Source organism: Ursus americanus, chromosome 9, assembly GCF_024610735.1.
Source record: "Ursus americanus isolate L20-20 chromosome 9, mUrsAme1.1.p, whole genome shotgun sequence".
In the NCBI taxonomy this organism is placed as follows: Eukaryota; Metazoa; Chordata; class Mammalia; order Carnivora; family Ursidae; genus Ursus; species Ursus americanus.
Window position 1 is genome coordinate 47606268 of NC_142135.1, and position 72089 is coordinate 47678356.

Sequence of the window (72089 nt, forward strand, 5' to 3'; positions counted from 1 at the left end):
AGACAAGTAAAACATGTCAGTCTGAAACAGATTCATCATCTCCCTTTCAAAAAAATAAAAACAAAGGCAAAAATGAGAGCAAAGGAGAAGAAATCCTGAATGCTTGGAGCTTGTCTCTGACACCACCTTGCCTAGGATCCGTGGAATCATTCTGCTGGTTCCAATGGGAGAAAGTCAAACGTGACTTACTTGACCAATAACCGCTTTTAAAATATACCCTTCAACATATTTTGCAGAAGGCACTACAATAAGAAAACAATTGGATTTTATTTTCTGGTTACATAAGGGTTTTCTAGACTTTGAAGCAAATGGGGAAAATGCTTGTTCTTTATTCGTCTAGTCTTTATTGGTTTCTGCACTTCAAAAGACTTCACAGAAGGATCACAGCATAAATTCTTGGGGGGGTTTATCCAAGAATGCACTGTAGATGGTATTCTAGGCTCCAGGGATCGGAGAGGAGAAGTGGTAGGTGAAGTCCATCACAATTGTCTGAGGGCTGCTGCCTAATCTGAATTGGACTCATACAGAAGACTTTTCATTCTTAGTCTCTTTTGGGGTCTTCTTACCGTGGTAGCCGATATTTTGGGGGTGCTTTCTAAGCATGACAGTATTTGTTTGACATGGATTAGCTCGCAAGAATCTTCTGTGATGGCTGGCATTATTATCCTCATTTTACAGAGGAGGAAATGGAGATTTAAAGAGATTAAATAAAGAGATGAAATGCTCCAGTTCATGCGGCTAAGAGACAAGAAGCCCAGCATTGAATATAGATAGCCCAATTCCACACCCCGTTACAATCAACCACAGCGTTTGCTGCCCCGCTTCTTTCGGGCTCATGCTGGTGTCACAGGCTTGGGGAAGGCGCTATCCGACTTCTAAGTGGGATTTGTAAGTATCCATTTTGTGCAAACCGGGCCTCTATTCAACTGACGGAGGAAGTGAATAACAAAACAGTGGATAATACCTAAGTAATTTACATATGAGTTTTTTAAAAAGCTGTGATAAAATTTACCATTTTAATCATTTTTAAATTTGCCATTCAGTGGTATTAAGCACATTCGTATTGTTGTGTAACTGTCACCAGCATCCATCTCTAGAACTCTTCATTACATTGGACTTTAAACTACATTATTCATTCATTCGGTAGTATCTATTCGAAGTGTAGCTGAGCTTGTGCCCTGAACCAGGCGTTGTGCTGGACAAAGCCTGGCCCACTTTGCATTCTCAAATTCTCCCCCAGTTCTGACCAGTCCAGCTGGTGAGCCCTATTCCTCGTGGTCTGGCCCCCAAACCAGCAGTTTAGAGAAAGCGCAGGGCTGGGGCTGGGGAGTTGATAGGGTGAGAGAGCGGGCCATGCACCATCTAGGATCATCCTTCGCCTTGTGTAGGGAGAGCAGAAGCACAAAGCTTGTATTTGCATCCCCTTTTTGCCACATTTGCTGTGGGGACTTAGATGTTTCCTAGTCCCTCTGAGTCCCCAAGGCTTCATTTGTAAAATGGAAATACTTTTTACTTTATTCCGCTGAGAACATGAAAAGTAATACAGGTATGGTAGAAGAATTAAAAATACTAGTGACAAGAAAAATAAATATTTATAGGGGCACCTGGGTGGCTCAGTCAGTTGAGCATCCGACTTGGTTTCAGCTTAGGTCATGATCTCGGAGTTGTGACATCAAGCCCCAAGTCAGGCTCTACGTTCAATGGGGAATCTGCATGAGATTCTCTTTCCCTCTCCCTCTGCCCCTCCCCCTGCTTACACACACACACGCTCTCTCTCTCTCTCTTTCTCTTTCTAAAATAAATAAATCTTTAAAAGTAAATGAATAAATACATGAATACGTATTTATAATTCTCCTGCCACCTTCATGAAAAGGAGATCTTAACACTGGAGGCACTTGCCTTTGCCGGCCTTTAGTATCAAGGGATGGATGTGTGTGTGTGTGTGTGTGCGCATGTGTGCAAGTGTGTGTTCGTGTACATGCGTACATGTGTGTGCATACACATATGAGTGTGCACATGTGTGTATTAGGAAGGAGGAGGAGAGGAAGATGGAAACTAAATTACTCAGTTAGAAAGGGAGGAGAAAATGAGACCCCAGGGAGGCTCCAGGGACAGGGGACCACAGTCCAGGGAGATAGAGTCTTTGAGGGGAAAGAGGATAGAGTTGATGAGTCCCTTTTTTCTTGCTATGCACTATATGATAAAAAAAAACTTCACTTCTGTTCCATGATAACTTCAGTCCACATTGCTCAGCAATACTTGAATTTTCTCTTTACTTTTGAGGTTATAGGCCAGGGGAGTGAAATGGAAAAGATGTAGCATTAAATTCTACTGCATTATTGGCTCCTGAAAGAACCAGGTGACTCACTAAAAGAGCTCGAAATAAAGTATCGGATACATCGTGAACACACACATTGCCAGCCAGTGTGTGTGTGTGTACGTGTAACAGAAGACTGTTTTGGAGCTCTACATATATGTGTTGCACGTAGAGGTCTCAGGACTGAAAGGCATCATTCTTCTTGCCCGAACTCTCTGAGAATAGACTCCAGACAAAGCCTGCAAACTTAAAACCTTTTAGAAAATGGAAACCCAGGTGGAGTGAAGGGAGGGAGAGAAAGGACCGGTGACTGAGCACTGCGGAGACCTGCCCTGGGCGAGCATGTTGACCCCTGTCAGATAAGCCAGAAACATCCTTCGAAGAGGAGGACCAGGAACAATAACTTCTCTAAAAACATTAGGGATATTTCTCTTTCCAAAAACAAGCTGTGTGGAGAAAACCTTCAGATGCCTGGGAACACAGGTTTGGACGGCAGAGGCGGGCAGTTCCAGCCAATGGACCCACTCTCTCCAAAGGCAACTGCAGGCCCTTGTCAGCTGAGGGCTGAAAGTTTGTTCCTCAACCTTTCCCAAGCATCTCCACTTATAAACCAAGTCCTTGATGATGAGGCCATGATGCAGCTCTGCAGAACAGAATCCCATCAGAGGGGCTGGATGTCGTCTCAAGCCAGTGTGGTGTGGTTCTCCCCCCAAATCCCATAGAAGCATCATCCCGACCCTGGAGTTTCACACATACAAAGGAAATTGAGTAATTCTCTTTTTGTGCAACAGGAACTTTTCAGTATCAGAGCATTCAGGGTTCTCTTTGGTTCATTCCATCAAACTGTTACAAATACTAGATGAGAGGTAATGATACGACCTTCGTTAACATATTTAAGCACTATATTCCCTTGTAATGAAGGTAGGGATCAGGGGCAGAGAGAGGATGAGGAGAAAAGGGGAAGAAACACAAATTAAATTTCTTCCTTTCTACCAGATTTCACCAAACAGACTAAAGAAACCCTCTGGAGCCTTCATGGCAGCATATTGCTAGGTGTAATGTATATAGGAATTTTAAAATATTTTCCGATGGGTCTTCCCCTATCATGAAACTAATTTTCTTTCTGAGCAGTTCGTCTGCTGTTGTGACCCTAGAGCAGGGTCCAGATGCATGTGGCCTCCAGAAGGAAGCAGAGCGTAAGGGCAGCTCCTGTCACACAGGAAGAAGGGACAACTGCCTTTTCTGACCCAGCGTAAAGTGGCAAGGAGAGAGGAAGCAAAGACATCAGGTGCTGATGTTGTAATTCCCTGCCCCCTCCACACATACAGTCTTTCAGGGCCAAATCTGGGTGGTGATGTAAATCTAGAGCTCCAGGACCTAGGATCAGAAGAGAGAGAGGCTGTCCCTGTGTCCTCCTGTGTAATAGGGGAGTTCAGGACTGTGTAACCCAAGGCAATGATGGGGAGCAGCTCAGCTAGAGGCATCTCCAAAGACCCGATGAAACATGTCAGCAGACGCAGATTGGTACAGGGCCAACCTAGGCCAGCCACTCCCCAGCAGAGGCCAACAAGGATCTAGGGGACAACTCACCCATCCGGGCCTGGCCCCCTGTCACCTAGGCACCATCTGTGTGGGCTGTTGTGGGAGTAGAGATAAGAAATCTTAGGGGTGCCCGGGTGGCTTGGGCGGGCAGTCTGCTTCTCCCTCTCCCTCTGTCCCTCCCTTCCACCCCGCTCATGCTCTCTCTCTCTCACTCAAATAAATAAACAAAATGTTTTTTTTTTTTAATCTAAAAAACCTGCTTAAGCCAGAGTATATTGAGATGCCATTTAGTGACAGGTTTGAGTTTTCAACCCCCCTGTCCCACACTACATGTAGGATTGGAGATGAGAGCGAGCCTGGGGAAGATGAGATGAGCTGTAGTAAATAGAACTACATTGTCTTTGCCCACAAAGCATGGAGTGCGTGTATGAAACAAGGCTTCTCCCCCTTCATCCACTCCTCTTATTTCAGATCTAAGACAAAGTTTACTCTCCTCAGAAGGCTTTTCCTAATTCCACCCAATGCGCACGTACCAGGCACCAGCTACGGACACAGAGCCCTGTGGTGAAACACGAGCTGCCTTCCAGGAGCTGCAGGACCATTAGGAAAATAGCTGCCATCAGAGTTATAGCACCAAGTTGAGGAAGTCACTGGTGTCAGAAGCCACAAAAGCACAAACTCTCCTGAATGAATGATTGGGTCAGTGGTAAGAGCTGATATTCGAGCTCGGCATCCAGGAACGGTTAAGATTTCACAATTAGGGATGGAGAAAAATGACATTCTGGGCAAAGGGAATTATCACCACCAGGGCCCAGAGGCCGGTAAATTCTGGCTACCCACAGCTTATTCTCATAGGGATTTCTCTTGTTAACCCAGTGTCTGTACTATTGTCCCAATGCTGCCAAAACAAATTAACCACAAATTTAAGGGCTTAAAATATTACAGGTTCATTGTGTTACCTTTCTAGAGGTCAGAAGTCCAAAAGGAGTCTTCTGAGACTTAAATGAAGGTGTCCGTGGGGCTGGTTCTTTCTAGAAGCTCCAGAGGAGAATCTGGTTTTTGCCTCTTCCAGCTTCTAGAAGCTTCCAGCATTCCTTGCTTGTGGCCACATCAGTCCAGTCTCTGCTTCTGTCGTCCAATCTCCTTCTGCTTTTGACCTCCTTCTTCCCTCTTCTGAGAACCATTGTAATTACTTTGGACCCACAGGATAATCGCCTCATCTCAAGATCTTTAACTGAATCACATCTAGAAAGTCCCTTTTACCAGCCAAGTTAACGTAGTTCCAAGTTCTGGGGACAGGGATGTAGGCATCTCTGGAAGGCCGTCACTCTGCCCACCACAGCATTGTTTACGTCTCGTCCCTTCTAACAGAGTGTGAATAACTGACATGGGATCCTTTCAATGAAATGCAAAAGAGGAATTCAAATACATTTTTAAAAAGATTTTATTTATTTATTTGTCAGAGAGAGAGAGAGCACAAGCAGAGGGAGCAGCAGAGGGAGAAGGAGAAGCAAGCTCCCTGCTGAGCAGGGAGCTGGATGCGGAACTCGATCCCAGGACCCTAGGATCATGACCTGAGCTGAAGGCAGACACTTAACAGACTGAGCCACCCAGGCGTCCCTCAAACACATTTTTTAAACATGCTAATACCAGTTATGGTATCCATTAAGGTGGTACGCACTTTATTTAAAACGAACGATTGTCCTTGAAGAACAAATATAATGAAAATCCTCAATATTTAATATTAGGTTACACTTCTCAAACCGGGACTTCCAGGGTCTCGGCAGGTACACCTGATGACCAGAGGTAATAAGTTTCAGGATAAACATTGCCAGAGTGTCAATTTCAGTAATTATAATAAGCCAGTTGAAACATTTTATATTAAAGTTGAATGTGGCTATAATATAGAGTAGAATGTAAAATTTGAAAACATTTAGTAAAAAAACGAAACTTTAAAGAAGCAATGGCTTGTTTCAAAGACTATACTTCTCTGCTTTAAGGAATATTTTGATGGAACACTTGAAAAGCACTTACATAAATTAGAATAGTTTGTGGCAGATTACAAATATGACAAAAACTTTCTCAAAAAAAAAATCAAGAAAATAGTATCTCCTGGTTAAATTTAATTTTAGCCAAGAATGAAATAAATGTTTTCATTACAGTATTTGGAGATCATCCATTATGTGCCAGGCGTATAATAATTCATCTGTATATAGAACTCAGTTGTTGATAAATTTCTGGTTCAGTATAGAACTGAAAACCAATATGTAAAAATATGCACAAACTAAACTCTTCATTTTATGCTTAGAAGAGGTCCTCAGCAATCCACCTGAAGTAGGTTTACTTCTAGTTTACAAACAATTCTAGTTAAGCTTGGCTATTTGGTTTCCATACCCAAAGCAATAAACGGTCAATCAGAGGAGAAACCTCATTCTGGGAAACTAAGAAAAATTGATGGTACAGTTAACAGAATCACACACACACACACACACACACACACACACACACACACACACACACAAAGATTAAAAAGTATTTTCGACACCTCTTATACACCAGACCTTACCTCATATAATTGTCACAGTCTGGGTGTTATCCCTCTCTTTATAGCCAGGATCAGAGAGGTTGAGAAGAGCTGGGATTTGAAACAAATCAAATTCCAAAGCTTTTGATCTCTCTCTTACACAAAACTTAGCATATTTCTTTAGTAAAGCAAGTGAGGTGTATAAATGAGTTTGGAGATTTTTTTTTTTTTTTTTGAGAGAGAGAGAGAGAGAGAGAGAGAGATAAAGTGAGTAGGGCAGAGGGAGAGAGAGATCTTAAACAGACCCCACACTCATCTCAGAGCCTCATGCTATACTCAGTCTCATTACACTGAGATCATGACCTGAGCCAAAATCAAGAGTCAGACACTTAACCAACTGAGCCACCTAGGTGCCTTGAGTTTAGAGAATTTTTTTTTTTTTTAATCTCAGGAAACAAAGAGGTTTTATTCTATGAAGGGTAGAACTTGAGTTATGTGTTAAACTTGGCTTTCCAGAATAACTCATCAGCCAAAAATTCATTCCATGGTCCAGGCACACAGCTAAACCCAGAACAGCTATAATAGTGGGATATTTTGATTTCATGTATTCATTTCTCTTTCTATCTGTAAAAGGTATAATTCACCTTTCTAAGACTCAAATTACTCTTTTACTTGTGGGTACCACTTGAATTCCCTTCTTTAAATAAAATGGACTTTCATTGGTTTTATTTCCAAGGAGTATATATTGATCCTGCATGTACACCTTTCTCTACCTTGCTGCTTTTAGTCTAACCAGTTCCTCTCTGCCTTGCAGGATTCATTCTTGTTCGCTTCTCATGAAGGTTACGAGTGAGTGCTCAGAACGCACTTAAAACAGCTCTTGGCAAATAGTACATGGTTTTTCCTTTTACGGAAACTCCTACGGTTAGGAGTACCCAATTATGATGACTTATTATTAAAAATGAATTAATAGGAGTTACAAAAGTACACATTTTGCTCTTCCATTATTACCCAATGCTCAGCATAAAACAAAATAAGCCAAAATAGAAGTCCAAATTTTATTAGAGAATATATCTAAAATACAATATTTATTAAGTTATGATATATTATTTGAATGGAAATATACTCTGTATCACAACTATAATTATAACAATTTTTACAGATAATACTTCATTTACATCTCTGCAATTCAAAAGTCACTAAATTACAACATAATTCATTTTCAAGATAACATTGCTACAAATATATAAGAATTTAAAATGTTTTTCTTTAATATAACATCTCAGAATCATGAACATTTATTTAATCTGATTTATTACATAGAATCATGACTATTTCACCTGATTTACGTTGCACAGCTCAACTTATCTCATGGTATGGATTTGCACTCAATCATTCTACTTTCCTATGTTTTAAAATTAGCATTTTTGTGAACAATTGTCAGTGCTCATCTCCCCATGTGCTACGAACAAAGTCAAGATGCTTTTTTCTCCTATTCCTTATATTATATTCTCTAGTACAGAAAGGCTATTACCAGAAGCAAAGCACCAGTCACAGCAATTCGGTCAAGCATGACAACTGGTCAAGTTCTTCACGTTTTGCTAATAAGCACAACAGGTGAGAGATAAAGGATCTAGAAAACCAGATGCAAAGCAGCCAAGGTCCGATTCACCAAGGTAGATTTGTGCTTAGCTAAGGGAAGCCCAAAGATCCACTATTTGGACGTGGGCTCGGGGGCATCTTATTTGAAGGACGCGCTAATCTGTCTGTTGTGCAGCGGCTGAGCTGGGCGCCAATTGTCCACCATCAGTTCCTCAGGCTCACCCTCCTTATTGAAATGAAGCCTACGGAATTTCAGCATCTAAAAGACAAAAGATTAAGAAATTTAAAAATACAAGTTTCCCAATAGTATTCATTTATGTGCTTATTCTCCAATATTCACCAATATTCACCGTAGTATGTATGTATCAATGTTCAAAGTTCACTTTGGTTCCCAAGAAATATACAATCACATAAACATTATATATGTATGCCTTTAGATAACAAATCAATTTCTAGAAAATACACACAAGATTGTTAGTGTCATCTGGAAGGAAATTTGCACTGAGCTTGTTTTTTTCCCTCTTTTAATTTTAAAATCAAACATCAAAAGCCTATGAAACACTTCTGAGATGTAAAATAATAATAAAAATTCTAGATCCAAATTATAGAGTTTTGTTTTCTGCCCCAGGAAGATAAACTACTGGATAGATAAACTATTAGATAAAGTGGTCCAGGATCCGCAAGCCCCAGGAGATAAGTGATTGGCGGGCATCTCTGCTTAAATGTATAGAAACACATAAACGAATTTGCCCAAACTGGGATTTCGAATCCTTGGCATTGATTGATTTTTATTCCCTTTTAGCCTCCTTTTAGTTCCCTGGCCCAATGATGTGACACAGCCTCAACCAGTCTCCTACTTTGAGGTTGTTTTTGCAAAGTGGTACTTCCCTTTCCCTTCGCGAGTCTTGATCTAAATGAAGAAGGGTGTTTGGGGCAGTAATAAAGCAACCCACAAATCAATAGCCTTTAATGATCTCTTTGGTCCAGTAATATTCCCTCAGTCTCACCCCTCGAAGTCAACTTCAATGTCAGGCAGCTACTGTAACATTAGTTAAATTACCCAGGGTCCAAGTTCTTGTGGATCTTACTGAGGAATGTCCATTTCCTACATTTCAACTGTGGGGGGAGCAGAGACCATCTGTGGGGACTATCAGTGACTTGGAAGCTGCATTAGTAACTGAAACCTCATAAACTATATTGTATGAGAAAGGTAAAAGAGTCCGTGATCAGGGCTGTTAAAGCAACTTGGAGTGAGTTTTGATAGATATTTTTCTCCAGGGCATGGCTTTTACTTTAGTCAGAATTCCGAAATGTATTCTGATAGAAATAAAACTGCCGTAAGCTCCCCCGTGAGTGAGCGGTCAGTTGTGAGTTACCACGGATATCTATGGAACCCTGACTATGAAATCTCATTGTCCTGGGCCTCGGTTTCCTTGTAGCTGACATAAGAGCATTCATTAGGTGACAGACACCTTTCTCACTTAATCCTCATGATTATCCAATTTTACAGAGCAAACAAACTGCCTAAGTTATGGCTAATCAGCAAATATTTCTTGAATGCTGTTTATCTGCTAAGCACTGTTATAGACACTAGTTCCACAGGTAGAAGCAGCAGGAGGGAGGATTCAACCGGGGTCTGTCTGCATCCAAAAGCCAAGCTCCTCTGCCTGGACGAAACGCTCCACCTCACTTTAGAAAACCGACCTGCTCACTGCTAACGCTGATAGGCTCCTTGAGCACAATCCAGGTCACGCATTCCAGAAGAGGAGGAGTGGTCAGTGAGCCTGGGTAGGTCCAGTAGTCCAAACTTTCAGGAAGGAGGCCACGAGGATCAAAGTTAGTGAAGTCAGCACTCTTACCCTGGAACAAGGCAAACACACAGGTTCCAAATGCCACGTGGTCAGAGTGCGAGGAAGGCAGGAGAGTAGGAAACAATATTCCCCTCTGGTTGCCAGAACTTTTTTTTTTTTAAAGAGAGGTCCCATGTTTACCAGAAAGCAAAGTAAAAAAGAAATTAACAGAGACATTTGACTTGGAAATATAGATGAGCAGATATGGGCAAGAGAGCCCAACTATGTAATTTTCCCATGTCCAATTCTCATCTTGTCCTCCCAAATCATCCCCTATAATTTCCATTGTTATTAACTGATCACATCCAGTACTTAAAATGAAACTGCTGTCACTGAAATAATGCAGTTTTAGGCACAGTAACAAAACTACAGTATTTCTAATGAGGAGGTAATTGTCTTGCTATCTTATCTGATGGCGAAATCAGGACTAAAGAACCGCTTTCCTTTCTGGATGCTACACTTTTAAAGCCACAGATGCAAACAGCAAGAGTTACAGGTATAGAGACAAGGTTGTTACAAAGAGAGAAAATTATTGTATGGGAATAGTTAAAGGGCACTAAAGGTAACTAGCCTGAGGTCAGGTAAGATATTGTTAGAGAATGGGGTCAAAAGAAAGAGGGATCACATTTTTTACTTAATTTTGTTTTGTTTTACTGAGGTACAATTAACACATAATATATTACCTTCAGGCACCCAACATAAGGATTTGATATTTGCATATGTTGCAAAATGATCATCACAACAAGTTTACTTGTTAACATGTCACGGTCTGTTACCATGCTTAGTTACTAATATTTTTTCTCTTATGATGAAAACTTGGAAAACCTACTCTTAGCAACTTTCAAATATGCAATGCAGTATTATTAATAGTCACCATGCTGTACATTATATCCCCAATGACTTATTTATTTTTTAAAAAATATTTTATTTATTTACTTAAGAGAGAGTGAGAGAGAGAAAGCACGAGACAGGGTATAGTCAGGGGGAAGCAGACTCCCTGCAAAGCGGGGAACCTGATGTGAGACTCCGTCCCGGGACTCGAGGATCGTGACCTGAGCCAAAGGCAGAAGCTTACCCAACTGAGCCACACAGGCTCAGTCTCAGTTATTTTATTTATTTTTTTATAACTGGAAGTTTGTACCTTTTGACCCCCTTCACCCACCTCCCCCCACCTCTGATAACCACCGATCTGTTTTCTGTATCTATGAGCTCACTTTTTCGTGTTTTTGTTGTCTGTTGTTTAGATTCCACTGTAAGTGAGATCATATGCTATTTGTCTTTTTCTGTCTGACTTACATCTCTCAGCTTGATGCCCTCAAGGTCCATCCACATTGTCATCAATGCAAGATTTCCTTCTTTTTTATGACTGCACAATATTCCATTGTACATATATATATATATATAAATATATATATAGCACATTGCTTTATCCATTTATTCATTTTTAGACAGTTACACTATTTCTGTATCTTGGCTATTGTAAATAATGCGGCAATGAACATGAATGTATATATATCTTTTTAAATTCGCGTTTTCGAATCGGGTTTATTCCACATGATTCAAAGGGGTCAGCTAGGAGTAAAGAGTGAAGCTTTCAGAAGGTAAGTGTGGCTTCAGTTTGAGGATAAGCTTTATAAAGCCAGGGCTGCCCTTGGTGACTGTAGTTAGCAGATGTTCAATGACCTAAACGCGGCTCTGCCATAGAGAGAATTGAAACGTGGGCTGGATTAGTCTTCGTGCTCACCATCGTATCTCCTACACTAACGAAGTGACCGGCGTGGAGCAAGTACTTGACAAACAGCTGCTGTGTGAATGAGAGGATAATTTGACCAGATGATCTTTCACTTTCCTTGCAGTTGTGAGAATTCTCTGACTCTTGTAATATGAATGTTCAAATGATGGGGAAGCAAGAGTAACTAAATGCAAGTCTTAAAATTATACTAGCATGAGGGTCAACCTTTGGATAAAGAAAAGTTAAATGAACATATAAGCAACATTTTACCTCTGTGAACTCCTCATCGAAACACCACATGTCAAACCAAGACTATTCCAAAAAATTTCCTAAAACCAGTGGGATATAAAAAAAAAGAATAGGTACTCTAGGGGCCCTTGGGTGGCTCAGTCGTTACGCGTCTGCCTTCGACTCAGGTCATGATCCCAGGACCCTGGGACTGAGCCCCGAATCAGGCTCCCTGCTCAGCGGGAAGCCTGCTTCTCCCTCTTCCACTCTCCCTGCTTGTGTTCCCTCTCTTGCTGTCTCTTTCTCTGTCAAATAAATAAATAAAATCTTAAAAAAAAAATAGGTACTCTATTGAGGTGGCAAAAAATTCAACTGTACCTTTGTTTTTATGGAATCCAGTGCATCGAGGACTTTTTGTAGGCCTGGTCTGGCATCACCAATCTATAGGAAGACACAATATATAAGATCCTGTGATCCAGTTGGTACCACATCAGTTTTGATTTGGGCGGCTCTACCATAAAATGTTTCCAAGTAGTGCCCTAAAGTCTCCCACTTGCTACGTGCCACCCAGACATCTTACTCTGATTACACTGGCACCATGAACTTCCCCACTTTCCCTGACCACTTCCCTCGGCATCCTGCCCCTCCACCCCACCCCATGGTTCCCCTGATCTACCCTCTCAAAAGCACCCGTGACCTCCAACTGACCTCCAACTGCCAAAACAAAGAACACTGTTCAAGGGCTTACCTTAATCTTGCAGGATTTTATACTACTGACTTGTCTCCTTTTGGAAATTCTCTCTTCCTTTGGCTTTCCTTCTGCCCTCCAGCCTCAGCAATCTCCCTTGACTCTTGTATTCCTTTTCAGGCATTTCATGAGCATCTTTCCCAATGCCTTAAATGTCTTAACATGCTGCAGTTTCTCGGGAAACTGCCCAGCAGGTTTATCAGCTCCCTCTGCGGGCTTTCCTTGGATGATTTCGTACTCACATGTCGCTCCCACCTTGACATATGATGTCAGGCCCCATGAATCTCCAGCCCAGACCTTTCTCCACTTGCTTTACAACTGTCTGGAGGGCCGCTCAACCTGTATGTCCTACTGTTGCCTGAAATTCTCCAAGACCGAGTTACTGCCCTTGAGCCCTCCACTTGATCTCAATGTAGCAGTCTATCAGGAAACAGTACTATCTAGTTAAGGATGAATTTTAAAACAAAAACCAGTAGTCATCTGAAGTGTACCTCTTTTTCATTTCACATTTCCCATGTAGACACCCTTCACATTTACATATAAATAGCACCTAATGAATACCTCTCAGATTTCTCTTTGTCCTCCATCTCTACTGCTACTAGCAGATGTGGAGGGGGACAGAAGCCTGAAAATATTTTGGAGCCAAAGGCATTTCCTAAGCTCTTTGTAGGATGTCCTGTTTATTATGAATGTTCTTTTGGTTAATCTTTCTCAAAAACAGGGGAAATAAGAATTGGGCCATCAACTAACCTTCAAAAAAATACCCAAAACAGCCAGTCCATCAGGTTGCTGCACAGCTTTTCCAAAATCCGCATATTTGGTGTTCCAATGCACCAAGTGAAGCTAAAGCAGTGGGGGACAGAACCACAATGAGTGCTACACGTAATAAACCTGCAGATTCTATCCAGTGGTCTTTCCTTCGTAGCTAGAGGTTACTAAGGAAAGTGAGCATGTGGGTAAGTTAAAATACAAACTTTTCTTTCATTTTAACTCTAATTACCCACTCTTTGGCACAATAGCAAGTGACTTCATCAGCTCTAAGACAAAGAGTTACATACTCTTGCAGGAAGACACAAAGTTTATCTCTAGATCTATTTAAAACGGGATCCTCCAATTTGAATTCATTTTACTTTTTGCAAATGATGTCCTTGGAAGTCATAGAGAATGTTTTGCAGCACTGATTGTAACATCACAAATAAAAATTATAAGAAGCAAATATGAAGGTCCTTTGTAAAAAAAAAAAAGTGGTTCACGTAGATTGAGTCAAATTTACAAAATTAAGGTTTTGAAATTAATGCTGAATATCAATTTACATCTTTCCCTGGAAAGCAAAAAAGCATATCTTACCTCTGCAGCATATTTCTTTTTATCCACAGTATGCTCAGAACCTTGCCCATCAGATGAACCCCAGTGAAAGTGAAACTGAATCAATCTGTAAGTGCCAGTGAGGGGTCCTCCTTTCAGCACTAAAATTTAAAATATATATATATAATATTTGTACAGGTATATTATACATGTGCATGTGTGTATGAGTGTATGTATGTGTATGAATGTATAAACACATAATCACGTGTATACACACACACATATACATGCATATGCACATGAAACACACAGTCTTCAATATTACAATCTAATTTACTCCTGTTTCATAGTTCTAAATGTATGCCTGTAGCAACATTTTCGCTCTGTGAAAATTAAATCCAGACTCAAGTTTAGTCTATAGTGCTGAACAAAATCATTTGCTGGCTTCTCTCCTCACTTGTGGTGGCTTGAAGGATGGGTGCTTTTCCCATCTGTTTTCTGAGCACAGTGATACTTCTCTGCTGGGTTCGGTCTGGAGTCATAGGTGCTGGCTGAGAGAGAGGAAATTTTAGGTGGAATTATTAAGTCCTCTGTGAATCACTGAGGAAGTGCCCGTGCAGCCGCTTGCCAAGGCGGGTCTGTGGCACATGCTGACAAACGTGGGAACCTCTGTTCTGCACGGCCCAGGGGCTGTCCTACCACCTGCTTTGCTAACCTCTGGGGCCAGCCCCTACGTGCCAGAATTGTGAAGCCGTAAGCGTTCTATTGACCTTAGTACAATATCCAATTCTCCTTGCCCTGGTTTTCCAAATTTTTCAGAATTTGGATTTTCACTGGTACTAACTAGCTTTGTCCCATTAAAAAAAATTTTTTTTAAGATTTATTTATTTATTTATTTGAGAGAGAGAGAAAGAGAGTGCATCCATCACGAGAAGGGGGAGGGGCAGAAGCAGAGGGAGAGGGAGCCTGACGCTGGCTCTATCCCAGGATCCTGAGATCACGACCCCAGCCAGAACCAAAAGTCAGCAGCCTAACCGACTGAGCCACCCAGGCACCCCTCCCATTAAAATTTTTTACTGAACATTTCTGACCTTAATTTCCTCATCTGTAAAATGGGCACGTTCAATTGTTTCTTACTTCACTAAGAATTTGTTGATCATCTAACAGATGCAGTACTCTATTGTCTCCAAAAACTTAAAATTCTAACCTTAATAACTGTCTCATGATTCTACTATTCTGGTGTTAATGAAACTGTGTTAGAGTAAAACACAAGACAGAAGAATATGACTAGATGTCATCTTCTTAGACTACAGTCTATTTGCAGGTAATTAATGAATTGTGTGTTACAGAGAATTACAATAGTATGAAATCAGCTTCCCCCATCCTCTCCATAAAACTTTTCATTTAAGTTATATGTATTAATGAAATTTTACCAATATATTTAAAAGCTTTTAAAATTAGTTTAGTTCTACAATCTGTTGTTATAAGTGTATTTTATTAACTCTGGGTTATATTTCTATAAAATAATGAGCTCAAACTTACTTTGACTTTGCAAAACAAAGCAACAAAGCCTGTACAACCAAGTTTGCTTAACTTCACCCAAACATGCATAGACGATAGCAACACCCATTCATCTACCCAAAGTAAAAAACAGAGCTGGCTGGAAGACATTTAGGCCTTTCCTATGGCTCCTGATACAATCTCTGGTTGCCAGCTCTGCCTTACAATAGGCCAGGAGAAAAAAAGAAGGAATAAAAAAAGAAAAAGAAAAAGAACGAATTAGAAGTGGTGTTATAGTTCCGCTAAGAAACATCAATTTGGATATAATCTGATAAAATCATACCTTTTGAAACTTAAAAACAAATTATTCTAAAAGTTTTTTTTTTAATCTAATAATTCTGTAAGGAAAGAATTAGCCTTATCTGCCCCTTCCTCTAAGCTTTTTCAAAAGTGAGAGAATTCCCATTTTTCATAATGATATACTCTCAAAACAAAATATATATTTTTGAAATAAATTGGTACTGAAACAATTCGTTTATAATAACTTTAAAGTTACTTAACTGGCTGATCCTAAAAAGCAAATATCCTCTTTAGCATCATTAATTCTACCAAGTGGCGAGATAAATGAAATAAAACCATATTAAGCATCCAAGATAACTTATCTTTCTAAGCGTATCTCCTTTCCCTTGTGAAGAATTGTATCAGAATCTTAAATTTTAAAAATAATAAACCTTATTTGCTGTATCTTATTCTTTTTCACTCCCTTGCAGATCTGAAGATTCCAGCCTAATTTGCTTATTTCAGAGAACATTTAGAATTAGGCAAGAATGTATATGAGCTTTTATTAAATAAGCTTTGCTAATATTAAAAAAAAAATGCTCTAGGTTCAATGATTAAACACACTCAGCACTAATCTATTATTACCAGACACCTGTTTTAGCTCCCGTTAAAATACAGCTATGTTGCTATGTAGATTAGAAGCCCATCGTACCTAGGAGACGTTATTAAAGTCTTAAAATGTAGTTGCTACAAAAAGAAGCATTTCTCGTCTTCTTCAGCTAGTTAGTTATTTCTCAGCAAATTCTTACCATGGAGTTTAGTCAATGAAGTCCTCCCAAAAACACTGTTATAATAATAAATCACCACAAACTCTAATAAAGGTAGCATATATTTTTTTACCTGGGAAATAATAGAGACATTTGGTTGAAAGACAGGGAGCTTGCACTTTTTCCAGATCTACTTATTTATTTACTCATCTGGATTGTTACATGCCATTTCTAAACTGTCCCAGTTTAAAATGAAGTCTGTTTTTCTGATGCAAAAAATAATTTGAAAAAATAGCAGAAACTGCAGACTGAGTATATTTTTCCTCTTTAAAATCCAGCCCCGCTAGTGGGGGCTCTGAAGAGTCAGTGATTTATTGTTTCACAGAAATGTGTTCCACAGGGCTGGAGAGATATAAACGGGGTTTTCTACCAGGGTATCTTTTTCAAGATACCCAAAACTTAATTTAAATCCAAATCTCAACACCAAGGGCTTTAGCAACACACAAAAAAAGCACTAATTATATTATAATCTGCCTTCCTATAAATATTACTCAGGGAAATTACATAAATTATGTTATTTGTGAAAATTAAGAAATTCACTCAGGTAATGAGTAAGACTATCTATACAAATTAAAAACTGAAAATTTAACATTCTTTTTTTTCCCCCTCTTTTGGGTTATCTCATGGATATTCATTATTTTATTATTCATCACAAGAGAGAAGCTTCTTAGTAAAATAATAAAATGCATTGGATGACTTTGCTGATGTTTTTGACCCCTCCCACTGTCACTTCCTCCCTCCCTCCTTCTTATTTTTTTTTATTTTTAATTTTTTTAATTTTTTTTATTATATTATGTTAGTCACCATACAGTACATCCCTGGTTGAAAATTTAACATTCTTAAATTTTTTCTTCCTAATCACTTTATTATTAGTTAACACAAGATGTATCCAAATAACAAACCAAAGACCTTAGTGAATATCAGTAATCTCTCTTAAATCCAAAATACAAATAACCCATTCCCAATAATCTTTTGCTTAAAATTCAAATTAAAGGATTTCTTATTAATGAAGTAAAGGACTAAGTCTACTAAAAATGCAGCATTTTCCAGCAGGTAAACAATCTTCTTTTAGGAATAATTTGAAAATTATTAAATCATGCATTGCTGTTTTGTTTTTTTAGCAGTAGCCAATAATCCTAGGGTTGACATACTAACATCAAGAAAATGAATGAGGAAAAGATGTCCATAATCCATGTTTTTTAAATAGTGAGATGTTTAGCTGTCTCTTTCACTAGATAAACAACAATTAAAAATCAAGAGAACAGAAGTTTTTAGTTTCAGGTCTATGGAAATTATATGAGAGTAAAAAAAAAGAAAAAAGAAACTCTTTTGACACGAACATAATTAAATACAGTATTTAGAATGCTTTGGTCAGTTTTATAAATACTTAGGTTTCTGCTTACACCATTAACAGTATGCACGACAAACCCTCTCACTTGTTGCTATTATGTTTCCTTTTAACTTAAAATTATTCATGGAAGGATAATTTTAAAGTTTCAAAAGCAAGTCCTTGAAAATCAAGCAAGACTCACGTATGAAGTTCTATGATGTCATACAGACAGTGGTCTGCTTGAAATGAGCACAGGTAAACTGTTTCCTTCCTTTTTTTCTTGAAATAATATAAACAGATAAAAATATTTCCATTTTTAAAGAACAGCCATAATATGAGAGTTGTATATGGATTGACTCAATAATTTTGGGCACTGGTTTTTCAATATTTGCATCTAACATTGCAATAAAGCAGGAGAGTTTTAAACTCACTAATAAAGTTAATGAGTTAGCAGAAGTTAATAATTTGACTAGTATTCTTTTCTCCCAGATAAAGCTAGTAATAAAAGAACTCAAGCAGGGAGAGTTATTTTTAATAACTTTTCTGAAAGCCTAACAGGATTAGCAATTTTTCATTAATTAAAGGTGGTTTATTTTTAAAGGAATTTAGAAGATCAATGAGAGCTTCCAGTTAAAGCCTATTAACCCCACATTTTTTTTATTAACTCCACGCCTAAAAAGAATTCTCTCAAGCTTAAGCATACCAATAAACTCAGCCAGCTCAGTTCCTGATCCCTCAGCACTTAAGTTAGCATCTAAGATAATATTTAGGATATGTTGGGGAAAACTTAAATCTATGAGAAGTTCTAGAAGGCTGAAATCTCACTGAGAGAAAAATTAATAAATCAATAAGATGGGAATCGAAGCACTTAAATGTAGAAAACAAGACATAAAAGATACCTAAAAATGTTAATACCATAAAAATAACTCCTAACAAAAAGAGATGTTAAGTTGTTGATTTAAAATATTGAGTGGCCAAAATGAATAAATTATTTTTAGACTTAAGTGTATAGAAAAGCATGTCATTTTTTTAAAAACATGGTATGTACACATTAAATATTAACTGTGGTTATCGTTCGAAGACTCTTACTCAACTTCTATTTTTAAGTGATGGGCATTGAGTCTCATAGCAACAAACTAGAAAGGAGATGACTAGTAGGTTATTTAAACTCCTTAGCATTCTGTTTCCTCATGTTTATTGTAAGTGAATTTGACTGGAGTATCTCCATCATTTGTTCTAACCAGAGAGTCTAAGATTCTTTTTTAAAAAGTCTAAAGGGTGTTTCTCTGCATGGTGTGACTGTTTTATTCTATAGATGTGTTTTTTCTTAATGCCAACACTTTAATATAGTCTGCGTCCTAGAAAAAAAAAAATGCTTCCTTGTTTAACCAAAACAACTGACAATGTTGAAGAGGTATGGGCAAAGTTACAAAGGGATCTTTCATACATAAAGGAGAGCAGGCCATTCTAACATTAACTCTTCCTTGTCTGTCAGAGTAAATACTGTGCTCTCAAATCCCTGGGTCTTTCCTACTTTTCTTTGCCTGGAGTCTCCTCCAAGTCGCCAAAATCCTTCAAGCCTCAGGCCAAGTTTTATTGACCCTGGAAAGTCTTTCCTGACTCACACAGGATGACTCCTATCTCTTTCATGTGTCTATTGTTCCTTGGAATGGAACAATGTATGTCCTTGTGGGGCTTGCCAAAGTCACCGTCAGCATCTGTTATTGCTGTGTCTTTCCACTTTAGATTTCCCCAGCATGGGTTCTAGGGATACAGGAGAGAGACCAGGCCTCTATGCTGCTTTCATGGTACCTGGCTGATCTTGCATTTAATTGGTGTTAGGAAGGGTTTCCTTGTTGCTGTTGTTTTATAAGAACTGGGTCAATAACACATGTGTCTCTGAAGACATGGGTTTGAGACCCTATTGGAACCACTTTTTTCACAATCTAAGTATGGCTTTAATAATATATGTGTTACTCACCAGGAGAAGTAGTTAGAAAAGTGTGGCTAGCTCTAAGCAGTTACTGCTTGTGTAGAAATCCATCAAAACTTGACATATTCATGCTAAAACATATAACTATATAATAACGTCACATATAAAATCAGTACACACTTCACTATGATAAAGGGGATGTTTGGGAACATAAAAAATAAAATTTTTAAATCCCATCAAGTGATGGCAGGTAATCTTACAGCTCATTAGAAACTTTCTTCAGAAAATTATCACAGGTGCAATCCCTACAGCAATTGCCTAAAAAAAAGTCAAATGATATGAAGACATGGAAACAGCAATGGTCACTTACTGAGGAATTATTATGTGCCAGGTGTTGGGCTAGGTGCTTTACATCTGCTGTCCCATTTAATCCTTCCTCTGTGGTAGATACTACTGTTACCCCAATTTTACAGTTAAGGAAACTAAAAATTAGAGAGATTAAGCTGCTATTGTTCCCAGGGCCACTGAGCTAGTTAGTGGCAGAGCTGCAACTTGATCCCATGACTATCTGACCCCATTCTATGCTCATAGTTGCTACACTAAAAGCTGAAATCCACTTTCCATTAATAATATACTACTGGGACAATTATTTCATGATCAGATTTGTAAGGAATATAGGGAATTATCTCATCAGGTTCTACTTGTTAGATATTTGTTTCCTTATTGCTCCAAAAAAACTATCCAATTTCTAGGTAGCATCCAATGAGGTATATAACCGGTGGACATAACACTCATTGAAAACAATGATCTCGCTGGCAACACTGAAACATACATTCATTGCATCTCTTTTTATAGAAGTTGATCGCTAAAGACTAAAACAGCTCACATTTTTGGTCTTTAAATAACTAAAGATGAAATTTTATAGCATCCTTTCTATACGTACAATAACACCAAGACCTACGGCCTTGTCCTGTTATAATCAAAATATACAGTGTCCTTAACAGGAAGGAAAGAAAATTGTTTCCCTTCTATTTAGCCTAATCACTCAAACATTGTTTCTTTGGAGTGGGAGGCTTACTTGGGAAGGCAGTGTAGCAGAATGATTGAAGGAGTGCCTTCAGAGAACATCCTCTACTACATCTAATAATCCAAGTCTAATTAGTCGTTACACTATGCCAGAATAGGTGTGTGTGCATGTGTGTGTACTGGGGGGAGATGCACACAGGGCACAGGTAGGTTGAAAACGTTTCTCTGATGATCTCCACATTATCCTCCATCAAATTGTCTTCCAGAATCACTATTTCAGAAATCCAAGTGTCAAAAAAATTTTTGAATGGGGGGAGAAGGGATTTTTTTTCCAAACTGAACTGAATACATCAGAGAGCTACTAAAAAAATGGTCAACTTGGCAATAATGGTTATAATTACACATTATATATTAGTACTCTCTGTCGTTACTCCAAAATTTTGACAGCATTATTGAATGCATCCCAGTTCCTCTGTGTTCTCTTTTTGCCCCAGCGCTCTCCCCGCTCCCATCCCACCACCACTCATCATGTGTTTGCAACGACCTTCAGAGGAAAGCACTCAGGAAAATAGGGCACTGGCAATTAAACCAACCAGTGGGCAAAGAAAGCTGCTACCATGTCTGAATGGGATTGCTCTCCTGTTTCTAAATAAGAAGAAAAGAAGCATTCAACGGGCATCCTGTAAACAGCTCCACTACAGATAAATTATGGTAATTGGTTTTGTCAGCAATGGGCCAGGTGGGCCAATGCCCACCAACTCTAAAGCATCTTCATTTGTGGAATGAATTTCTGGGTGGATACCAAAATATACTGCCACCTCTTATCACATTCCTATTCATAAATACAATGTTTCAAAAAATTTCACTATTTTAAATAGTGAGGTTTTCATCACTCCCCTCACTGCTGCCTAGAAGAGAGCACTAAGATGTACTTTTATTGGATAGGATCAATTCTGGAAAACAAATATTTTAGAAAGAATCTTAAATTTTCAGTTTTTGCAAATCTTATCCTTGCTGATCTTCACTTCCAGGTGACCTTGCCTTTTGTGACTTTTCACAAGCAGATCACAGTTGTTCAATGCCCTACATAGAAACCAGGGATTTTGTAGGGGAACAACAGCCCCAGGCCACTTCAAAGTAATTAGCCTACTTCTCAGAGCCTGGGACCTCATGAAGATTAGCAAAGTGGCATCTTAGAGCACTGGGACAAACAGTGGTATTAAGCCACTGCTCCTGATTCCTCCCATTAAGCTGGGAAAATAGTTACTGGGTAAAAGGCACAAGTTACTTTTTAAACACCGACCTGCTCTGTCCTGGGAGTCATCAAATTCCACGTTGAAAGAGTGACCGTTGTTGATGACCCTCCGAGAAACCGCTTGCTCGTAGGTAGGACACAGAGCCTTCAGGGCAGGGTCATGAATGGCTGTTTTGGTGTCGATGTCAACAGGGGACTGGCGCTCTCCCTTGGCAATGGGGAAGTCCTTATGCCAGTGCTCAGGTCCTAGCATTCAGAAGAGACGTGTGAATCCCCCAGTGTGGGGAAGGGCACACCCAGACCCCTAGAAAGGGACAATGATTCTGGAGCCAAGCTGCTCCATTCCAATTTTCGTGGCACCCCTTAGTTGAATACCTCTGGGAAAACACTAATTTGTGCCTCAGTTTCCTCATTTGTATTATGGGTAATAACATCTGCATCGTAGAAGTTGTGAGAATTGGAATCAATACATGAAAGGTCATTGAACAAAGAGTGAGTGCCATATAAATATTAGCTATTTTTACGCTCCTTTTATTGAATTCAGCAATTGAAATTGGGCAGACACTACCATCAGGGCTTGTGGTTAGTATCTAGGATATTCAAGCTCATTTAATAATTAGAGCAGGTTGGGATTTCTCCCTAGTGTCCTACTGAATGTAAAGGCCGAGTCACTGCTCGGCACGGGCACCTCTCCTGTGATGGTCAGGATTCCCACCACCTGGGAAGCCCCACACTGCACCCAGATGCGCAAGGTGCGCCAGACGCATCTTTCTGTTGCGTGGGTCGGCTCTGGAGAAACCAGATCAGTAGCCATGATAAAACCGGGTTCCTGGCGACCCCCTAACTTTAGGAGAGGAGAGATGATGGGGAAACTCAGAAATCACCGCAATGGATTCAAACCAGCCCACGAAAATGCCCCGGGACAGTTCGTGTTGAGTGCCTTAGCCACAGGTGGTGCTGAGAATGAAGTGTGTAGGGGGGGGAGGGGATCCCCTAATTTGTCTGCAATCAACAACTAAAATTTTCCCGTTACAACCCTTCCTCGCTTCCTCCTAGGTCGGGTTAGGATAGCCCCCGGCTCCGGACCCGGGGACAACTGTCCTCCAGTCCCGAGGCTGAGGCTGCGCTCCTCCTCCCTCGGGCCCTGCGCTCCACTGCTGGACTCGGGGATTCCTCGACAGTGACCTCGGGGGCTAGGGCAACGAGGGCATCCCAGCGCTGGGGAGCAGCGGGCGGGGCGGACTCCGGGGCACACTTGCCTCGGTTGCTCCGACTAGCCGCGGTAAACAGCAGGTGCGGGCGCTGCGGGGCCGGGACCGAGATCGGGGCCCCGGACGCCGCCGCCGCGCCGCCCTCCGCCTGCACTCACCGTTGTGCTTGCCGTATCCCCAGTGATGGGCCATGGTCGTGCCGCAGGTCGAGGCAGGGCAGGAGTTGGCGCCGTTCTAGCGGCGGCTGCTCGGGCGCCTGCACCGTGTGTCCGCGGGTCGCGCCGTCACCGGCTTTTATAGGCTCCCGCCAACTTCGTGTTCGGGGGCGGCCCGGGGGAGGGAGCCCCGGGTGGACCTGGATGAGGGGAGGAGGAGGTGACGGGCGGAGGTGATCTCCCAGCGCTTGGGGCGGGTCAGGCGGGTGAGGCACCGGGGGCGGGGAGAACGCCCTCTCTGCGGGGCTCTGCTGGGCTCAGGACCTCCTCTCGTGCCCCCGACTGCCCTCGGCCCGCAGCCCGGGCCCCGGGTCCCTGGGCTGGCAACGAGGCTCCAAGCTCCCGGCGTGCGTGGTGGCGGCGGCGGCGGCTCCCGGGCTCCTGGTTGGGACTGGGGCTGGTAAGCGTCTAGGAGCACCCCATCCCCCTCCTGGGCGCGGAGTCTGGCGGCCGCGCTGACTGCTCGGGACCCGGGCCCCTGGTGCCTTTCCTCCGTCGTCCCCATTGTGATCGCATCCCTGGCCTCAGAGCCCTCCCGCCCCACCCCATTGGCCCCACCCGCGTCGGGGTCTCCAGCCCCGAGGGCTTACTCCCTGCTCTCCCCGGCCCGGGACCGGCAGGCTAGGTTAGAAGCTATGACCTTGGGGCAAATAGGGATACGGTCCTTGAGGCTCTGGGGAGAGAGCAGCTCCGGGTACTGAGAGCCACGCGCCCCCTGCTGGACGGCCGTGGAATAAAGCGAGCAAGAGGAGCGAGAGTCTCTTCCGCCCTTAGTCCACACTGAGGCGAGCATGGGAGATTGCATTTCCTTGCATGCTGTCAGGGTACCGTACGAAGTGCTCATCTCCTCCTACCTTCCTCGTTCTCTTTAAAAAAATTAACTTTGGGGAAGAGACTTCCTCTCTGAATACATATTAATTCAAAACTTGTTCCCCAAAACTTTTAAACAAATCACTTTTCTCCGAGAAATTAGGTAAAAGAGTTTGGAAATTATGCAATGTATTTCTTTTTTTTTTTTTTTTTTAAAGATTTTATTTATTCATTGTACAGAGATAGAGACAGCCAGCGAGAGAGGGAACACAAGCAGGGGGAGTGGGAGAGGAAGAAGCAGGCTCATAGCGGAGGAGCCTGATGTGGGGCTCGATCCCATAACGCCGAGATCACGCCCTGAGCTGAAGGCAGACGCTCAACCGCTGTGCTACCCAGGCGCCCCTATGCAATGTATTTCTTGCAAAGAGGTGACAACTTTCCCTGGCTGAAAAAATGAGCTTGTCATCTGGGATACGTAAGAAATAATTCAAAAAAAAAAAAATTAAGAGGACTTTGTGGGGCAAAATGGGCTCCCTTGTTCATATACATACACATATATATTTATGGTTGCATTGAATGAAGATAATATTTTAGCATTACATATTTCAACATTTTCTTTGAGGTATTGTTTTTTTACCTGCTGACTTGAAAACATTTCTACCGACGTCTTAAAGTGTTGTGGGCTTGAAGCACTGTCCTTACTGTGCTTAATAGATAAGTCAGGACTGTTTTTAGGTGGGGACAGAATTCATTTCCTTCAAGGGACTTTGCCACAAAAATGGGAGGAGGATTTTCTGTCTTGTAGATCTCTGTGATCTTTGAGAGATTGTATTAAAGTTCAAATTGAAGAGCAGGAACAGTTTTGCATAATCCTATCAACCTTGACATCATATTACTTTTACAGATAAAGGAATAAATTATAACAGTATAAATTTTTGTAATGTTGATCTCAACATCTTTATTTACTATATATTTCAGTCAATTCCACACAAACAAGTATGATTCATGTTTAGATTTATTTGTTCTTGTCCTAAGAATCCAGAAAAGTGTGTACCTCTGGTTTCGGGGGGAAAGGAGGTCTTTTGGTTGATGTCACAGTGAATTCTTAGGCAAAAGTAACAACGAACTATTTGTAGCTTCTAGGACCATCACGAAATGTAGTTTGTAGTTAAGAGAAACTTTTTATTTGTGCCTCTCTAACTACATAGTCTCTCATGGGGCTCAGTGAAATAATTTTGATTCTTTGCATGATCTCCAAATATTTATCTAACTCAAAAGGAGAGGACGTGGGGCACCTGGGTGGCTCAGTCATTAAGTGTCTGCCTTCGGCTCAGGTCATGATCCCAGGGTCCTGGGATCAAGCCCCGTATCAAGCCCCATATGGAGCCCCGTATCAGGCTCCCTGCTCCGCTGGGAGCCTGCTTCTTCCTCTCCCACTCCCCCTGTTTGTGTTCCCTCTCTCACTGTCTGTCTCTGTCAAATAAATAAATAAAATCTTTTTTAAAAAATAAAAATAAAAAGGAGAGGACCTTACAGTTGCTATGAGACTCTTCTTTAGGCCCTGGTGATGTAAAATTGACAAGTACTAAGAGTCCAGAGCTGAGTAAAGTGAGTTCTAAAGATTCTGTGAAGGTAGCCAGGCTATTAGATGTGTCGGCATCCTTGCCTTCTCAATTTCTGCAAAGCTGGATTGTGGCTTTACTAACATAGAGGTAATAGGAGCATATTTTGATTATTAATATCTCCAAAACTTCAAACACCACCAAACTGCAGTTCACCAAATAGAATCTTATTATTCAAGTTTCCCCTTTCTCTTTCACTTCTAGAGAATGAATTCTCAGTGGAGCAGGCCCTCCCCACAGAGCTGCTGCTGGGGAGAATGTCACGTGCTCACTGCAGGACAGAGAGTGGCTCACCTTTGTATACTCAGCAGAGATCTAAAAATATTTTTTTTAACATTTTTTGTATTACAGTGATTGTGTTAGCATTTATTTCTAACCAATTTTAAAATTTCTTTCTTTATTTGTATTTATTTATTTTATGATGTGATGGCTTTGTGTTTTCATGTAGATCATTCAGAATCTAACTTTATTTTACTGAGAGCATTCTTAGCAGACAGTTGTGATTTAGTTACATGCAAGAAGACTAGTCTAATACCGGATTTTTAAAACAAAAATAGTAATTATCTTGTACACCCATGTCTCTACTAAAGGGAAGGGCTGGTTCATTTAAGAATAATTGTAAGTAAACTGTATAATACTTGAAGTAAGGTGCTTTTTTCTACCTCAGGAGGAAAAAAATGGCAGGCTGTGTATCAGGAAAATATAATACAAAAATCCTGAAGTCTGTGTTCTAATTATTTTTTTTAAAAGATTTTATTTATTTATTCGACAGAGATAGAGACAGCCAGCGAGAGAGGGAACACAAGCAGGGGGAGTGGGAGAGGAAGAAGCAGGCTCATAGCAGAAGAGCCTGATGTGGGGCTCAATCCCATCACGCCGGGATCACGCCCTGAGCCAAAGGCAGACGCTTAACCTCTGTGCCACCCAGGCGCCCCTGTGTTCTAATTATTATAATAAAAAAGCTTCTAACATATTAATCTTGGTAAAAATATAAAATAAAATGGAAAAGTGCTTTTTTTCCCAAAAGTAAAGATATTTTTAATATATTCCACAAAGTGAGATATGCATGGCTTATTAATGTTTAATCACAAAACCAATAAGATAATAAAGAGCCAAATTGTCTCCTGTTTGTTACAATTATAGTATCAAAGCGAACATCCATGGCGGCTAAGAGCCACTCCCTTCTTGGGGCTCCTATAGGTCTTTACACGCACAGCCCTCTATCTTAGTATTTGTGACACAGCATTCTAATCAGACACTGTATCATAATCATCAGGTTGTAATGCACCACTCCATCCAGCATCCTGTTGGCTGCTCATGTGTAAAGCAGAAATGATGACCCCCAGCTCAGAGCTGCTGTGAGGAATCAGTGACTACTACAAATCACTGCTGCACGAAGGCATTCAGTAACTTGTGGCTATTCGGTTCCTCCCGGACAGTGCTAAGCAGTTAGAATATAATGTAATGAAGGCAGAATTAAATACCTGGGCAAGGTTCAAGGGAATAACTAAGGAGAGTGATCTTTCAGCGATACAAGGGTTTTTGTTGGGGGTAAAGGAGTGCTTGGGTCATGGCGATGTCCACACTAGCACGCTTGCATATTCATTTTTTTTATTTAAACCGAGTGCCCTGATGTTGGGAACTGTCTCCCATTATTCACTTCTGTATCCTAGGTACCTACCGTGTTTTTATAACCCGAGTCCTAGGACACAAGTAGTAACTACCCAAGAATTCTCTTTGAAATTATGTAGTCACTAATCCAAATGGAAGTAACCTCAGTTTCTCTTTACAGAAATCAGTCACTTAACAAATAACATTGCGCTGAAATTAGACTTGCTTTTGAATCTGGACTAATTCACTAGTCCCTCTGACCTCGGGTAAATTGCTTGGTCTTGTGAAGGGTCAGTTTCCTCATGTGTAAAGTTAGGATATTAATAATGCTACCTCTTGAGGTGTGGTGAAAACTATAGGAGATAATTCATATGAAGGATTTAGTGCAGTGCCAATAATGACAGCCTGATGAACGTTAGTTATGATTATACTCTTACACATTTTTGAGCTCCAATTATGTGCTTAACGTTTTTAGGTACTTCGTAAGCAGTAAAAGCTTTAGTCATCTATCCATTCATTCATTCAACAAATCTATCAAGTACTAGAATGTGCCAGGCATCAGCCCAGGAAGTACAGTCATGGACCAGATGAACAGGATCTTTGCCCTCGTGGAGCTTACATGGGGATGGGCGGTGGTGGTATACAACAAATAAATAAGCAACAGAAAAGTGAATTTCCAACAGTGGTAATTACTACAAAGAAAATAAAGCAGGAATGAGGTAGAAAATTATGAAGGGGGGATGTTACTGTAGACACAGTCAGTGGTTATGGAAACTTTAGTGAAGGAAGTGCCATTTCAGGAAAGATCTAGGGAAAGACATTTCAGGCAGAGGAAACAGTAAGTGTAAAGGCCCTGACTGAAGACATTTCTAGAATAGAAAAATTTGTGCCTGGAGCATTGTGAATGAGGAAGAGACAAGAAGGCGTAGGCGGAAGCAAGCAGGGGCTGCAGGCTGCAAAGCCTTGCAGACCTTGATACCAGGAGGGATTTTATACCAATTACATAGGGAAGCCACCAGGAGGCTGTAAGAAAGGGAATGACACAAACGGCAACAATATAGCGTTTCAGAAAGAAAGGGAGTTGAGAGATTGATGTGGTCCAATTCTTTATGCTATAGATGAGGAAATGGGCAGAAGGTCCCAGAATGCTTCTTGCTGTGCCCCCACTTCTTTGTCTTTGATCATCTGACAATGACTTTTCAAAAAAGATCCAAACTCCACTTGCTGACATATAAGCCACTTTAATCTAGTCTCTGGCTTTCCTCTCAGCCTCTGAGTTTCTTGACATTCTTCTGCCTGGGATGGGAGACATATCACACAGTAGCCTCAGGCTAAGGTTTGGATTCAGCTTCTAGGACTTACCTTCTATAGTACCTTGGATGATTTACTTCAACTCCCCAAGCCTCAGTTTCCACATCTGAAATGTAAAAAAGGTACCCTGGGCTGCTGAAATGTTAAATGGACTAATCCGTGTGATTTCGTCATGTAAATTAGCCTGATGCCTGGTACGCTACCAGCTGCTGCATTGGGTTTCTTGTTCTTGCAGCAGAGACGTAGAATTGTGTGATGGGACTCAGCTTTGTAGGAAGACAGTCCTGAGTTCGGATTCTACTTCAGCACTCACGGGCATCACCTTAGGCAAGCTAAGAAATCTCTCTGAACTTCACTTCCTTATTTGTAAATTCCAGGGGGAAATTCAAATCATTATGATGAGAACTAATGTCTGGAAGATACCACTTACGGTTCTGGCACTTTAAAAAAATTGAATAAATAATATAATTATCATTATAGTACTTCCCATTGTAAAATAATAGATTGGCTTTTCTGTTTCTCTAACTTATATTAAAAAATCACATTTACTTCGTGAACATTTTTGGAGTTCCTACTCTTAAAAAAAATAGCACTTACTGAAAATTGATTATGCTTCAAGCATGGTTCTAAAAGTCTCACATTGGCCTACTTTATAGCCAGGGACACTGAGCCATAGATGTAAGTCAGTTTACTCCAGGTATCCACTAGGAAGTAACGAAGCCAGCTGTGAAACCAAGTAGTCCTACTTCAGGTTTCGAGCTCTTAGCCATGAGCCTCACTGAGGGCCGGCTACGTGCCTTTAAGAAGTGTGTAAAGGCTCCTTCCGCCGTTGTCTTAAAAATGCCTTAGGATTATGTCTGCAATACTACTCTGTAAAAACAGAAAAGTTATATCAAAATACTGCTCATTTTTGGGGTTTCCTACCAAACCCCCTCTAACCATTAAAGTGGCAGGAAATAGCATTTACTCTACCTCTAATGAACAGATGAGTTCACTTCCCTTAGTAAACAGCTTTTCAGACTTAAAAAATTTAGTTCCTCAATGTGTATTTTTTTTCATGACAACTAGTAGCATTTAAACTTTCCTATAATTAATTAAATTCATTTAGGTTTTAAGATTTGTTGGGGAATTCAAACATTGCTACCAAGTTTCAGTTTCAACCAGAACTAGAATGGAAATACTAAGTGGGACAATTACACAAGAAAGTGTCAATAATGCATTTTAAATGTTTTCTGTTCCATGATAGCTACCACATGCAGCACCAAGAAATATTCAGTTTAATAAGAATAAAAGCCTATCCCATCTTAGAACATTGGTTCTCAGCTAGGGGACAATTTTGCCCCACAGAGGATATGGACAATGTCTGGAGACATTTTGATTGTCACAACTAGGGGTGAGGGGTGCTGGCATTCAGGAATGCTCCTAAACATCTTACAATGCACAGAACAGCCCCTTGTAACAAAGGATTAGTCCATCTAAAATGTTAATAGTACCAAGATCATGAAACCCTGCCCTGAGAGTATCTATAAGGTTATGCTTTTGTGGAAGGTCTGACAAAAGAGTTATATGTGTGTCCAGCAACACTGGAGCCCTGGGGCCGGGCTTGGTTCATAATATGCCCTCACCAATTTTTTTGTTGGTTAGACGAGGTAGAAAAGAATAAAATACCACCTCTGTACCTTAAGATGATTGTTTATTCACTTTGCTTCAGCATATTTCCAATTATGGCTTTCCTACCAAAATCATGATAGCCTGATTTTCTTCATTGTAGCTTTGTCACATGATTGAACTTCTCTTTTGCTTATAAATCATCACCATGTTGTAGGTGGAATTTTTTACTTCCTTTTAGAAACAAGAACAATTGAACATTTTCCATGCAAGGGGAAGTGTAGGCATTACAAGTAAGTTTTTCCTCCTGGTCAAGGCCAAGTGTCAGGCTTCACCAGTGTCATAAACTAGAGGCAAAACCTATCCCCCCCCCAAATTATCCTCTTTCTACCTCCACCCTCAGCTAACCCCCACTTGGTAAGACAGTGGATGGAACAGTGGCCCAGCTCAGTGTGGAACCATAGAACAGAAGAAAGTTGTCAGCCAGCCAGAGACTGTATAACCTGATCTTGTGAGTGGAAGGTTCCAAACCAGCTATCTCCACGGCATCGTGCATCTGTCCCGGGGGTACACGTAAGAGGCCACTCCACAGCAGGAGCAAAATGTGAGCACTACTATTTATAGTTATTTTTCCACCCTCCAAAAATGTCTACTTTGCTTATATTTTATAATATAGATAATAGTGCAATCCTGTGTGTACATAATTTATTTTTAGAAATCCTTTATTGGGGATTCATGCCCTAAAACTATGTCCTAGTGGCCTGCATCATCCAAAAGGATTATGGAGGGACACCTCAGTGGCTCCATCAGTTAAACGTCTACCTTTGGCTCAGGTCATGATCTCAGGGTCCTGGGATCAAGCCCCATGTTGGGCTCCCTGCTCAGCAGGGAGTCTGCTTCTCCCTCTCCCTCTCTCTCTGCCCCTTCCCCTGCCCATGCTCATTCTCTCTGTCTCTGTCTTGCTCAAATAAATAAATAAAATCTTTAAAAACCAACAAACAGAAGGAGTTTGGAGTCCATTGCTGGCCTAGAGGCCCAGGTGCCCCCGAGCCTTGCTTTGTGGGTTGCCTGTGCCCTCGGTTCTGCTATCTGCTCCTTCTTTCGAATGGCACTGATATCACTATTGAACATATATTTCGTGCTCAGGGTGCTGGGTACCATGCTCATGCCTGATAAGCCCTTCCTTTCCGTGGTCACAGCCATGTTTAGTACAATTTCTTTCCAATAATATTTAGACATCGCCCTTTTCTATTTTTTTCTTCTCCGTGATGCTTCTCGGTAGTTCCTTGACTTACTTTTCTTTCTTTCTAACTGGACACACTTTTGAAAAGCATGAAATCCTTTCAAAAAGAGGGTTTCTTTACTCACTCGCATATACCTTTAAAATGATATATCAGATACTGAATGTTTCTGCCTGGCTAAAAGCTCTACCCTCTTAGCAAGTTGCAAACTTTGTTCTTTACTCCTTGTGGTTATTTCATAATTCCTCTGAAACTCCTCTACCCCTCTGAGGGCCTAATCAATGTTTCATACCAATTAAGCTGCAAAGGACGAGAGGCTTAGTATACCTTGCAATCTTGACAACAGGACTGTTTTTTAGAGAAACCAAACTAAAAGGAAGAAATGAGACCTCTGATGAAATATCAGGAAAATAACTTCAAATAAAAAAATATTTGTAATAGGCAGCCAGAAACTTACATAATAATTTCTAAGTTGAGCCACAATATACCACCCACCCCCAACCACAACCAACAACCAAAATAGACCCTGAGTCTGATTTCTGGTAAATTCACTGTCTGAGTAATTGTTTTTCTCAAAGAATTCTCAACTATACTATGAAGTAAGTTCTGGGAAATAATTATAAGTACATGAGCACATGTGTGGTGTATATGTCTGTATTGTTTGTACAGGGCAGGAAATTTACCAGAGTTGGCCATCTACTGATTAGGGTGAGGCAGAATGTGCCAGTTCAGAATGTTTATTGACTTTTCAAAACTATCACACTTTGCTTATCTCCTGCCATGCTACAAAGATTTGAGTCAGGGAGAGTTATTGTTATTATGTATGTACAATTACTATGAGTATCTTCACACAAAGATGAATGAAATGGGGAACTGAAGTCACTAGTGAGAAAATGAAGGTCAACTCATAAAAGTTCAAGCACTAGCATGACTCATGCCAGTCAGTATCACCAGAGTCCAGTGCCACAGGCTCATTGCCAACCTACCTCTTCGATTTGCACATTAGAAACACGAGTGCTAAAAGAGATAAGTATCCGGGTAGGGGATCTCTTTTTTATATCTCTTAGAACATGTCTCTTCTACATTAAGTTCATTTTTAAAATTTAAATTTTCAAATGATAAGTTTTGAATGTATGTAATGTGAAACTGCTTCTCTTCTCACATCGTTACTTTCTTTATAGAGAAGCCTGGGTTACAGCAAAAAACCTCCTGCATTCCTCCAAGAACTCTTTGATATGCCAGTCTCTGACATTCCCAGGATGAGAGCATAGGTCCCATCAACTCATGGTCTTCAACCGACATTCAGAATTTTAAGATTCTTATTGCCCCATCCATCCATCCTTCCATCCATCCATCCATCTGTCCATTCCTCTCTCTATCAACAAATACTTTTTGAGCACTGACTAGGTTCCAGATACTGTGTTAGTCCTGAGGCCTCAGTAGTATAACAAGACAGGTAAAATTCTTATCCTCTTAAAACCTCCCCACCCTTATCGCTCATCTCACACACGCACATGTACACACATGTGTATGCACGCACGATGCCTCCATTACAGAGAGAACGTAAAAATATTCTAATATTCTTGTTACTCCTAAGATTGGCTCCTGGTGCAAGACCCAGACCCCTCTGTGTTCTCTGAGCAGCAGGCTCCTTATCGTAACCTTCTGCCTGCCCCTTTCCCCCTAAGTTCCCAGTTCTTCCCCCCTAAGTTCCCAGTTCTTCCCCCTGGCTGGGCCCTCAGCTTGGCTTGTATCCTCCTACCCTTGCCGCGCCCACTCATTGGGGTCTCCAGCAAATGCCTTAGGTCCTCCGTGAAAGCAATCACACAGAGGAGCAGAAGCGTGAATTTTACAAGCCAAAGTTGCATAGTATTTTCAAACGCTTCCATTTGTAATATACTTTCATGGGAGTGAAGTGTCCTTGGGGGAATGACTTCCCTTGAACAAATGTGTTTGGAACCATCCAAATTTCAAATGAGTTGAGTGAGTATGATAGAAATGAATGGACATGTCGAAGCAGAGAATATGTGCATTTAATGGCCTAAATCTTTTCCCTGAGTTTCCGGTCTTCTCTACCTGGAAATGATCTAGATACAAGGGAGAATCTGATTCTCTGTTTACTGCACAGGGTTGATTCTCACCGGGCTAAAATTAGCTTTTAAATCACTGGGTTTTACGCCTCTGCAGCGCACTTGGTCCCCTGTGACTGCACAGTTAGACTCGCTCTTACTCTTGCTGATTACCTGCGATTATCTACCTGGTCAAGTTGTCAGGTGGCTGCCATTAAACACCTTTGAATCTAAAGTAATTCATCAGCTCTCTAGTCCTTCATTCCCTTGATCCCAGATTTTTATGCCTACCCTGTTTGATTTCCCTTTTGTATAATTGGAGTTGAGTCACCCCCAAATGGATAAACTCTTCTCCCAGGTTAACTTATGCATCTCACTCAGGATTCTGATCTTAGGACATGCCCAGACAAGACCCAAATTAATTTCATGGCAGAAGACTTTCTGTATTTACAATTAGGATAGATTTTCCACTTCATGCAGCACTCCAAGGGACTCTAATGTGCCAACACTTGAAAGTCAGTAAAGCAGAACGAATGCTATGGTTTTCCCACCACTCCTCTTTAGTTTATTTTCTGGATGTCTTGCCAACCATACACTTCCTCAGGTAAGAACACAGAGCTCCTGGAACAGAAGCTTCCTCAGGAAAAATTCTCTGGTCTTCCTCCAAATCACCCCTTCTAGCATCACACTGGTTTCTAATGTGGCCACATCTTGATTTTCTGCTCCACAGTAGGCGCAAGAGTTATTGTTATTGTCGATGCCAAGCACAGAGGAAAATCAATTAGGGGAGCCCTTTATAGCCACTCCTTTACCATCATCTGAATTAAGATGTGAATGCATGATGTTACTAATAGATACATAAATAAAAAACATGACCTTAGGTATCCAATAAGCCTTTGGAGTTTTTCCTGGTTAAAGTAAAATTAGTTTTCAGGAGAGAATTAACTCCTATGGAGAGTTTTATTACACGCTACAATAACTATTCTAAGAAGTTATAGGTACTAACTCATCTAATTCTTTAAACAACCGTCTGAGTAAGAACCATTATCATTCCTACTCACAGATGAGGAGATTGAGGCCAGGGAACTTAACTTGCCTGAGAGTACCTATCCAGCAAGTGCTGTGTGACTTGCTCCCAGGCCTCCAGGGAACGGAACAGGGCTATCAAATGCCTGCCTCTCATTTCTTTAAGTTTTGGTTCAACAACTACGAAACCTTAATCTTTAAGGCCTCACTTTTGCTTATTAAAATGCTCAAAAATAAGAATCCCTCACCATCTTTTCTTTTGTGGATAGATATTAATGGTTAATATTAAACATGTGAGAAAAGGAAAAGGAGTGTTCTGAATTTTAAAAAACAAGCAAACCAACAAAATCCCTCACTGCTCTGCAACTAACAGCTGGCTTTTTATTTCATCGTCCTTTTTGTAATTATTTTGCTGCCATCTAGTGACCCAAATGAAAATTAAAGACAAACATGATTTTGCCTTCTCGTTTTCATTTTAAATCTGTAAGTGCTAGCTTAGGGATAGTTTTTAAAAATCATCAAATTTTCATACATTAAATCTGAAAAGTTTTACAGTTCTCTTTTTTTTTTACAGTTTTCATATTTTTAAGATTTATTTCTTTATTTGAGAGAGAGTGAGTGGGGGGAGGGGCAGAGGGAAAAGGGAGAGAGAATCCCAAGCAGACTCAGGGCTCAGCGTGAGCCGGATGAGGGACTCCGTGCAGGATACCCACGATGATTACACCCTAAAGAACAAAAGTTGGCAGATGCTGACACACGTTCAGCACAGCTCCTAGCCTCGTCTCCCGTGTATGCTGTGTTTGCCGGCAGTGCAATTGTTTGGAATCTTATGCGTGATCATGAAGATGATCTCTCCACTGAATAAGGACATAAGTGTGGTTTCACTATTCCAATGAACGTGTCTAATAACTCAGCATTTTGAGTGCAGGGAGAAATTGGAAGTTTTAAGTTGGGTGATAACCATGAGCTTTGACAATGACTCCGATTGGAGGGGAGAATATGTCCCAACAGGAAAGCTGTCATCGGAAGCTAAAGAGAACATTTCCCAAGGAGGTTGAAACTAAATAAGATGAGCAAAACCAGTATTAGTCTTAATTACGTAGAGTAATTGCTTGTTCAAGAAGATGAGTATTTGTCCTGGGGTCATCTGTGTTCATCACAGCATTTATTCACCAAATATTTATTGAGGGCTTATTAAGTGCCAGACACACTGCTAGGCAATAAGGAGAATGAATATCAGTTTGTAAGACCCACATCTGTGCCTTCATGGAAATCATGGTCGAGGAAGATAGCCCCTCTTGACTGGACATCTTTCCCTTAAAACAGTTCCAACCTTGTTCAGCCTGTGTTCCTGAACAAGGACCACTGTAGCTGGCATTGAGTTACATGTTCCTCTCCTACATAGAGTGTGTTTGGGATGCATTTTTATGGTGCTTTAAGCATTACTAAGTAAGTACCCTGAGAGAATCAGCTTGTGTATTACCACTAATTGATGAAAGCTCCACACCTCCTAATTCCAAGGGATTTAATTAACACACCCAGTTCGCACTGACCAACCTGGTTTTTCTTCACCCAAGTGGTAATCTATTAAATAACTTGAGTCTCCTAGGGCTTCGTCACCTGACTTGACTTCCAGCATCACAGGACTCTCCTGACCCAATACCATTTTCATTCCTTAGGGTGATGAAATTATTGCTGTCATTTTCTAAGGTGAGTTAACATATTAGCCAGTGATGTGATGAAAGACATATCAAAGCCACTTATGCAAAATTAGACTTTATGTCTAAACATATTAAATGTTTCAAAGGTCTCAAGGTATGGACTTCTGTAGTTTTAGACTAGTGTCACCCCAATGCACATTTAAAAAAATAAAGACATAAAAGCTACAATCTGACTTGATTTCATGCCCCTAAGTAACAACCATGGTACTGGTATGGACCCCAGAATCCTAAACCAACTTTGAGGCTTCTGGAAACTAGTCCACACTCTCAAATATATGACCACACACTCCTCGTCTTGTCTGCGATTTTCCCCGAGGGCCCTCACTGATTCCCAGCCGTTCTGTGAGGAATGTAACATCCGATTAAGATCAGAACCTGAGTCTGTTATCATCAAACTTCAGTTTTAAAAACAGACCTACAAACTTTGCCATTCTTAGTTTTACTCCATTCTGTCATTCATGACCCTTTTCTTCACCAAAAACACAACACGATGTTTTTTCATTCGTGTCTTTATTAATTTTGATGGCCAGTATAACGGCTTTCACTTCACGTGCGTTCACTCCTTCGTGTTCTAGGAATTACTATTCCTCAAGTTAGAAAGATATCAGAGGCAATTTTTATTTTAATAAGCATGCAAAGAGAAAAGTAGTAAAATTAAAAATAAATGGCCCTCCTTCAGGTAAAGAAAAATGTTAGGATAAAGTCAACCATCTTTATGAAGAAGAGATTCAAATACTGGATCAAATTTTTTAAACTCCCAGTTGAATGTGTTTTCCTTTCACTGATAATCAAAACCAGATAATCCTTACGGTAGCTAGAATTGTAATAAATAACGGACCTCTTGTTGGTTTTATTTAAGGGTTAAAATGCGTCATTTCATGGCTTGGTGTGCAGTCATTTTAATTTCTGGCTTATGTTTAATTGCTCTATGATCTTCATACACGTCTACTCCTACATAGAGAATTACTCATTATTTCTTTAAGATGGACAACTCAAAATATGAAAATAGTAAAACTGAAATTCTGTGAAATTTGAGATGACAGAAAAATGGTGCCCAATACCCATTTTTCTATATCTTTACTCTTCCACCTGTTTCTTCTTTGAAACCTTACAAACAATGCCGCTTTATAGGAAAGATGATTATTACAAAGGCCAAATGCTTTCATATTACGTCTTGTCAAAAGTGACTTTGGTTTCTCAGTTATCGTGCTCTTGCATTCATTGCTCAGTGTGGAAAGTTGAAATATACTTGGAGTAAGGAGCACCAAAAGGAGACAAGGAACCAAGCTCTCCAATGGCAGGTTTCCTTTCCTGAAGAGGGCAAGCTCCAGAGGCCTCATTTGAAGGAGGCTCTCACCACCCTGCCCTTGACCGGCTGCGGAGGGCGCCAGTTCCCCACCAGGGGCACTGGGGGCTCGTTCTCAGCACTGGAGAAGAGGCTCCGCAGCTTTGCCATCTGCAAGGGGCAAGGGAAGACTGTCAGCATGACATTCAGATCAAGTGGACATATTCTGTACGTGACAGTTAGAAATTTCTGGCTTTTAAAACAAGACAAACAAACCACGAAACCTGTTGGCCCAAAGTTATCTGGTTACCAGAGCCTGCGAAATAGAAGCCTTTTATTTGTAAAAACACTTTTCTTTTCTTCGTTTTATATAAGTTCACATGCCCTCTGGTCCAAGTGTTTCTCCTGAATTCTGAAGCTATTATTTTAATTAGATGGGGCAGTATGAAGCATATACTTTATGTAGGAGGGGATGAAAATATCAGCACAAATAATAAGCTTGATTGGCCTTTATTGTATAAGTTTACGGAGTCTCTCTCTCTTTTTTTTAAAGAACAGAAAGAAGTTAGTCACACTATATTTAAAATTTTAAGAACATTTTTAAAGCTTTTTTTTCTCTTAAGGGAGAAGAATTTAGGAAATTACCATCAGTACTGTATTTCTACATGAATATGTTTTCAGCTTTCTCCTTAAGAAAACTGCTTTCCTCTTTCAAAATATGTATATGAGTGAACCTGACCATTAAATCTGATCTTCTGATAAAAGTGATCGTATATACTTGAGTCTGTAACTGGCAGAAATATGAAAACTACTGCCTTAAGTAAGGTAAATGTGCTAGGAAACTGACTTTACTATTAAAGTAGACATCCATGATCTACGGTGTGAGTTTCTGTGTTGTCCACTTGCTTTAATCTGTTCTTCTCCATATCCCAGCCTACATATTTTTTCCGTGTCTTTCCTGGAAAGTCTCTTTGATGAATGTTGCAAGGACATTCTTTAGATGAACACTAAGAAGAAAAACCTCAGCAAAGGAGTCAAGAGGTATTGAAAGCAGACAGACGTTGGAATCTCAGCTCTTGCACTTGGCTGTGTGACCATGGACAAACTACTTAACCTTTCTGAGCCACAACCTACATATCTGTAGAACTGGGAAAATCATATACACCTTACAAGGATGTTAAATCCCTTCTATTAGTATCCTTCTCCCCGGGCCTGTATTTACAATCTCCTAACCAGTACTTAGTATTTGAGGGAGCTGCAAATTAATAAAGGCTAACTCATATTAATAACCTAAATGCTTAAGTGTTTCTAGAGCATAAACTTAGTCATTGTTCAGTATCACAAACACCTTTAAATGATCTGTGTTTATCCTGGTACTTTTGGAAGCCAAGTTTTAGAAAGTTGAACAAACTGACTGTAATTAACCAGAGCAAATTCTGAAATGCCTAATCATAGAGCCGGTCTGGAAGCATCCACTTAGCAGATGTACATTTTCCATTTAGCATCTCTCTTAGACAGCCACTCAGTGATGTAAGTTCGCATGTTCTCCAGGCCCGGCCTGGAGCTGCCGCTCACCTGGTCGGAGCTCACAGTGATGGGCTCCTTCATCAGGAGCCACACGATGCACTCCTCGCAGGGCGGCGTGGTGAAGGAGCCTTGGTAGGTCCAGTAGTCCCGGCAGGCGGGGAACAGGCAGGACGGGTCAAACTTTGTGAAGGGCGCCTCCTTGCCCTGGGAGAGAGCAGGGCACAGGCACCATGAGCAGGTGCCCACACACCGCCCACCCCAAGGGTCTCACCGTTTTGCGAGAATGGATTTCAAATGCAATAGAGAAAACGGAATTTTATTTATTTATTTATTTTTTAATTAGCCTCCATGCCCAGCATGGAGCCCAACTCCGGGCTTGAACTCAGGACCGTGAGATCAAGACCTGAGCTGGGATCAAGAGTAGGATGCTTAACCAAAGGAGCCACCCAGCGCCCCCAAGAAAATGGAACTTTTAAACAAAGTTCATGCCCTTCAGAAATAAAGGTCAAAGGGGGGAAGCCGGTTTATATTATGACTTTGGCACAGTCGTCGTAACATTTTATTCCCTGTTATCTGTCAGTAGAACTATAATTCCTCACTTCCCAAAAAAAGAAGAAAACTCACACCTAACTGTAACAGAAACGTTTCATATAAGTTAATGCGTAGGTATTCAATGATTTAAAAAAAAAAAAACAGGCTCGCTTGAATATTATACTCGGAATACTTTCTCTGGTGGTAAAACTTAATAGCATTTGCTTGGAACAGTTCCAAAGGCAATTAAAATGAGTCTGTTAATTAGAAGAGTCTACTGTTAAGATTTAAAATATGTAGGTGTCACCCAGGAGAGAAAAGGCAACACCAGGACCCATATATTTAGTATTTCTGCAAGTGTGTGCATGTATGCGTGTATGTGTATGTGTGTGTGTGTGTGCGTGGGTTGGGGAGCAGGAGGTGACCACTCAACTTCTCTTACATCCACTCAGTAAGAAAGTCATTATCAGACTGAGAATTTAATAAAATGATGTATGTAAAATTGCACTAAAAATTATAAACCATACAAATCTAATAGCATTTGTTTGTATAGATATGCTTAGCATATTCATCAGACTTAGTAGTAGATTTTAGGTGGAACAAATACACTGGAAAATGTAATAATAGGGACGCCTGGGTGGCTCAGTGGGTTAAGCGTCTGCCTTCAGTTCAGGACATGATCCCAGGATCCTGGGATCGAGTCCTGCATTGGGCTCCTTGATCAGCAGGGAGCTTGCTTCGGCCTCTGCCTGCTGCTCCCCCTGCTTGTGCTCTCTCTCTTTCTCTGACAAATAAATAAAGTCTTTAAGAAAAAAAAAAAAGAATGAAAGAAAATGTAATAATAGAAAATTGACATACCCTGCTTTATGTTCTAGGAGGAAACGTGATTTATTTTTACCTTTGTCTTAACTTTGTCCAATGCATCAAGGAACACCTGGAACTCGCCTTTCTCATGTCCTATCTGTAAGAAAATCAAAAACTAATAATTATATTTTCCCCTTCTCCATAATTTATGATTGTCTTGAAAACTAACTTTGGTCCATCCATCTGCAACTAGTGTTTATAAATCTGCCAGAATATCTTGTACTAAGCAAAAACATAAGTTTATTTCTCCCCCAAGATTTTAGGGTATATATTTTCTGAACTAAATTTAGACTCCAGGCCTCTGAAGTTCAAAACCACAAAATTACACTGTTGATTTATTTCTATGTCCTTGACCTTCTCTGCAGTCATTCTACTTTTTTTTTTTTTAATAGGATTAAAGCTAGGATGGACTCCATGTATGCAAAACTAAATTTATTGTCTTTCGGTACAGGCCCACTCCACTTCCTGCAGCGTTGCATTCAGTCCCTGAAAATGACCCAATGAGTTCAGGACGTAAAACAAATTAGGTCATTCAAAAAGAAGGAAGCTAGATTTTCACCTCTGGCTCAAAATCTAGATTATGTTACCACTGAATTCATGTGTTAATGACACTAAGTCCCCTTTAAACCAAAGCTGGCCCAACAACACACACATTCCGTGTGCTATCTTAGCCTGGGATCATGTGGGCAGTAGCCGCCCTGAGCTGAGGGGATGTCCAGCCAGGGACTTGGCATCCCAGCGGTTTCCAACATCGGCTTTTCTGGTTTCCAGTGCAACTGAAGTGGAATAACAGGAAAGGATAATGAAGCAAGGCTGCTTTTGCCGTCCCCACCACCACAATAAGCTCCTTGCAAAGCTCTGGCTCCATTGCCCCTACACTCGCCCACACACGCATTCTTGAGAGAATTTAGAAGCCTTAGGGAGACTGAAGTTCAGCAAAAGGTACGCTTTTAAGGGAGAGCTAAATATTGTGAGCTGATCTTACCAGAAATGTCTTGATCAGTGGAATGAATAATGAAATTCATTCCTCTCTCCCCTTTAAAAAAAAGGAAGGAGGGGAACGCATGCCAACCTAACCATTGATAAGACACTAAATTTTGAAAGAAAAAGATGATCGATTTTTGCCTCACCTTCAGAAAAACGCCAACCACAGCTATCCCGTCGGGTTGCTTGAGAGCTCCTCCGTAAGTGTTATACTTTGGATTCCAGTGAACCAAGTGAAGCTGAAACCATGGAATACAAGTTATGAGGTGAATTTCTAGAGTAAGAAAGTAAGTATAAAATTATTCACAATAAGCCCAATAACTTCACAAATCAAAAGTTGCTGAACACTCTCATAGGAAGTCAACAGAATTCTAAATATCAACATGCGATATTTCAGTGACATTTTTAATGGTTTAAATAAAAAGTGTATAAAATTATTATAAGTAGACCTAGAACTTTGTAATAAGCAATGAGTGAAAGTTGAACTTTCGTTAAACTAATTCAAAATATTTATTTTAGTTTTGTACAACATCGCTCCCTTTTCTAGTAAGTCAAAGAGTGAAACACAGAGCTATAAGCAAGAAGCTGATAACATTCCAAATCTACAATTAATGGGAAAGTGGGGGGAAAACGGTAGAAAAATCCTTGGGCATTTTCATATCTACCTCCTTTTGGCAGCCAGTGTTCAACAACCTGGTGGAAACCTTATCTTAATTTAGAACACAGGCACCAGTTAAATTAGTCGAATTTCCCATATCAAGTTACACAGAATGGTAAGGGAACACAATAGTTCAGAGCAGTTAAAAATATTGTATTCAAGACCAAAAGTGTTGAGATCATCCCATGTGTAAAGGTCAAACTGCAAGCCGGGCCCACAGTTCTAAGAAATACACTAAACTTTCCCCATTTTCGGGTATCTAGAAGACATTTTCAATAATTTATTTATCCCATCACTGGCTTTTAGATGGGCTGTTGAGAAGTGGAATGATCATGGTGAAGTACTTTGGGTCTCCCAGAGTTTAGTTTAACCAACAATGAAGCTACCTAAGGATTCTGCCTGAGAGATTGTCCACAAGGGCCTCCAAGGTTCCCGTCCCAGCTCCTGTGTTGGCCAGAGCCTACCCCCGGAACACGGTGGCAGTAAAAATGGAATGATCCTCACCTCTAGGGCATTTGTCACCCCTGACAGGCTTAGCTTTATAAAAACGATATGTGGGAGGCTTGTCTTATTTCCTTATAATTTGCTGCCTTGATCAGAGATACAAATCATGCTTGTCTTTAATGGGTTAACTGAGACAGTAGTATTTGCTCATATTAAGTTGTCGGTGGATCTGTATTTACCTGTTCATCTATGTGTGTGTATGTATAAGTATATATACATATATATAATCATGCACACATATATGCACACCCTTCATTAAGAGACTAGAACACAAGCATTAGCCAGAATTACTAAATGCTATTTTTAGAGCACTACGTTCTTATAAAAGAGGCAGCCAAGGGCACGGGACGTGATGATAGATTCTGGGGGCGCCTGGGTGGATCAGTCAGTTGGGCAGCCAGCTCTTGGTTTCGGCTCAGGTCATGATCTCAGGGTCCTGGGATGGAGGCCCTTGTCCCTTGTCAGGCTCCCGGCTCAGCAGAGAGTCTGCTTCAGGATTTTCTCCCTCTGCTCGCCTGTCCCTGCACTCTCTTTCTCTTTCTCTCTCTCTCTCAAATAAATAAAAAACTTGAAAAAAAAAAAAAAAGATGGTAGACTCTGAAGCCCACATATTCAAGGTAGAGCACCAGGCTTAGCTCTGTAACTTTGTCATGTAACTTTTCCATGCCTCAGTTTCCTCTCCTGTAACCTATCTTAAAGAGTTGCTGAGAGGATCAAATGAGTTAATATTTGTAAGCATTTCATAAATGCTAGTTATCCTTATCTTTTCTGTTCCATTCAGGACCTTGGCCTTTTTTTTTTTTAATTATTAAACCACTATCCAATTTCTTAATATAACCTTGAAAATTTTCATGCATGACACTAACTCACCTACCCTCTCTTGACCATCTAGTCTAGAATGTTCGGCAGTGTCAGCTTATCCTCAAACTATTACAGCTCTTTTCATAGCCTCAGGCTTGAAGGAAGGGCAGCGGATGCTTTTTTGGTGTTATTTTTCACTTTTCGGTTTTCACTTCGGGAGACAGTTGCTCCTACCTCTGCTGCATACTTGACTCCATCCACGGTGTGCTCAGAGCCATGGTCGTCAGAGGCGCCCCAGTGAAGATGAAACTGGCGAAGCCGGTAGGGTCCAGTGAGAGGACCACCCCTCAGCACTGCGATTCAGAGAAGCTAGGTCAACCGGGAAGTCATGCTTCTTTTACAGAGTCCTACCTTAAACAAGTGCTATAGCCAAAGTCTGAGGGGCAAAAGTGCTCAGTCTGCTGGGTAGAGGATACTGTGTTCAAGCACACCGGTCTCTTTCCCACTAAGTCTCGGGATATATCTAAAAAAAATGATTTCTCTTTTTTGTCTTGTTTTGTTTGCTTGTTTTATTATGTTTAAAATGTCAATTTAACATTTATGACAATAAAGTTAAAACAAAAGATGAGCAATAAGGATGTAGACAGTCAACAAATGAGTCGCTTGTGTGGTGCCGTGGGAAGAACATGACCGTTGAGAGCCAGACAGATGGAGTTCAAATCCTAGCTAATTGTGTGATCTCAGGCAAGTTGCTAAACTTCTCTGAACTTGTTTTTGCATCTCTATGAAGGTGATAATAATATTAACCTTTCAGAGCTGCCGTGAGGATTAAATGAGATTAAGGACTTTAAAGTGTTCATCGCACTGCCCAGCACACCAAGCACTGAGCGAATGTGAATTCCTCCTCCGTGTCTTGCCTCCAACTCCACTTTTCTTTAAGATGATAAGCAAGAGCTTTCATTCACATCTAACTTAAACTGTTTATTCGAATGAGATAAAAAGGGAAATTCAGAAATTTCCCAGGGAATCAATCAATATGGACAGCCAAACTAGGTAATTCTTAGTAGCATTAATTTTTGAGTTTGTTGTCCAAATACCTCAACCCATCGCATTACTTCGATCTCACTTCATTCACCTGAGGAGTGATTTAGAGGTTCAAATATTTTCTGCAGGACATGGGAAATTACACAAAACCCCCCAAACAAGATTTAGCCACATAAGCTAGATCCAAATAGAATTCACAGTAGTTATTCTAGAAAGGGTTGACTGACTCTTGGTGCTGAAATGGCACACTGAGAGCCACGTAATGTCAGTCTAAAACAATAGATCTAGACCTGGATGCGCTTAGTCATGTAGAAGAAGTAAGTGGTTTGATTCATAGCGTTTGTCCTGTCCAAGCACCAGAACGGTTACTTTCTGGACATATGAGTCCAACTGACTGGGGTAACTCATACGGAATTGTCAATATCTTACCATTTTTGCTTACAAAAATGGTATTTTCATGTGGTTCAACATAATTGGTACTGTTTAATTTTGTTGCTTATCCTTCAGAATGGAATTTGATTTAAATGGAGAAGAGGGAAAAAGTAACAGCAATATGAAATTATTGTTTAAGAAAATACAAACTATGATGCTCGTTTTTTGGAACCTCCTAGTAGTAAGAATTATGACAGTATTGCTCTTTACTGTAACAGCATTGAGAATATTTATTTATGTACATTAATAAGGATAATTTTAACTTTTTCACAAATTCGGTTATAAGAAAAAGTATTATTGTACATCAAGCACCGAAATATTGAAGGTTGAGTCTTTCTTACCTCATTTATTTTGAAATAAAGTATTTCTAAGTAGCCTGCTTTTATTTCATTGATTTGCTTAGTAGCGTAGTAAAATAAAGAGTTTTTTAAACATGTGATTTTTCATTTTCATGGCATACAAATCACTACTCACGAAATTGTCAGGTACTTCCAAAACACTCACCAAAAGCATTAATCAGATGAACCCCATTGAAGCTTTGAAGGCAATGTTCCTTACTCATATAATGACCTTATGTTATGGTTTGGCCCCCACTCACAGCAGGGGGAGAAAGTGCCTACTTTGCTTCTTTGCTGTGTTCCTTGCTGGGCAGAATGGAATCTCCGCCCCACATGGGAATGGCAGCCTTGCCCTCCAGACCGCGGTCAGAACCTCAGGTGTAGACCATCCAAAAGGACACTCATTTGGACTCATTGCCATCACCTTCCCATCAAGCTGCATTTCAAGAATGCATTGCCAGCTTTTAGCTTGGGCATGGGCCCATTTTGCAGCAGCAAAGCTGACCAAGGTTAGAGCGTGAGGCATTCTTCTCCCGTGCATAAATATAATTCTTCATGACGAGAGCAAAACAGAACGTCATCTCCATTTTCAGAGATGAAGTGACCCCTCTTCCCACTACTTCTGTTACTGTGTCATCACCCTCATTTTTGCCAATACGGGCATCGAAAATGTCCATGTGCCTCTACCTAAGTGTCATACTTACTTGACCTGTCATAGGTATCGTCAAACACAACCCTGCAGGTCTTGCCGTTGTTCAAGATGGTCTTGCAAGAGCCGGGATCGTAAGATGCGGACCATGGCAGCAGAGAAGGGTCGTGCCTGATGTCTTTAGTATGCAGTTCGATGGGCGACTGTTTGTCTCCCTTGGCATTGGGATAAAGTTCATGCCAGTGCTCAGGACCTAGGAAATCAAGTTGAGGGGATTGATTTATTTGGTGGCACATTCCAAGCCTTCTTTCTAATCAACCAAATCAGCAAAATACGTGGAGGCTAGTCAGTGATTATGAAAAGGTCTTGGATTTCAGTTTGGACAAATCAAAGCTTAGCGCTTAAGACCTTTTCATTGTTTTGTTAACAATGTGCCTAGAAATTATATTTAACTCAGAGTATTCCCCCTGCTTGCTCAAGAATATAGCCTCAAAGGCTAATTTTTGAAATGCACTTCAAGACACATTTTACCAATGCTATCTTCCACCATACAGCCGGAATAAATAACACTGACCATATGTGGTTTTCAAAGCACACCCCTATTTTTGTTTTTAAAACTATGGGTTAGGCAGAAGCCAGAAGGCAGAGCAAGGATTCTTAAACCAACACCAGGCTCAGAGAGGTTAAGTGCTTGCCCAGCATCTTGGAGAAGGGACAATCAGAACTGGACCTCAGGTGGTCTGACTTCTCAGTCAGAGGCAGTGTGATCTTGGGCAAGTCACCCAGCCTCTCTGCACTTCAGTTTCCTCCAGCGCAAGTAATAACGGCTCCATACCAGGGAGAACTAAATGAGATAAAGGTAAAAGGGTCAGCAGCTTTTGGCACTTGGTAAGTGCTCAGTAAATGTTAGTTTCCATGGACTCCTCCACCCATATTTTCCCACGCACTCCCTAGAGTTGCCCACTTTCTGTGCAATGCCAGGGGATCCTCTGGCACCATCTGGGACCAGGGTAGGTGGGGGGGCAGGAGGCTGCTCGGACTCACCGTTGTGGCTGGCGTAGCCCCACTCCTTGGCCATGGTAGTCTTTGTAGACACTGGACCGCAGCTGACTTCTCTCCCTGGCGTCGTGCAGCGTCCCTGGGAGCCTTTTATATAGGTCCCCCACACACTGCATGGCCTTATTAGGTCAGCGAGGGTGGGGCAGGGGGTCTAAACTGGATTGGGGTGGTATCTGGGAGGCGGAGTGGGGAAAGCCAATGAATTCCAAAAGCTAGACAGCTGTCTGGCTGGGGGGGGGGGGGTGGCGGGGGAGATGGGCGGAAGGAGGCCCCCACCCCCTCCCTACCCTCTCTCTGAAACGTCGGCTCCTGGCTCTCCTACCTCTCCCTCCCGTCTCTCAAAGCTGCAGGGCTTTCTAACGAGCGGCGCAGACGTGCAAAAATGCGGGCGACTCTTGCCTCATCCTCCCTCCCTCTTCCAGGCTTTCCGTTGTTGTTTTTGCAGGAGATGGGGGATCGTAACTGTGCTTAGCCACCAACTAAAATCTGCAGCCCGGCGGCGCTTGCAGCCTCACTTCGAAGTTGCTTTTAGCGCAGGCTGGTTGTCTGGCTGCGGTCTCTGGACGCTTCTACGAGTTTATTTCGCTCCAGCGATCCGATTACGGTAGCTGGAAAGAACACGTCTGTTTGCCTGACCCGTGTTTGACTCCCTTGCAGGCAACTTGTAAGATCTTAGGAGCAGGGGATGGGAAGAAAGAGGCTGGGAGGGCAAGTTCTATAACTCCGCTATCCTTAAAGGGATTGGCAATACCCTGTTCTTGGAACGGCACCAGGCAGCATTTCCCAACCTAGCGGGTTCCTTTGGTCCGCAGGGCGCTGAGGGCTAGATCTCTCAGAGAGCTCCGGGAATCCGGGAGAGGTCTGCATCCCAGTTTGGAGCCTGGGACTGACTTACCCCTATTGTGTGAGCTGTATCTCTGCTCACGAGAAGTCGAGAATATTCTGGAGTGTTGGAAGGCCACAAACATAAAGTGAGTCACATTATTTAAAACGTAGGGACTCAATCTCCAAGACATAATGAAAGATTAGAAGAAAAGGAAGAGGAAAGGCTTCCAGAATTACTTGTATTTTTTCTCCCCCTTCCAAGTTGTTTCATAATATGATGATCCATGCAAAAGGAGAATAGACCTGACATACCCAATGCACACATGCAGGAGGTAAATTTTTAAAGGTCTGGTTATGGTTTACTTTGAAGAAGTCCGTGTAGTAGAAATTTATAACTCTAAGAGTATGTTGTAAATTTCTTCTTTGTTCTAGGTCAGTAATAATTTTATTTATAAAAAAGACAGCAAAGAAACATAAGCCTAATTTCAGTGCTATCGTGAACAAGGTTGCAATATACATTTCCTTAATTACTTTGACTTTTATTGATGCTAGTATTTTGTATTTGGGGATTACTAAACTTGAAAAGGAAATCTCTCATCATGGTAAAGATAGCTCATCCCCAAGGCATGTGGAATGACTGACCACACTCATAACCTGGACGCCAGGGGAGTCACTCCCCAGCGTATTTTTGTGAGCAGGGATCATTTGATCCACACAATAGCAATGTGGAATCAAGAACTGAGATAGTTCGGAAAATCCAAGCAAACAGCAAAGCAAATGCACTTAGACTCTGAGCTCAAATATGTCAGTGCTGATCAGAAAGCCTGCAGATTTGGGACGTCTGGAGTCAATTTTCGACTTTACTGTGAGACTGTGGTGCTATGGTTTGTGGTTCATGGAGGTGTTTTCTACTTCTTATTGAAGCATAATTATTTGTATCAGTAAACTATGATATTTGTTTCAATTCATCAAATCGTTATAATCTCTCTTTTTCTGATGTGGAGTTAAAGGTTGCTACCAAAGGATGCTACATTTCATGTTATTGGTATAGTAGTAATACAGATAAAGTGATTCTTTATTTAAGTATAGTTGACATACAATATAATATTGGTTTTGGGTGTACAACATAGTGATTGGACATTTATTGACATTATGAAATGATCACCATGTAAGTCTAGCTACCATCTGTCCCCGTACAAAGCTATTACACTATTAGGGACTATATCCCCTATGCCGTATTTTTCATGCCTGTGATTTATTTATTTTATGACTGGAAGTGCATACCTCTTAATTCCCTTAGCCATCTTCAGCCATCCTTTCCCCTATCCCTCAACACCAGCAACCACTGGTTTGTTCTCTGTATTTATGAGTTGTTTCTGTTTGGTTTTGTTTGTCCATTTGCTTTGTTTTTTAAATTCCACAATAAGTGAAATTGTATAGTATTTGTCTTTCTTTGTCTGACTTATTTCACTCAGTCTAGGTCTACCATGCTGTCACAAATGGCAATATTTCATTCTTTTTTATGGCTGCATAATATTTCATTATGTGTATCTCCCATATTTTCTTTATCCATTCATCTGTTGATGGACACTTAGAATGTCTCATGTCTTGGCTATTGTAAATAATGCTTCAGTAAACAGGGAAATATATATATCTTTTCAAACTAGTGCTTTCGTTTTCTTCAGGTAAGTACCCGAAGTAGAATTGCTGGATCATACATTTTTTAAGGAATCTTCATACTGTTTTCCATAGCGGCTGCACCAATTCACATTCCCACCAACGGTACGCAAGAGCTCCCTTTCCTCCACACCCTCGACAACACTTGTCATTTCTTGTCTTTTTGATACTAACCATTCTAAATGGTGTGAAGTTGTATCTCATTTTTGATTTGCATTTCCCTGAGGATTAGTGATGTTGAGCATCTTTTCATGAATCTGTTGCCATTTGTACATCTTCTTTGGAAAAATGTCTATTTTGGTCCAGATAAAGTGTTTAATAAAATCTTTATACCAAGCAAGGCCAACAATTATCTTATTGTCATTGTTTATGTATAGAAGGAATTTTATTATTTTAAAGATTTTATTTATTTACTTATTTGAGAGAGAGAGAGCGCACCAGCAGGAGGAAGGGCAAAGGGAGTGGGAGAGGCAGACACCCTGCTGAGCAGGGAGACCAAGAGGGAGTGAGGGGGTTTGATCCCAGGACCCTGGGATCACAACCTGGGCCAAAGGCAGACACTTAACCCATTGAATCACCTGGGTGCCCCTGTAATGAAGGAATTTCATTTTATTTTTTATTTAAATTCAATTAATTAACATATAGTGTTTTATTAGTTTCAGAGGGAGAGGTCAGTGATTCATCAGGTGCATATAATACCCAGTGCTCATTACATCAGGTGCCCTCCTTAAATGTCCATCATCCAGTTACCCCATCCCCCCACCCACCTCCCCTCCAGCAACCCTCAGTTTGTCCCCTATGATTAAGAGTCTCTTATGGTTTGTCTCCCTCTCTGGTTTCGTCTTGTTACTTTTTCCTTCTCTTCCCCTACTATCCTCTGTTTTGTTTCTTAAATTCCACATTGAGTGAGATCATATGATAATTGTCTTTCTCTGATTGACTTATTTCTTAGTGTAATACCCTCTAGTTCCATCCACATCGCTGCAAATGGCAAGATTTCATTTTTTGATGGCTGAGTAATATTCCGTTTTATATATGTATAAAATGTGTAAGAGGATTCCCCTTTCTCAGCATCCTTGTCAACATTTGTTGTTTCCTGACTTGTTAATTTTAGCCATTCTGACTCTTTGAGGTGGCTTTTCATTGTGGTTTTGATTTGTATTTCCTTGATGCTGAGTGATGTTGAGTGTTTTTTCATGTGTTTGTTGGCCATTTGTATGTTGTAATGAAGGAATTGTAAAAATGGGTTGCCATGAATTAAAATAAATAAAAGCCTCTCCACAATGAGTAAATAATAAAGACTGAACACAATGCCATATAATTTCAAATAAACACTAGGCAGAATTTGCAAAGTAAATACTTAATAGTTTTAGGTGCATGGTCTCAAAAAAAAATGATGGTTGGTGTTTTCAATGTATTATCCTATGAGAAAATTAATAAAAATGAGAATTTCAAAACAGTTAATATCAAATCATGTTATTTTCGACCATAATATATTTTTCAGAAACCACAAATTAGTCATCTGCATCTTAATTGATTTACTCCAGCATGTTTGCCTATAAATTTCAAAATTCTCTGTCAACAGTGCAAAGAGAGAATTTTAAATTGTGTTGAAGACTTTGAGATTTCGGGAGATGGCTTTGAAAAGATAACTGTTAGGTATATGCTGAGATACATAATGCCAGAAAAAGAGCTCAGAATGATCAACTACAAATTATCCGCTAGCATCATGACAGCATTTCTCTCAGCACTATCATTGGAAAGTTGATGTAGTGGGCAATTTGTAGGATTTTTCCCCCAAAATGAGCGTGCTTATACAAAGAGAGGAAGAGGGAGGTCGAAGAAAGAGAGTAAATAAGAGACAGACAGACAGACAGACAGACAACAGAGCAACCAAGAAAGATAATTTAGGTAAACAAAAGTTTTGGGGGGTTAAAATGTCTGAATGTGGAAGTTTCAACTAAGCCAAAATGGCTAATAAAAATCGAAACTTTATATTAACCTATTTAACTTTCACACATAACATAACTTTTACCTTCCTCCCTGACAATGTTTTTTGGTTTTGTTTTTTTCCCAAAAGGCTCAGGAAGCTTGAGTCACCACATTACGGAGCAACATGATAGCCCTAGTCCCTGACTTTGTCACCAGGAACAACTGAACCTCTTGGGTAGGACCCTAAAATTTGAACCTGTCCATGGCAAGTTTGTATGAGGCCTTGTCCCAACTGGTGTCCCTTACTAAAATGTATCAATCTGAGACAGTTACTTTGAGAGGCATTAGAGTTTAAAATTTAAACTATTTTCTTTTAAATTCAAATTTTTCTTTTAAAATTCAATAATAACATCTTAAGCAGAAGGAAACTCATTAAACTTTATGGTACCTTTTTTAGGATCAAATTTAGATTGTTAGATCTAGTTTTCAATAACTTAATGATAGTATTTGCTTGCAAAATTAACAAGTAGAATTGTATTTTGTTTTGCCGTTTCATAGCATTTAGGTGGCCATTTGCCTAAATTTTTCTTTGGCCTCACGCAGCTCATCTGTGAAGCAGAGAGAATAAGGCCTGCCTTACAGGAGTCTTATGAGGCTTAAATAAGATAATAGAGTAAAGTATTACAGTGTAGGCCAGTGTATTTTGTACTCAGCAAAGTTAGTACCCTTCTCTGGCCTTTTTCATTTGTCCAATTTCTCTTTGGGCAAGCATCTACTCTAACCCTTGTTTCTTGTTGGTCATAAACACTGCTTTCTGTGCACAATGAAGAGCACAGGTGCTAAGCCGCAGACATCATCTGCATGAACTTGTGTAAGATAAAGTTGATACCCACAGCACTCACCTTCTCCTTAAACTACTTGAGCTGCTCAGTCTAATGCCCAGCCGGCCCTTCCAAGGGTGGGAGTCAAAGTAAACCTTCTTAACCATATGTGACCAGTTATGTACAAAATGTATTAATCTAATATAACAAAATTAACTGAAACTCTAAATACCATGACAAGAACTAAAAAGAATATAATTCCTATAAGACTTAACACTTCTTTGGGTTTTTTTTACATTTTTAGATGCTGTTTATTATATATATTTATATATATGCATTAGAATACAATGTACATGCTTTTCTTTTTCTTTTTTAAACATGAATTCTTTTCATTTATTTTTATTTTTTTATTTAAATTCAATTAATTAACATATAATGTATTATTGGTTTCAGAGGTAGAGGTCAGTGATTCATCAATCTTATATAACACCCAGGGCTCCTTACATGCCCTCCTTAATGTCCATCACCCAGTTACCCCATCGCCCCACCCACCTCCCCTCCAGGAACCCTCAGTTTGTCCCCTATGATTAAGAGTCTCTTATGGTTTGTCTCCCTCTCTGATTTTGTCTTATTTTATTTTTCCCTCCTTTCCCCTATGATCCTCTGTTTTGTTTCTTAAATTCCACATGTGAGTGAAATCATATGATAATTGTCTTTCTCTGACCGACTTTTTTGCTTAGTATAATACCCTCTAGTTCCATCCACATTGTTGCAAATGGCAAGATTTCAATTTTTGATGGCTTAGTAATATTCCAGTGTGTGTGTGTGTGTGTGTGTGTGTGTGTGTGTGTGTGTGTATACACATACCACATCTTCTTTATCCATTCATCTGTCGATGGACATCTGGGCTCGTTCCATAGTTTAGCTATTGTGGACATTGCTGCTGTAAACATTGGGGTGCAGGTGCCCCTTCAGATCACTATGTTTGTATCTTTGGGGTAAATACCTAGTAGTACAATTGCTGGGTCGTAGGGTAGCTCTATTTTCAACTTTTTGAGGAACCTCCACACTATTTCCCAGAGTGGCTGCACCAGCTTGCATTCCCACCAGCAGTGAAGCGGGTTCCCCTTTCTCTCAATCCTCACCAACCTCTGCTGCTTTCTGACTTGTTAGTTTTAGCCATTCTGACCAGTGTGAGGTGGTATCGCATTGTGGTTTTGATTTGTATCTTTAGTATATTTTTGATAAACAAGTTTCTAAAAATGAAATTCAAACTCCTCTAAATGACATTCAGGGTCTTCAGAAGTCTATCCTCCCCACTTTTTAGCTCTATCCTAGCCTTTCCTTCCAAATTTATCCACCCTCCAATTCAAGGTCACACCACTGTTAGAGTTGTATTGGGGGGGGGTTGTATGTGTTATTTTAATTTTTTCAGGGGGAGGTTCAGGGTATTTTTTCCAGTGTGATGTAAATTATATTTGCTTCCATGGAAAAAATCAAACATCAGCCTCACCTCTATAGGAGCTAGAAAAACCCAATTCCTCTTCTGGCTCTTCCTATATAGTAGGGTTCCCCTGGGCTGGTCAGATAACCTCTCAGAATAATAACTGCCCTAGACACTTTACTGGGTTATTAGCAGCAAACAAAGTAATAGATGTGTAAGCGTTTGAAACTAACATCTCACATTTATCATTATTCTAGCTTTACAAATTTAATTGAACAAATGTTTAAGGACTGTGGAGCTTTGGGGGCATCTGGGTGGCTCAGTCAGTTAAGCAACTGACTCTTGGTTTCAGCTCAGGTCAGGATCTCAGTGTGGTGAGATTGAGCTCTGCCTCAGCGCCCCCACTCAATGGGGAGTTGGTTTGGGATTATCTCCCTTTCCCACTCCCTCCTCTCTGTCCCTCCCCCCATTCACTCTTTCACAAGTTCTCTCTTTCTCTCTCAAATAAATAAATAAATAAAATATTTTAAAAAGTAAAAACCTATGGTGTTTCATGCAAGAAGAAATTCAAAGCATCATTTAAAGAAATGTAAGGCACAAGCTTGATAAACCTAAAATCATGGCATCTTAAAGACATTGGAGATAGATTGCTTTTCATCAAATTTCTGAATAAAAGAGCCAAAAAAATCTGCATCAATTGTTTGAATGTTTAATGTCAGTAAATATTTATTTTTCCAGAATTAAGTAATCAAGACTAATAGGAATCTTTGCATTAACAGCATACACCACGCAACTATTTTATTATATTTATTCCAAATAAATAATGAAATTCAAATAATCTACTCTTAAAATATTTTATGTTGACATAATTGCATGATTTTCAGTATTTTTTCAGCTATAATCGCTGTATAATTGACAAATGAAATTGTAAGCTAGTTAAAGTGTACAAATGGGGCGCCTGGGTGGCTCAGTCAGTTAAGCATCTGCCTTCAGCTCAGGTCCTATTCCCAGAGTCTTGGGATTGAGCCCCACTGCTCAGCGGGAGTCTGTTTCTCCCTCTCCCTCTGCCCCTCCCCCTGCTCCTTCCCTCTCTCTTTCTCTCTCAAATAAAGTCTTTAAAAAAATAAAGTGTACATCATGATGATTTGATATACATATACAGTATAACACAGGATTCCTCCCATCTAGTGAATTAGCATGTCTATCACCCCATCTATTTATCTTTTGTGTGTGTAAGAGAACATTTAAGTCTACTCCCTTACTAAATTTCAATTATTCAATATAGTATTATTAACTGTAGCACCATGTTATACAGTGGATCCTCGGAATTTATTCATCTTATAGCTAAAAGTTTGTATCCTTGTACCTCTCTGTACCTCTCTGTATTTCCAATTTGTGGTATTTTAAAAGTAAATTTCCTTCTGTAAAAAAAAGCTACTTAATATCTCCATTCCTCTGATGTAGATACTATTGACCCTAGGATGAACTATTATTTTATGTTCCACTAAGAAAAAAAAATGCTTTCAATTAAACCATCACACACTATTTTTTAAAATCTTATTAATAGTGTGTCAGCATGCCTCTACCCTAAGACTAAGATGTGATTAATTCTTGTCTGTTGTCTTTAGAAAAACTTATTTGAACACTTCTCATTTTGCCTCTAATGACAAAAAATATCTTGTCATTGTAAAAGAGTTGTAATTTCTGTTTAGATATAGCTTTATAATATTGTTACTTTGTTTTACACAATCTAATATGTCCTCTTGATTTGTGATGTTTGGGGGAAAATAATTATTTGCTATGATATAATATTAATTTATCTTAACAGTTACAGTCAACTGAAATCCCTGCATATAGTTTGGTCTCTGGTATTTAAATAAAACTAGTATGAAATTTTGATGTAAATTTTCTCAAAAACAGAAACTTTCTTAGTTGACAATAATCACTGTAGAGAGAAACGCACCTGTGGAACACAAGAAGGGAAGCCACACACTCCTCAAGGTGATTATAATACATACTCACTGGTATGAAGCAGAAAGTTAGGAAGGGGGAAGTTCCACCTGGGAAGTGAAAAGCTGCCCTGAGCTGTTGCTTTGGGGTGCTGTGGTACATCAGCTAGCTACCTTGTTTTAGTAGAGGCATGTTTATGACAATTTTAATGTATCTTCTCAACATCTCCCCAAGAAAAAAGTATAATAGTCTCGCTCTGTGACCTTGAAAAGCAGAATGCAATATGAATCGCTGATCATATAAAATCTCATAGACCAAAAAGTGTTGAAAAGGATCAATATAAGTATTGATGTCTAAAACAAATGCATTTTGTTTCATGGTAGAATAAATATTTTTCTTTATTCTGAGCCAATCGAGTGTGTAACTAGAATTGAAACTTTTGGAATTATAGTTTCCTAACAGAATTAGCTGCAGTAAAATGTGTTTTTCTTCATACATCAGAAGTACATGTGAATTAAAAAGACTTTAAGGAATTTATTTTCTTTCTTCCTTCCTTCCTTCCTTTCCTTCTTTCTTTCTTTCTTTCCTTACTTTTAATTTATTTATTTGAAAGAGAAAGAGAGAAAGAAAACATGTGCAGGGGGAGGGGCAGAGGAGTCTGATGTGGGGCTCGATCCCAGGACCCTGGGACCATGACCTGAGCTGAAGGCAGATGCTTAACGAACTGAGCCACTTAGGTGCCCCTATATTTTTTATTTATATCAGTAAAATAAATTCTTTTATAAGATCCAATATATATTAACCTTGAAACAAAATGTTACTTAACAGAAACCAGAACTAGTCTCCATAATTTTAATTTTTCAGAATATCTTATTGAAAAAGGAATATAAATGAATGAAAAGTATTTGTATGAAATGTAGAATTGAACTGCAATGTATGGAAGGGCCAGAGTTTCTTTCTCAGGGCAATGAAGGCATTTCATATCTCACTCCTCAGAAAGAGAACCTAATTATTGCTGATTAATATTTATGAATGTCAACAACATGGAAAAATTAGAAAACATATCCACACTTCAGGGCCAAGAAAGTTTCCATCTAGACTTGATACATAAGAAGGAGAGACAAAAACCAGTGGGAAAACAATGGGTTGGATGGAGAATAATACCATCAGAGATGAAGCGTGTCCTGCTCCTGCTTGGAGACATCTCTCCTGCCACCTCTGCAGTTAATCCCTCATTAAACTCCGATGTTCTACTGACATTAACTCTTCGGACAGTTTATCCTTCTGTACTACCAGAGCTTGAATCCTCAAGGGTGACCATTCTGACCAGATTTTTGGTTTTCAGTTTCACAGTTAGTAATCATTTATTATTGACCTTAAAGACGTTCTTCTTTTCAGAAAATACCAAGAAAGGGGTAGAGAAGACAGACGATTCAAGCAGAGAAACCTCCATTCAAATGAGATGGATGAATCTTGCTGTCCCTCTTGGGCAGAAGCACACACATGAATCCCTTGCTCACAGCCAGATTGATGCACATGGCTCTTCCAAAATAAACAGAGCTAGAGTCTTTGCTTGGCAACCATTGTATTCAGACTCACAATTACTTTTCTAAGGTATTCTTTTTTCACACAGGGATCAGAACTGAGCCTGAGATGAACAGCTGGTCAGATCTTTTCATCTTTGGCCTAAGTCACAAACTTCCCACATTGATATTTGATTGAGAGGATGAGTAATGGGCATTGTTGCCTGGGGCTCGGTACTCAGATTGCAACCAGCAGCACTGCCTAGTCTGGGACAGGGTGATGAGAGAAACAAATGGCAGCCTAGCATGTCTGATTTCATACAGGCTCTCCCCTTGCCATAATTAAACAATGGCATGAGCTCAAAACTGAACTTAAAAAAAATGAATTCCTCAGTTCTGAATCAGGAAAAACCCATTTCTTCACCCTTTCACGTTGTTGCAATATTGTGTTACTAAAATCCATGTTGATTTTTTAAAGGTATATTATTTAAGGAAATAATATCTCTCTTTGGCAGTGGTAAACTAGAAAGAGTTGTTCATTATTACTTGCCCTGTAAAGAATTTTATTGTTCTTTTAACAAAGAGTAATAAAAGTTACTTAAGTATAAGTGTAGAACTGCATGGAAAATACGAATTGTAATAATATATTTCATAAGTTTAATATACTTTGACTTCAGCATATATCTTCAACGTAGATTTTACTACAGTTATAAATAAGTAACATGTCACAAATCTTAGCATAGGGGCGCCTGGGTGGCGCAGTCGTTAGGCGTCTGCCTTCGGCTCAGGGCGTGATCCCGGCGTTCTGGGATCGAGTCCCGCATCGGGCTTCTCCGCTGGAAGCCTGCTTCTTCCTCTCCCACTCCCCCTGCTTGTGTTCCCTCTCTCGCTGGCTGTTTCTCTATGTCAAATTAATAAATAAAATCTTTAAAAAAAAATCTTAGCATAAACCCTTTCTCAGAAATGGTTTCTTTGCCAACCACCAGACAGAAACTGTGAGGTTAATACATTCCACGCCATAATTTTTAAGTCATTGCATTGCAGAAGTGTATTTATTTTGTTCAGTGACTGGTCCAACACTTTCTCCAGCCTGTGAGACAGGTGGCTAATCATAGTAACTATTACTTCTGAAGTTCCTATTAGTATAGCTGACATGCCAAATCAAATACATTCCAAATGCAATAGTATTTTATCAAAATCCAATCGGTTTTTCAAATATATCAAAAGAACGTAATTGGAAAAATATCACTTATTCACGCATTCAACACAGATAATGCCTTCTACGTGGTCTAGGCACGGGAGACATAGTAGGGAGGAAGAGAGAGAGAGTGCTCCTCGTTGACTTTACAATCTAGTTGGTGGTACTGGCAAAATGCCAGAAGACAATAACCACGTGCCTTCTAGGGAATAATCCGCTGGAGAGACTGGAGAAGAGGCATCTTCTGTAGATACGATAATTATAGAAGAGCTTCCTGAGGAGGCGAAATTAAAGAACTAAAGCATGGAAAGGCATTACCCATTGCAAGAATTCAAGAAAGAGCACTTCAGGTGGCGGGAACTCCAAGAACACCATAGCGGGAGGGTAGTAATCCCAGGAAAGGATGTTGCAAAATGGAGTGACAACGGATGGTAGAGGCCAGGCCATGGAGGACACGGTGAAGAGTGGACCTTTTCCTTCGGTGCCACGGCAAGTTGTTGGAGAGTGTGAGGCTGATGAGGGATACGACCAGATTTGCCTTTGCAGATCATTGACAAGAAGCGGAAATAGATGTAGGAAGCAAGCGGGAACACGAACTGGCATTGTTACACTGCTAGTAAAACATTTTCTTCAAGTGCTGAATCTACAAATCTCAAGTCGCGCTCATAATACCATTAGTGAAATGTGTACGGCTACACGTGGAGGAACAAACAAGACACAAAACTCCGTTCTGTAATTCTACAGGACCGCCATTAAAACAAGACAATGAAAGCACAGAACAGTGACTGCTTTCCTCTATAGTAGGAGATAAGGAGTGGTCATCAGTTAGAGATTCGGGGTACCTAATAGACCCGTGATCTTGGCCCTGGCGACCTCCGTTTTAAGACTTATCTTTAAAAATATCTAAAAAATGCGAGTAGCCCAGAGGAGCCTGAGAGAGGGAGCTAGTAGTTCTCCCGTCTGCTGCCAACTAAGGGAAGACCGCAAGCATGGCTGTAGCAAGAAACAGCTAATTCATGTTTTTGTTTGTTTGTTCATTTGATTGCTTTTATTTATGTATCTGGTTAATTAGCTTTAAAATAGAATTAAAGATACCACAAAGCATTGCAGTTAAGAGCTGGAGCTGAGAGTTCCAGAGACCTGGGCTCCCACTCCAGCTCCGCCACATACTTGGAGCCAGTAGCCTCCCTGAGCATCGGCTTCCTCATTCACAGAACGAGGAGAATGGGAAAGTGTTTGTTTTACAGATTAAGATTACACGTGTAGAGCATTTAGGAATACTGGCTGGTGTTAATAAGCATTCAGTAACTAATTTAAAAAACAAAGAAACATAAAATAGATAAAATTTTGTCCTGGGTTAATTAGTTAATTAAATGAAACTTCATGAAGGCGGAAACCAGGACTGACTTATATTGGGTTTATAACCATAGGCCCCATACCAAACTCAGTGCTTAGCATCAAGTAGCCATGTAATAAATACCATTGAAGGAAGACAGGCAGGCAGGCAAGAAGGAAGGATTAAGAGGGGAAAAGGGAGGGAAGAAGGAGAGAGAGAGAGAGAGAGAGAGAGTTTTTAATAGAAAGTGAATTGTTGGGGCGCGTGGGTGGCTCAGTCGTTAAGCGTCTGCCTTCAGCTCAGGGCGTGATCCCAGAGTCCTGGGATTGAGCCCCACATCAGGATCCTCTGCTGGGAGCCTGCTTCTTCTTCTCCCACTTCCCCTGCCTGTGTTCCCTCTCTCGCTGCCTGTCTCTCTCTCTGTCAAATAAATAAATAAAATCTTAAAAAAAAAAAAAAAGTGAATTGTCTGTCTTGCCCGTTAAGAAAAAGGAACTGCTTCTATTCAAAACTATTTGATACAAGACTGAAACATGTTGAAGATTTCTGGAGATTATATAGAACTAGAGCTGTGTGTGTGTGTGTGTGTGTGTGCGTGTGTGTGTGTGTGTGTGTGTAATGCACCGAAGATATTGTTGCATTTATGTATAGAGTGCATTCTGGGATTGATTTCAACTTCCAAAATATGCCTCCAGTTTATCCACTTGTCTCCATTTTCACTGCTATCATCTCAGTCTAAACCACAGGCATCTCTCATCTGAACTACTCTCTTCTGTGTGTGCCTGTAATATGCTAAACTTCTTCCAGCCACAGGGCCTTTCAGCTTCTGTGTCTTCTATGGAGAGTACTCTTCCCCTGCGCTCTTTCCCACCATTCAGGCTTCAGCAGAAAGGTCACCAATTCGTAGTGCCCTTTCTTGGGTCACCCCCATCTAAGTAGATTCCCCTTAATTTTAGTGAGAGCACCAGATGTATATTCTTCCTTCTACTGATCAAAATCTGTAATAATTTCATTTATCTGTTTGTTTCCTAAAATGAATGATGAATGAATGAATGGGGCACCTGGGTGGCTCAGTCGGTTAAGCGGTTAAGCATCTGCCTTTGGCTCAGGTCGTGATCCCAGGGTCCTGGGATAGAGCCCTGCATCGGGGTCCCTACTCAGTGGACAGTCTGCTTCTCCCTCACCTTCTGCCACTCTCCCACTGTGCGCGCCCTCTCTCCCAAATAAATAAAATCTTTTTTAAAAAATAGATGAATGAATTTTTTTCTGATTTGACTATCCCAGTTACTCTGAACTAGACAATAATTTATTGAAGCAAACCACTACTGACATTTCTCTCTTCTAAAGACTTAAACTTTGTGGTGGGACCTACAAGTTGAGGTTAAACACATGTTTTTCCAAACAGCGTGTTAGAGAGCACCTGTTGTGCAAGTTGCAGGAAAGTCGTCTGCCTAACACAAGAGTAAATACGGTAATTTCCATCTCTTACTCCTTCCATTCTTTGGTAGGCATCTGCCAGCATGGCATGCATATTGGAGTCCCAATTCAGGAATGAAAATCTGAAACCAAGCTATCTGCTTTTGTGTACTCTGGCACTGCGTCATTTAAAATAATCCAAGAATGAAAATATGAGCTAAGCTGTTTGCTTTTTTAAACATTGAACGTGTCAATCCCGAAATTCCACTGGACAGGCATTTACTCTCCACAAGGTAAGAGTTCCTGTTGACCTTGAATTATTCAGAGGTCTAACGATACAACACCCTTCAATACGTAGTCACTCTGAACAAAAATAATTTGGACCAAACTATCTCATAATCACAATCAATTATAACTCATTAAATAACAGAGATTAAGAGATTTGGGGAGAGCACTTAAGATCTGAGGCTCTGAAATCACCACACTCTCAGTTTGAGTGCAAGCTCTGTACTACAAGCCATTTATCTTTGGGGAAAACACTTTACCTGTCTAAGGCCCCAGTTTCCTTGGTGATAAAATGGGAATAATATTTCATTAAGATCTTGTTAGGGCTAAATATGATAGTGCATGTAGAATATTTACTATAGTAGACTTCTTATTACATATTATTGGCTTTTTTGAGTTCAAATGGATCTTGTGAGTCCTTGAGCCCAAACTTCAGTGAAACTCCAAGAATCTCCAGTTTACAAGTGGTCATCCAGACTCTTCTTGAATGAGTCCCATGAGCAACTGCTCACTAAATTACAAAGTAGATTATTCTATTTTCCTCAATCCAATTATTTGCAAATAGTTTATGCAATTTTCTTGTCTCATCGAGTCCTAATTCTGTTTGTTAGAGTAAGCAGAATTAGATTAAACCATCAGCCCAAAGACATCCCTTCAAGTCTTTGAAAATAGCTATTTCACTTTTCTTCTCTCACCTCCACTGCACTGTCCAAGTCTTCAGATTAAGCTAAACATCTCCAGTTCTTCACATGACCCAGTGTAACTCTCCTGATCTCTCCCCTCTGAACATACTCCACTTTGCCAATACTCTTCTTAACAGCAGCTGAGCAAAATACTTCAGAATTTGTATGACAAGAGCAGTGACCACAAGTACAATTCTATTCCTTTTCCTGGACACTACATTTCTTTTAATGCGGGATAAGAATGCCTTAGCTTTTTTGGCTCACACCTTTGGATCATAGTGGGCTTGCTCTCAATTAAATATCCAAATCTTTTTCATGTGAATTCCTGTTAAGCCAGTTCTCCCTGCATCCCATATTAATACCAGCCCATGGTTCCAGTCTGATGAAATCTTTTTGAATCCTGGTTCTTTCTTTGAGCACATCAACTATCACTTGCAGCTTTGTGTCAAAGGCAATTGTGGTCAGCTTGCCTTTTGGGTCTCCATTCATGTTGTTGATAAGGCTATCACACAGAATTTAGCCATGGAAAGAACCCTTGACCCCTCTGGGGATATTCCTTCAGGTTGAGATCAGTCTATGGATTAATAGTCTTTGCATACAGTTAATCCGACACTTTGTGAATCTCCCTAATTACAGTATTAACTATTCGCATTCTGCTGTTGGGAAGTGTGATGTAATGAAACAATATAACTGGGTTCAAATCCTTGCTTTGTTACTTACTACCTGTGTGATGTTGGGCCATGGGCCAGTTATTTAACCTCTTTGAGCTTCTCTTCCCTAATTTACAAAATATTTTTTTTTGGAATAGGCTGATTCCACAATGAATTGTGTCATACCGATCAATGGGTCTCAAATAGCCAGCATACCTCAGGCACTTTCTTAGTAAATTATTGAATAAATAAATGAACAATGATTAACTGAAATTACTTATTTAAATAAAGATACATTGTTTATGTCTATATTATTTCTCTGATCTATTTGTCTAGTCCACCTATGAAAACATGATAAGAAATGAGATTAGTAAACTACTATTTCTTCTTAAATGATCCAGTGCTGATTCCAAACATCACTATAGTCTTTATTGTTTATTGAGATATGATTTACATATTATAAAATTCACCCTTTTAAAGTGTGCAGTCTGGTGGCTTTTAGTATATTTGCAGAGTTGTGCAAACCCCAGAATCTAATTTCAGAACATTTTCATCACCAGAAAAGAAATCCTGTACCGATTAGCAGTCACTCCCCATTTCCTCTTAAACATTTAACCCTAGACAACCATTAATCTACTTTCTATTTCTACAGATTTTCCTATTCTGAACATTTTGCATAAATAGAATCATTTAATAGTTTGTCTTCTGTGATTATATTCTTTTACTTAGCATAATCTTTTCAACGCTCATCCAGGTTGTAGCACGTGTCATTACTTCATTTGTTTTTCGTGCCAAATGATATTGTATAGATGTACCATGTATTATTTATCCATTCATCAGTTGACAGACGTTTGAGTTGCTTCCACTTTTGGGCTGTTATAAATAATGCTGCTATGAGCATTTGCATACAAGTTTTTGTATGGACATATGTTTCCATTTCTTTTGGATGAATACATATGAGTAGCATTGATGGGTCACAGGGTTACTCTGTTTAATCTTTTGAAGAGTTTTTTTCAAAGGCGGTTGCACCATTTTACATTCTCAACAAGAGTGGAAGAAGGTTCCAATTTCTCCACATTTTAGCCAACACTTGTTATTTTTCAATTTTTTGATTACAGCCCTTTTATTGGTGTGTAGTGGTATCTCATTGTGACTTTGATTTGCATTGCAGTAACAACTAATGCTATTGAGCATCTTTTCATGGCTTACTAGCCATTTATATATCTTCTTTGAAGAATGACTGTCCAAAGTATTTGCCCATTTTTCAATTGCATTATTTGTGTTTTTATTGTTGAGTCACAAGAGGTCTTTTCTATTCTGGATACTAGTCCTTTATCACATGTATGATTTGCAAATATTTTCTTCTGTTCTGTGGATTGTCTTTTAAGCTTTTTGATAGTTTCTTTTGAAGCACAAAATTTTTACACTTGATGAATATTTATTTATTTATCTATTTGTTTATTTTTGTTGTTCTTATGTTTTTGGTGTCACATGTAAGAAACCGTTGCCTAATCCAAGATTACAAAGGCTTATGCCTATATTTTCTTCTAAGAGTTTTACAGTTTTGCCCTTAAATTTAAATCTTTTATCCATTTGGATTTAATTTTTGTGTATGGTGTGAAGTAGGGTTCAAACTTCATTCTTTTACATATGGATAGCTAATAGTACCAGCACGATTTGTTAAAAGGGCTATTCTTTTCTGCATTGGATATTCTTGGAACCCTTGTTGAAAATCAATTGACTGCAAATGTGAGGTTTATTCCTGCAATTTCAGTTCTCTTCCTGTGCTCTATAATATCCTTATACCACTATTACATAGTTTTGAATATTATAGCTTTGTAGTAAGTTCTGAAATTTGGTCAGGGTGAATCCTCCATCTTTGCTCTTTTTTAAGGTTGTTTAGGCTATCGTGGTCTCTTCCATTTCTATCTGAATTTTTGAATCAGCTTGTCCATTTCTGAAAAAAAAAAAGGCAACTGAAATTGCATTGACTATGTAGATCAGTTTGGGGAGTACTGCCTTCTTAAATTAATATCAAGTCTTTCGATCCATGAACATAGGATGTCTTTCCATTTGTTAAGTCTTTAATTTCTTTCAATGATGTTTTGTAGTTATCAGAGTACAAATCTTGAACTCCTTTTGTTGATTTTCTTTGTAACAATTTTATTCTTCTTGATAATACTGTAAATGGAATTTTTTAAAATTTTAGTTCAGATTGTTCATTGCTAGTGTATAGAAGTATAACTAATTTTTGCATAATTATATTGTATGCTGAAACCTTGCTGAACTTGTTTATTAGCTCTCATAATTTTTTTCTTTAGTATATTCCTAGGATTTTCCATATGTAAGATGATGTCCTCTACAAATACAGATAGTTTTATTCCTTCCTTCCATTTTGGATCCCTTTCTTGCTTAATTATGGTAGCTAAATCTCCAGTACAATGTTGAGTTGTATGCTGAATGCTGAAGTGGTGAGAGTAGACAGATTTGCTCTTTTCCTGATTTGGGGGAAAGTTTTCGGGTTTTTTTTACCATTAAATATAATATTGGCTGTGGATTTTTGTAGATGTCTTCTATCAAGCTGTGGAAGTTTCTTTCCATTTATGATTTGTTGAATGTTATTTTATTATGAAAGGGTATCAGATTTTGTCAAAAGCTTTTCTGCATCTATTAAAATGATCATGATGTTTTTGTCCTTTATTCTTTTAGTATGGTGTATTACATTGATTGATTTTCATATGTTGAAACAACCTTTCATCCTAGGTTAAATTCCACTCAGTCATGGAATATAATCCTTTTTTTAAAAAATGTGGTTGGATTTGGTTTGCTAGTAACTCAATGAACCAATACTTTCCAAGTGGCCAAAGGATGATATTACAAAATCATGCATGGGTAAACAATCTATTCAAAATACAAGATAGGCCATGAATTTTAATGTAACAAGGTATGAAAAGCTTATTAATATAGTTTAAGATTCTACACTGAAGCTAACCTTTAAGAATTTGCTGAGTTTTAGGAAAGTATTTTTAAAAACCTCATAATTACATGAAAAGGCTTTTATAATGTAGTCATTTCTGCTTTAATGCATGTTTTGAAAATCTTAATTCATTCCACTGGAACCATTAGGTGAATGCAGAAAACTGCACCCAGCTGAATGGAGATGTGTAGGGATATGTAAAATGTATCCAGGCACACACCTCATAAGTATATTGGGCCACCACATCCACCCATCCATATCTGGTGTTATAAGGTTCTTCTTTATTTCAAGTGATTCTCCTGTCACCAATACACAAATACTCTCAAGCTATACCCATGGCTCCTGCCCTAAACTCTCTTTAATATTCCCATTTCCTCTCAGTTTGTTTTGTATTTTTTCCTCCTTTTTCTTTTCTCTCTTCATATTTTTTGTCTCTTATTCTTTTGTTTACTTCCTCTGGTACCTGTATGGTAGTGGGTATGGAGCCAAAGCAGGCAAGCCTAGTGAGATTGCAAACACCCATGCCTACATGCAAACTTCAGATATTTTTCGAGGTGAAGTACCATATGTATTATAATATTTATTCATTTCTTAACCATTTCACAGGTGTAAAGCTGTAATACCAATTCTGTTGGATTATTTTCTGGTTTTTTTAATTATATCCCTACCTGTTTTTATGCGTCACTGAGAACTTTATGAGTGTTGTATCCCTAACTCTATTTCCCTATTAGCCTTTTGGGATTTTTTTATTGAGGTAAAGTTCACTGAACATAAAAGTCACCATCGTAGCCATTTTAAAGTGTACAATCTAGTGATTTAGTACATTTGCAACATGTGGAACCATCACCACTATCTAATTCCAGAACATTCTCATCATCCACAAAAGAAACCCCATTCCTATTAAGAAGTCACTTCTGGTTCTCCTTCCCTACCAACACTGTTAATCATGAATCTGCTTTCTCTGGATATGCTTATTCTGAACATTTCATATAAATGGAATTGTACAATTTTACAATGGTGTGTGGATTTTTGTGTCCAGATTCTTTCACTTAACATGATGTTTGCAGGTTCTTCCATGTTGTGGCATGTGTCAGTACTCCATTCCTTTTTATGACAGAATAATATTTCATTGTATGACTATATGACATTTCATTTAGCCATTATTGCCCATCAGTTGATGCCACTTTGGTAAAATAGAAATTAAGTTTTGTAATGATCTCTGGTCTTATTTAGGCAAGAACTTTAAAACCTTTTTTTAGGGGCACCTGAGTGGCTCAGTCAGTTAAGCATCTACCTTTGGCTCAGGTCATGATCCCGGGGTCCTGGGATTGAGGCCCACATTGGGCTCCCTGCTCAGCAGGGAGTCTGCTTCTCCCTCTCTCTCTGCCTCTCTCCCCACTCGTGCTCTCTAACAAATAAATAAAATCTTTTTTAAAAAACCACGTTTGGTGTAAAAAAGATTTTAATAAATAAATAAAAAACATGGTGTATAGCTATGTGTTTGAGTCTCTTCTCAGTTTCCTTGGGTATATACCTAGAAGTAGGATTGCTGGGTCATATGGTAATTCTATCTTTAACTTTTTAAGAAGAGCCACACTGCCTCCACTCTTTTAAAATTATTATAGCCACCCTAGTGAGTGTGAAGTAGTATCTCATTTTGGTTTTATGTGCATCTTTATTCATGAGGGATATTGGTCTGAAGTTTTCTTGTGATTTGTTTTTTCAGCTTTGATATCATGGTAATACCGGTATTACAGAATGAGTTTGGAAGCTCTTGGAAGAGTTTGAAAAGGATTTCACTTTTTGAAGAATTTGAAAAAGATTAATGTTAATTATTCTTCCAATGGTAGAATTCACCAGTGAAGCCAACTGATCCTGAACTTTTCTTTGTTGGAAGTTTACCAAGTAGGGATTTAATCTCTTTACTTGTTTTGAGTTTATTCAGATTTTCTATTTCCTATTTAGTTAGTTTTGGTAGTTTATTTCTTTCTAAGAATGTGTCCATTTTGTCTAGGTTATTTAATTGGTTGGCATACTGTTGTTCATTGTATTCCTTCATAATCCTTTTCTTTGTTCTACCTTTTACATTTTGAAGATCACTCCCCTTGCTGGAAAACAGAAACTGATCATTTTCCATTTATCCCCTTAAAATTTTAGCGTCTACTCTAAGAAATTGTCAAAGTCTTTGCAAAATACCTAGATTAGTAAAAATCATAAAGAAACATGGCTTATTACAATTGCATTTGATATGTCAGGTGGAATAGTCGATATGTTGTTCTTCACGTAGACAGATGCACCTGCCCTCATTGATTATAGCAAGGGGAGATAGATAATAAACAAAATTAATTGAATTGTATAGCATCTTAAAATGTGATGAGTACTTTGGAGAAAAAAAGAAAAAGGTGCGAGGCCAACAGTACAGAAGTGTGAGAGCATGATTTCACAATGGGTGCTCGTTTTCTTCCCTGCAAGGTTGACATGTGCACAAACAACTAGAAGATATTTCCGTGACATAGTTTCCCTGTTCAAATTGATATCATCACATATGTCCTCCTTCAAAGCCTCCCTTTGACATGGAGCCCTACCTTCCTATCTCATGGAAAACAGCCCACTGTTTTTGTGTGCCCTGCTCTTCCACCTCCAACACCTCCATGCATACTTGTCCCTTCTCCAGCCCTCATCAAATATCTTTCCAATGTGCTTACTATGGAGGGTGTGTCCTCCCAGCAGGAGAGATATTTGTTCCTCTAAATGGCATTTTAAAAAAGCATTTGACTTTTATCATGAGCGTCTTATAATAGATATATGTCCTCTACAGAATGTCCCCTTTTGGACATGCTCTCCAAGTTCACCCTTCTAAATCTTCCTCACATGCTGCCATGTATTTCTTCCAGAACAAGGTACCAGTTTCTATTATTTACATATGGACCATGATTCTTTATTACTAGAGCAACCCATCTTTTTATGTGTTTTAGAAATTTTTACAAAAAAATAATTTCAGCTAATTTTAGAAAGCTATGTTTAAGTTACTTTAAAAATGTTAAATTCAATACTTTTTATATACAAATAGAAAGTAGCATACCAGTTTTTTATTTCCTTAAGATAGACATCTTCAGGGGCACCTGGGTGACTCAGTCAGTTAAGCATCTGACTCTTGATTTCTGCTCAGGTCATGATCTCAGGTCCTGAGATCCAGCCCTGCGTTGGGCTCCATGCTCAGCAGGCAGTCTGCTTCTCTCCCTCTCTCTCTCTCCTCCTCTGCCCCTCCCCCTGCTCATGCACTCTCCCTCTCTCTCTAAAATAAATAAATAAATCTGTAGAAATATATATATATATACATCTTCATTTGCATTAGCAAAACATTGGTGTCATTTCTCCAAGGATATTCATTTTATCTAAGGATATTTATAGTCAAATAAATTTTTTTAATTATAGGTAGTTTCATGGGGGTAAGATAAAATCCATAAAATTGTAGAGTCAAAGGTTGGGAGAGATATTCTCTTTAGTAGGGCGCAAAGAGAAAGAAATTAGCACTTGTGGAGCATCTACTAGACGTAAACCCTATTGTGGTTCTCTCAACAACAAAGCAGCTAGACCTTAATATTCCCTACTCTGGGTCACACGGTTATAGACTGGCTAAACTCCAAATCGGACTGGTCTAAAGGCCAGAGTCTGTCTTTCCAGTAGTTCATGTAATAATAGAACTTAAGCGAGGCTCATACTAAATAGTAATTATTATAGAAATTCCAACCATAAAAGCTTACTAGACAAAAAAATGGTTGAGTCACATCCAATTTGTAAAGTGCCCAAAGATAGTTCATTGTTGAGCCATTAATTTCCATGAAAAATTGATGCATAATTTGTGACAGAAAAAGAAAACAGAGGCCAAAATCCCTGCCCACGCTCCCTCCCCCACACACAGCAGAAAAGGTTTTGTCCTAATGCCTTTTAAAATTCTCTTTGAAATCTTTATTTTCAGCATATTTTAGGATGCCTCACAAGTGTTTAACAAATATGCAAGTATTAAAATAACATAGTGGTGACATTTTAAGATTAGTGTGTGGATTTTCATTCAGGTGCAAAGTGTACTGAGGGAGTGTCTCATTTGTCAAGGTTGCAATGACCACGCAGTTACTGGACCAGCTTTCCCCTTGCAAGGGAGTGACGGGTCCCCCATGGTCATGATCTCCACACAGAGTAGCCACCTCTGCTCTGAGGAAAACCTGGTTGCACAAGCACAAACAACACTCCTAAACTACGCCAGACATCATGAGAGTTCACATCGCTGACCAGAAAAGGCATCGGGCAAGACAGTGCGGATAACTTGGAAGCCACAAAAAAGAATCACTTCTGGAAAACACCAGCTCAGTTGCTCAGGTTTAACTGAGGACTTGTCATTAGAATTAATATGGCGACCATATAATTTATCATCCACACTAGTACTCTTTTGAGGGGGTGTGATTATAAATCCTCTGGGATAGCAGGTCCGAACTGGGCTTGCATGCAGTGGGGAGGCTTCTGGTAACGTAGCTGCCAGCATCATCTCTATGAATAAGAGGACAAACGTCTAAACTGTACACACCATGGAGGGTTGCAAGCTCTCTGGGAACATTTTGGATGAAAGAAGTCTACATGTGAGTACCAGCTAGAAGTGTAGCCTATTGTCTAGGTAACAGAAATTCGTGATTAAATGAACCTTTGGACATGTTAGTGAACAGCAAGCAAGAACACAGTTCTTCTTTGCCTCTTGTCCCAAGACTATGAACTGGAGACAGAAGGGCAGTAATGCAGAGAAACCAAGGCTTTTGCCCTCCTTTCTATGGCCTCACAGTGTTTTTAGGTACCAGCACGTAACAAGATCTGTGGCTCTTTGTCTTATTCCGCGTGTATCCATGAGCAACTGAAGAACAAGGATCATACCTAACTCATCTCTGTAGCCCCAGTACTCAGCACACAGCTGCACAGCGTGTCTTCAGTTAAAGTATATATGGTGAACGGAAACAGTAGGATCTAGGTTCTTAATCCGGAAACTAAAGGATTTACTCATTGACAAACACTGAATTTAGGAAATGAATTTTCCCTTTTGGTTACTAAAAACAAAACCAATTGAATTTCAGAAAGAACCTCCTATGAAAATCCCGTTTTCCTCACCCTCATTGTTATTTTATTTTGCTTTCATATGCAAAATAGACTTTTTCAAGTTTCCACATTAACAACAGGCTGGAAAGCCACTTGGACTTTGCCAGTTACTTGTTTAATCTCTGCAGGCTTTTTGGTTGTTTCAGCTTCGTTCTACTGGCGGGCTATCAGCTTTACGGGCCTATTTTTGCGTCTGCTAAGCAGAAATTATTGCAGCGTTTCCTAAGATGACTGGAATGGTAACTATTCTTTTTGAACTCACACTGCCTGCCATACCTTTCTTTCTCTTCAGCCATCATGGAATCAGAGTTCTAAATAGAGAGCTTACGTGTGTTTTCAAGCAGCCAAATTCACCTCTGTTTATTTCACCTCCAGGAATATTCTTTGGCTAGAGGCTCTGGAGCTTCACTTACTGGTAGCTCAGTTAATACAGACAGCGACACACTTCTAAGATGGCCTTTGGGCAGAATTCAACTAGAGCTGCTTCAAATTCTTTTTGGAAGTAGACAGGGCATAAATACATATATTTTTGAAGGCAAGCATGAAGAGTTGCGGCATCGTATCTTCTTTGGAATGAGGTGGGATATAAATAAATAGATAACTATGCAGAGTTCCATCTCAGATATTTGTTTACAAGGAAAAGGTCTGATCTCTCCAATCCACCCTCTTTATTGCCGCCAGAGATATTTTCCTAAAGTGAGACAGTGATCCTATCGCGGCTCTGCCTCTAATCCTTCCAAGTCTCGCTTGACCCTCCAGTTCACATTTCTTATCTTCATTAACAAGGCCTGGGCTATATAAGCTTCCCAGACTCATCTCCCACCACCCTTGCATTCCTACACAGTGACATAGATTGAGAGCAAAACTGACCCTCATTTCCTACCTCTCCACACTCTGCTGTGTGACTACGTAGCACCCACTGACGTTCCCACTCCTTGAATTTGCACTGGCTTCGTGACTTGCGTTGCCTTATAGAATGTGGTTGGTGTGCTGGTTCCATGTGTAGTTCTCAAAAGGCCTTATGTGCTTTTGCTCTAACACTGCTTCTGTCACAAAAACAAGCCCAGGCAAGTTTGGTTGAGGATGAGATTCCACATAGAGCAGACATGTCATT

At 39.8% G+C, this 72089-nt stretch overlaps 2 protein-coding genes and 1 long non-coding RNA gene across 3 annotated transcripts; 1 reads left to right on the forward strand and 2 right to left on the reverse strand.

The window, feature by feature from the left end:
• Positions 1 to 7427: 7427 nt before the first annotated feature.
• Positions 7428 to 23562, reverse strand: CA2 (carbonic anhydrase 2). Its single transcript, XM_045806036.2, has 7 exons — positions 23368 to 23562; positions 22047 to 22244; positions 13891 to 14009; positions 13294 to 13386; positions 12174 to 12236; positions 9690 to 9845; positions 7428 to 8244 (listed from the first exon to the last, which is right to left on the reverse strand). The coding sequence occupies exons 1-7, from the start codon at positions 23399 to 23401 to the stop codon at positions 8125 to 8127; spliced, it is 783 nt and encodes a 260-aa protein (XP_045661992.2). The 5' UTR covers positions 23402 to 23562; the 3' UTR covers positions 7428 to 8124.
• A 122-nt stretch (positions 23563 to 23684) lies between these two features.
• On the forward strand, positions 23685 to 39915 carry LOC148109465 (uncharacterized). The gene is made up of 2 exons (XR_015725805.1): positions 23685 to 23824; positions 30790 to 39915. It is a non-coding gene; the product is annotated as an uncharacterized LOC148109465 (long non-coding RNA).
• Positions 36935 to 47262, reverse strand: CA3 (carbonic anhydrase 3). The gene is made up of 7 exons (XM_045806037.2): positions 47105 to 47262; positions 46116 to 46313; positions 43832 to 43950; positions 41781 to 41873; positions 40685 to 40747; positions 39304 to 39459; positions 36935 to 37899 (listed from the first exon to the last, which is right to left on the reverse strand). Exons 1-7 carry the CDS (start codon positions 47136 to 47138, stop codon positions 37780 to 37782), a joined length of 783 nt encoding a protein of 260 aa, XP_045661993.1. The 5' UTR covers positions 47139 to 47262; the 3' UTR covers positions 36935 to 37779.
• Positions 47263 to 72089: the final 24827 nt, after the last annotated feature.

Coding starts and splice junctions, on each gene's coding strand:
- CA2 (XM_045806036.2), bottom strand. CDS start 23,401: ATGGCCCATCACTGGGGATACGGCAAGCACAACG. Junction 14,010..22,046: donor TGACTCCCAGGACAGAGCAG/GTCGGTGTTTAA, acceptor TTTAAATTTTAG/TGCTGAAAGGAGGACCCCTC. Junction 9,846..12,173: donor TGGATTCCATAAAAACAAAG/GTACAGTTGAAT, acceptor GCCTTGTTCCAG/GGTAAGAGTGCTGACTTCAC.
- CA3 (XM_045806037.2), bottom strand. CDS start 47,138: ATGGCCAAGGAGTGGGGCTACGCCAGCCACAACG. Junction 46,314..47,104: donor GGGCTACGCCAGCCACAACG/GTGAGTCCGAGC, acceptor TTGATTTCCTAG/GTCCTGAGCACTGGCATGAA. Junction 41,874..43,831: donor GAGTCAAGTATGCAGCAGAG/GTAGGAGCAACT, acceptor CCATGGTTTCAG/CTTCACTTGGTTCACTGGAA.